The sequence below is a fragment of the Quercus suber genome, unplaced genomic scaffold (assembly GCF_002906115.3).
Source record: "Quercus suber isolate HL8 unplaced genomic scaffold, Cork oak 2.0 scaffold_584, whole genome shotgun sequence".
Lineage (NCBI taxonomy): Eukaryota > Viridiplantae > Streptophyta > Magnoliopsida > Fagales > Fagaceae > Quercus > Quercus suber.
Window position 1 is genome coordinate 422,091 of NW_027070029.1, and position 55,596 is coordinate 477,686.

Below are 55,596 nucleotides of genomic sequence, written 5' to 3' on the forward strand. Positions count from 1 at the left end.
TAATTCCACAATAAAAGAAAAATAAATATGTATACATTTTATACACCGAATGCATCAACTAAAACCTAGCATCTTAGGATTAGCTTGTAATTTTTATAATTAAATGCATGTGCTATATCATTCAACATACACTTATTGTTCTAAAAAATAGATTACACAGAAGTGGATTACACAAAGATTTGCCAATTATTTACAACTTATTTTATTTATTCCCTTACTAAAATCAATTTATCTCACCCTTTAATAGTTTTATAATAAACAAAATAAAGTAGGTTTTTTATTTTTAAGTAAGCCAGTAATTTATTTAAACGAACTTTTTATTTCAATATTAGAAAATAAGCAAATAATACATACATATATATATATATATACGTATAAAATATGGGATGGTATCATCAATCATGGTAGGACAGTCTCACACAGATGCAAACTATTTTTTTGAGGTGGGTCACAGACACAAACTTTACAACCTACTGCCCATTTATAATTGATAAAGTTTAAATATATCCATTGCACATTATTATTCAACATGCACTAACACATTGTTCTAAAAAGTAGATAACAGAGGTGGATTACAAAAAGATTTGCCAACTTATTATAAATAAAAGTGGGAGGGTATGATGGTAGAGTAGTGCGCCACTGGGTAATTTGCATTGGGCAGTCAATTGTTTTTAGTCTATGCTTTAAAACAAAAGTTGCCCTGACAATTGTTTTTGATTGTGGAGTTTGACCTGTCCACTCATTATGACCAGGGGCGGCATTATGGGAATAAATATAAAAAAGGAAAGATGCTCATAGGCCATACTATGGCGTATTTGATACTGTTATTTAAATGACAGTTTTCAGTATTTAAATAATATTAATAATTATATGTATAAAAATGAGTTCTTTAAAATTTCAAACTAGTTCAAGAGAGTTCACAAACAATAAACTTGATTACACATGCTTGAGAGAAATTTCATTTGTTATTAAGGACTTCAAAACCTTGAAAACAAAGTGTCACAAGGTGCGCTCCTGTTCAAGTTTTAAATTAGACATTTCATTCACAAACTCCCAAAACCCAACTTCAATTCATGAATAATAAGATGTTTGATAAACTATAATTGTCACTGTAATGTAATAATTATTCCTATAATATCATGGTAGTACTCACACAAATACAAACTATTTTTTAGGCGGGCAATAGACACAAACTTTAACATAGTTCTTAACATCTTTTTTTCTTATTTCTTTCCAGACATATAAAAGAATTATAATAAAAAAATCAACTCAATATAAGTTGAATAATACATAAATCCTTAAATTTATAATTTCATTCTAATAGTCTAATAATTCCACAATTGAAGAAAAAAAATATGTGTACATTTTATACACGGTATTCACCAACTAAAACCTAACATCTTAGGATTAGTTTGTAATTTTAATTTACAAATTTATGTGCAATATCATTCTAACATGCCCTTACTCATTGTCCTAAAAACTAAAAAGTAGATTACACAAAGATTTGCCAATTATTTACAACTTAATTTTTTTTTATTTCCTTGCTTAAATCAATTTATCTCGCCCTTTAATAGTTTTAAAATAAACAAAATAAACTAGGTTTTTTATTTTTAAGTAAGCCAGTAATTTAATTAAGAGCTCTTTTTATTTCAATATTAGAAAATAAGAAAAAAAAAGAATTAATAATAATAATATAATATAATATAATAATATGGGATGGTATCATGGTAGTACAATACTCACTCAGACACAAACTATTTTTTTAAAGTGGGTCATAGACACAAACTTTACAACCCATTACCCATTTATAATTGATAAAGTTTAAAATATATCCATTGCGCGTTGTCAGAAAATTAGAGGAAAGTCAGGAGGTTACTATACAGAATAGTACCCATTATGTGTTTGAGTCACAATATTATTCAACATGCCCAACCAATCAATATCATTCAACATGCACTTCCACATTGTTCTAAAAAGTAGATTACAGAAGTGGATTACACAAAGATTTGCCAACTTTTGTATAGATAAAATGTGGGAGGGTCCCATCAAAAAAAAAAAAAAAAAAAAAAAGTGGGAGGGTATCATGGTAGTAGTGGGCCGCTGGGTAATTTGCATTGTGCAGTCAATTGTTTTTGGTCTATGCCTTAAAACAAGTTGCACCGACACTGAGATAGACGCTCATAGGATTTTTCTTTTTGGGAAAGTGGGAAAGATAAAATAGGGCATACCTAATTTGCTGCTTTTGTCTCGGGGCATTGTAATAAATATTAAACAGGATCCACACTGCCATATCCATATAAACTCGAACCATTTTGTTTTTTTTGAAATATGGTTTTATAATAATTTTATAACAAATTTTAAGTAATGAGATAAAAAGTAATTTTAATAATAGGTAGAATTAAAATCATATGCTTAGAAAGTTTTATATTGTATTGACGTATCATAAATGCTTATTAATTATACGATACAATATGTGTATTGTATGAATTGTATTGTATTGTATTGTAGAATTGTACGTATTGTATGATAAATAAACAAATACTTTAAAATGAGTTTTTTGTTAAAATGTATACCTTTATTTGAATCTAACAAGTTGTTAGACTTGTTTTTTAACAGAAAATTATTATGTTACTTAATTTAGCTTAATGAAATAACATATTCATAAGTTTTATTTTCCTCTCTTTCTCCTATAAAATTTGGACTACACAGTACACACTTATACTTCACTTTAATATATACAAATATATTTTATGTACTATGAATTAGATATTAATTGATAATATTATTATTATTATTATTATTATTTTGCCTAGTGCAGTGTTGTTGAACTGCTGCATAATTGGTTTAGTGCTATAACTGGTGCAAGTGTTGTAGCTGCGGTAGTGCTGTAGCTACATCTTACCATTAAGACCGTTCCGAGAACTATTCTATCAAATGTTTTTGTTAAAGCTTTACTAACCTCAAATATTCTTGTACACCATAGCATGATTAATCTAGCAATTTTGTAATTTGCATCCTCTATATCCTTGAACTATGTTATCCATGAAGAGACTTCCATCATTAACGAAAATTTTTTACTGATCTAAAAAGTATATTGACAAAGAGGTAAATATATCTAACTGGACTTTTGACATAAGTGAATCCACTGTAGTTGCTAACAAAGCATTTTCATGAGATACATTTGTCCTTTTTTCTTCTCTAAAGAAGCTTAAAAACAAAAATACAAAAACCAGATAACACAACAATCTACTGCTTCAGTTTGCTAGTTGGATTTGGCATGCTTCCTTCAAATACAATACTTCCTTCACAGTTTACGCTAGTTGGCCCTAGCCAAATTTGAAACTCTTTGGGAACTTTTCTCAAGCACTTGGCATGCCTTCCTTTCAAACCCAAAATAAAAACTCTCCATTCAAAGAGCACGCCTCCTCATTACAAACAATTAAGGTAGTCATCATGAAAAACTACAAAATTACAAGACTATCCCATGCTTTGGTTCTTAGTTGCCAGTACATCACAATGTTGTAAATTTGATATTTCAAAAGGTATCAAACTGTCAGTACATCCCATGTTTTGGTTTCTCCATCTATTGGTGGGGATTAGCATAAAAGTGTGAACAAAATAAAGTCTGTGCTGTGAAGATAATGTGGTTGAGGACGATGAGTTGGTTAAAATTTAAATGTTAACGTTCACAGTAGCAGCAAACGTTAGAAGCAGCTTTAGCCTTGTGGGTGGAAAATTCTTAGGTACTCCCGGAGTATGGAGAAATTGTACTCCCTCCTTTCACATTCATAGTGAACCCCACCATGAATTTAATAAGCAGACTCCACCATGAATGTCCACCGTTGGTTTATTATGAATATCCACCGTTGGTTTAAAACAAATGGTAGTTTTTTTGAGAAATAATTACAATATGTTACTAACCTCGCAGTTCGAACCCTTTTCTTCCTAGACTCTCAAACACTTTGTACATAGAGAGGTGTCAATTCAGCTACAAAGTCTTTGACTTTTACTAAAAACCTTAATATATTTGCATTGGGCAGTTAATTGTTTTTGTCTAAAGCATTGACAAAAAAATTTGACTGTCCAATGCAAATTAGCCAGTGGGAGGGTATCATGGTAGTCCTGGGCCATTGGCTAATTTGCATTTGGCAGTCAATTTTTTTGTTCTATGCTTAATATATTTGCATTGGGCAGTCAATTGTTTTTATCTATGCATTAAAACGAGTTGCCCCGACAGTAGTGCATCTCATAACCGTATTACTTTGATTGTGGAGTTTGACCTGTCCATTATGACCAGGGGCGGCATTATGGGAATAAATATGAAAAAGGGAAAGTGGGAAAAATAAAATAGGGCATACCTAATTTGCTGCTTTTGAAACGGGGCACCCTTGTAGTAAATATTAAATAGGACCCATATTGCCATATCCAGTGAACTCGAACCAATTTTTTTATTTTTATTTTTTATTTTTTTGAAATATGGTTTTATAATAATTTTTTAACAAATTTTAAGTAGCAAGTTAATAAACCAAAAAGTAATTTTAATGATAGGTAAAATTAATAATCATATTGTATCGTGTGTAAAAAGTTTTATATTGTATTGGAGTATTGTAAGTGCTCATGAATCATACGGTATAGTGTGCATATTATATGAATCATATCATATCGTAAAATTGTACATATTATATGATACATAGACAAATGATTTAAAATAAGATTTTTTTTAATTAAAATTTATACTTTTATTTGAATCTAATAAGTTGTTAGACTACACACAACACACTCTCTTAAGCAATGTGTGACAATTACCCATTCTTTTTTTTTGAGAAACAAACACACACACAAAGGAGAGAAAGTTATGATGGTTTTTGAGTGGAGTTGTGGTGTGCCTTTATGTTAGAACTCCTTTCCCTCTCCCTTGTGTGTGTGTGTGTGTTTGTTTCTCAAAAAAAAAAAAAGTTGTTAGACTTATTTTTAACAAAATATTATTAGGTTACTTAATTTAGCCTAATAAAATAACATATTCATAAGATATTAATTGACAATATAATTATTTTTTTTATTTTTGTCATTATTGTTATAAGTCCAAGAAACTAGAATGCTAAGAAGAAATATTTTTGAAAAAAAATTATTAAAATAAAAACAAAAAGAAGAGATAGTACATGTCAATAACAATGAAAAAGGTTTTAATGAAGAAATAAGTTTGTAAAATGATAAATGTGATGATAGAATTGACTTAGATGAGATTGATTAGGCAGTATGATGAATATGATGAAAAAATTTATTCATTTTGGGTTGTTTGTAATATATTATCATTTTTGAATTTAAACAATTTGAATATGTATATTATAAACACGTGAGGGGGGGGGGGGCGGTGGGGTGCTAGATGGTTTTCCTTTTGTACTACAAAAATGTGTCTTTTCTATTGAGTATTTAACCACTGTAAAACTAATACAAAACCCAACATTTAATGCCATCATTCATAAGGATTGACAAACCAAGTAATATACCATAGGCAGAATCCCACTACCAAATTTTGGAAACTCCAATTGACTAGGTCTGGACAATGAATAGTGGCTACTAGACTCTAGAACTAGTTGGAGCCACTATCATCGACATATTTTGCTATAAAGTTTATTTTCGGGCAGGCTTTCTTAGATTAAATCTAGCTAGATTTATCAAGATCCAAACTACTGTCTTACAACAAGACTTACAATTTGTCATGGTCTGCAACATTAACTTGACATAATCGATCTTGCCACAAGATTAGTTTAACTTACGCAACCAAATTGATAGATGAAACAGAAAAGTGAGGAGGCGATACTTGGCAAGACAGAGCAGTGAATGAGATACAAATCCATGTTCATTCTTGCCTTGGTAAAGTACCTTCCTTGTAGAACTGTCCTGACTAGAGAAGTGTTGAGCATCAAAGCAATTCCATCAGATATTATTTTGCAAAAATGACGAGCATATAAAAGATTAGATGAAATTTTGGACACATGCAGAATCTTTCAAGTTTGAAGTTGAAGGAATGTGTCTTAAGTTGAGGTCTCAGTTCCTCCAGATCCATCCTCATTTATTAGTTCTATGTAAATCCTTTTATGTAATTACCTTTCTGGTTGCTTAAGTCTTTATGTGTGTTTAATTGTCAATACTATCGGCTTGGCAAGTCAGGTAATATCCAGGAATGGTATACTCATGAATGTATGATTATTATTTGTGTCCCAATACTCTCAAAAAAATGATAACTATTCTTTGTCAAGTAATTCTTTATATAAAATTTGCATCAAACAAAAAAAAGGGGTTGCAAGATAAAGTTTTTGTTTAGTATTGCAAAAAAAAAAAAATCATTTTTCTGTTGAGTATTGAACCATAATAAAACTAATACAAAACCCAACAGTCAATGCCACCATTCATAAGGATTGAAAAAATGAGTAGCATGCTATAAGTAGAATTTTGACCCACCTGCAGAATCTCTCTACTAATTTTAGGAAACTCCAATTGACGAGGTCAGGACAATGACTAGTGTCTACTAGACTCTAGAACTAATTGGAGCCACTATGTTTGACATATTTTGCTGTGCAGGTTATTTTCAGGCAGGCCTTCTTAGATGAAATATGGCTAGATTTTACAAGATCAAAACCACTGTCCTACACCTTTGTAAAACTGCCTTTTGACAAAATGGCATACAAAGATGATCTGGGCATTTAGGACTATTCATCAGTGCTATGTAAGGATTCGTGGATGGGATATAGAAGGATAAACGGTACAAAAATTGAAAAAGAACAAAAAAGAAAAAAATGGTGGGGTGAAAACTGAAAAGGAATCACAATCATACAGTCTTTATTCCTAGTCATCCTTTATATTAGTAAAATGATATTTTGTTTTGTTTTATAATATCAAGAGAAATACTTGTTGCGCTAGCATTTTTGCTTCTCTTTTATGGACAAAAAAAGGGTGCAACACCAAGACATAGTGCAATCTGTAAGAGATTATGCCTTATATTATGGAGATCACTAGTTTGAATCTTCCTCTCCCTTTCTTTTGAGGCTTAACTCATTGACTCCAAAAGTGAACTTTTTTACCCATGTGTATTAGTAGAGGCTATCAACTGACATATATATATATATATATTTTGTTTCTTTCTTTCTTTTAGGGACATTCTTTCTTATATTCTGTAAATAGTATTCCAAAATGAAATTAGAACACTATTGGGAAGGGAAAATGCTGATTTCAACCATAAATGGGACTAAAATTTTTATGCAGCTGCATTAAGAAAATACTGAATTGACAAGAGATTACATGTGAACATACTCCTACATTGAAACAAACAAGCTAGTATCTAAAACAGTACAACCAAGTATGCTTCAAGTGCAAGACTAAAATAGTACAACCAAACATGGTTCAAGTACTAGCAAGGAACATGCATCGATGCATACCTATAGGTAATTGATTATACTGAAGTAGTTGGAAAAGGACATGGAGGCACTAAAACTTCAGTGGCACCACCCAACATTTGCAGAACATTCTTCATGGAAGGTCTTAGCAATGGATCCTCCTGCCTTGATTTAGCATCTGACTCTGCAATATGGTGTCAGTCGGAAAGAGTTAAAACTTTCCCATAAGCTGACATAATCTTGTCTTGCAAGCACAAAGTTCCCAGTGTTGAGCATGGATGCATAGTTAACTCCACTAGCAGCAACATCAGCAGCCCAAACCTGCTGAATGTTTGAGTCATAGAGAACTAGCTGGCCACCTATTGTAAGTTCAACTTTGGATCCTCTTTGGACTAGACTATTTCCATTGGCTGACCAAATTATGGTTTTTTCTGGGATTTTTTCAAGCCATATAGCAAGTAAGAAGCCTATTGCACCAATTGGTCAGAATCCAAAAGCAAAGTCACCGGATGGGGAACCACAGGAAGAGTTATCATCAAGAGCAGTGAGATAAGATCCTAAGCTTATGTTTGCATTAGATTTAGCCGAAGTGGAAGGGGGATGCAGCCAAAGAAAGAACAAGTAATGGATACAGCACGACAGCACAAAAGCCATGGTTAGAACTTAGAAGTCTGATTTTGTTATGCTACGACGAAGATAGTAGTATAGAGAAAACCTCAATCTTATTATTTTTGGACATCAAGCTGAACTGAAAGCTTTCAAATGGTTTGTGGAACCGCTCCACTGAAAGGTTAGGACTTCACCGTCTTGGGTGTAAGCTCAAGTTCGTATAGACTTCTTTGATGTTGGACTTAGTAGTTCTCTGATGTCAATCTAATAATTTTTTTGAGTTATCTTTCCAGTTATACTGGATTTTCCTCTTGGAAGAATCTTTTGGCTCTTCCTATAACAATAGGTTAATTGTCTCACTCCTGTAATCGAACAACAAAAAAGTTGATGAACAGAGTCTAGTTGACTTGGTAAATCTATTAAGATCAAAATTTCATGCTCTTCAGTAGAAAATGAATTTGTTGATCTCAGTAGCCTATATAATGTACGCAATCATCAGTCATCATACTACTTAGGCTTAAGAGTTTTCTGAAGCAAAGATACTAAAAATCTTACTTGAAATGAGCAAATATATTAGTGAATAATTACATGAGATCTTTGGTTTTTTTTTTTTAATTGATGCTACCAGACCCATTTAGTAAGGCAGCATATCAGACTAGGTTAGACTCTACAAGTTACACTCTGTTTTTGGTCATGATACATATAATTACTAATTTTTCAAACATAATGTCACATTTATACCAAGTAGCACTAGAATGCACTGCAACTTGATATAATATATTGTTCTTGGTCTAAGGTCACCATTTTCTAAATAAACCTGAATTCTCCAAAGAAATAGATAACGACTGATGCATATTGAAATTTTCAGACACTTCTACTCATATCTCCCTAACCCATTCAAGACCTTCATCAGTTGTAACCATTATTTCATCTGCATTGCAAGAGAAAATTTCAGTTGCATTGCATGACCGATCAAATTTCTAAGGTAATCATATTAAATAGCATCGAACAAACATCTAAATTACACCAGCACTCTTCCTCTTAATAATCTCCAAAGAAACGTATTAATTTATTCTGAACCAAAAAAAAAAAAAAAAAAAGCAAAGTCAATCTAAATAACTTATTTTGGAATTGTATTGCATATGTTGAATAATCATTGCTTGAGCTTAGATTGACTTCTTCAAAATAGTAAGTTTCAGTACATCCCTATAGAACCAAGCTACCTTGGATCACACGTTTAGGACTAGACATTGTTCTAGGACTTGAAACAAAGAACACATAGCAAGCAAACAAATGAACAAACATGCAAACTGAAGAAATTCAATGATAACCTGAAAAGTATATGTTCTAGATGTAGATAATTAAATTTAATATAAAAGTAAAACCCATTTGCCCAGCTGTTGTAAAGGCCAAAAATTTATGCTTGAATAGCTTCCCCCAACTCCCACTGGAGCCATTTCTGGCACTCCAAGTTGCAACCACTTGCTCAATTGCTTCAATTGTTGTGCCAACATAAAAAGTTACTGTTTTTATGACTGTGTGAGCTGTGGCAGGGGAGGGAAAGTAAGAGGGACGGAATGTCGGAAAGGGTGGGAGAGACAGATAGAGGAGAGTTAGAGAAAATAAGAGAATGAGAGGTTTTTTTTTTTTTCTTTTCTTAATAAGAACCGGCTTGGTTCTAGCGTCCTGTGTGCTAAATTCGTTGAAATTTGGATATATGTTAAATAATTGTCACATGTCCGCATCTTAACAAAAAAATCCAACTCTTACCCTTGAGTTAGACTTTGAATGCCTTCTATATTTTCCCCCCTTTTTCTTCTTGTAGCACACCAGTTGTAATGGTGAGTCCCTGTGAAGGAATATTATTTTTAATCTTTTTATACAATTTAGTTCTTTTAATAAAATAAACTTGTGTCTATAAAAAGAAAAGAGCAATGCAGAATATAAAAAAAAATTGACAATATTTTTAACACTAGTTGAATTTGCAAGCTTGTAGGTTATTATTTGGGCATCATTGATATCATTTTTTTTTTTCGATTACTAATAATTAGCCACATCAGCATATGTCAAATTTGCCAATTTTTTTTTCTATAGACTTTCTATAAAAAATAAAAATAAAAGTAAATAAAATAAGTGTATCTTCGGATTGGACTAATTAAAAGTAATTTAGTACAACTTTTCTCTTTAGTTATGTTTCCTAGTATAGGTGCTCTTCTTTCTTATTTATTTTTTGTATATATTGATAATCGCTAGAGAAGGGATTTGAACCTTGGATCTCTCATAAGGATCAGGAGATGCCGATTGTTAAGTTTACAATATAAGTTATATAAGTTTACAATGAATATAAAATGGATATGTTTTAATTTTGACTATTAATGTTTCAAAATTTTTATTTTGGTATTCAAGTTTGATTTATTTTCATATTAATTCTATTATTGACTTGCGTTAGTAATCACCCATATAATGCCAAGTGTCACTACTAACCAGATTACAAATGGAAATACATGGTGGGGAAAAAAAATATAAAAACAAAATGAAACATGAATTACCAAAATTCAAGTTTTGAAACATAAATGATCAAAATGAAAACAACCCAAAATTTTTTAGTCAAAAGTGTACTTTAGTTTTTTCTTTCTTTCTTTTGGAGGGGGGGGCAGGGGGACGAGAACCATCAGTGCAATTTTCATGATTTTTTATTTTTTATAGAAGTTATTACTTATAGTTATTACAAACCTTTGGACAAGTAATAATTATTCATCATTTTAAAGAATAAATATCATTTGAAGAAAAGGACAACTAATTTACAATATTTATTTGCTTTTTTAGCTCAACAATCTCTTAAATAAGTAGAATTTGATGTTAATTCCCCCACCCCCCACCCCCCTTCTCCAAAATCTACTAAAAAAATTTACACCACATATCAACCAAAAAAATCCATAGTTTAAATTGACAAGTTTTTAAAAGTGTAGGGCTCACTTTAAAATTAGCAAAATTATAATTTTGTAACAATATAAAATTATAGAATTTAATTTGAAAGAACTTTAAACGTATTAACCCTAAAATAAAATTATTTTTAACTGAAAGAAGTATGGATAGGAGTTAGTTATATATTACTTGTGGGGCCAGAAAGAGTCAAGAAACCCCGGCCCACTTCGAACCAGGCCCAAAGGCCCACGCCGAGGACGCGTCCAAGGTCCGAGGACAAAGTGTAGAGCCCAGTTGCCCAAGAAGCATCGCCGAGGATGATTACTTCCTCGGACGCCCGAGATCAGAAAGTGAGCAAGCAGCACATCCTCAAGGGGAATCTCCCCGAGCACCCAAGGAGCAAATAGCAAGTACCAAGCACCGGACATGGAAGCATGGTGAAGGAGCAAGTTCCAGATGAACTGTCACCTCCACATTAAATGCCCTCAACTAACGCCCTGGCCTCATTAATGAGGATAGGACCCCTGAACAGTGCCTTCTTGGGCGCTGCAACCCACAGAAGGGATGGGAATGCGGCTGATGGGACAGGCTCTCAAGTGGTGGCCTGGCTGATCAACAAATGTAGGGCTAGGATCAACTAAGAGAGAAGTATATAATATAAGAAGTCCCTCTTGAGAGGGGAACGGACGGAAAAACCAAAGAAAGAAATACTGTAGCAGTTTATATTCTCTCAAATCCTGTAACCTTTCTTGAAAGATATAATAAGAACTCCAAGTTCTGTAAGGCACGTCCGAGGAGCCTTATTGTGCATCCTAACCCTCGTTTAAGTTATCATCATTCACGTACAACCATGCATGGCCGTTGCATTCCTCACTAGGGCCTAGCTCTTGAACCCATACTCTACAAATTCATTGCAGGGTTAACTGGGCTTGGGTCCACTCTCTCAATCTGTGGAGAGCGCTCGAAACCAGTCCCTACAATTGGCGCCATATATGGGAAGAACTTGTGCGTTAGTAAGGACAACAGTCAAGCATGGTAGGATCAGGCCCTCACCAAAGAACTCCCAATCGACCTGAATCGGCGAAGTCACGGCATCAGGGTAACTATGGAGACCCCGGGGGCGGTCAGAACGACAACGGACGATTTCGAGAAGGAAGCGTGCATACTTCAACAGCGAGCGAAAGCCAAGCCCGCCGGGACGTGCACGTTCCCTAGAAGCGCGACGATGGCCAGGCCACCCGATCGGAAGAGGCCCATAGCCACGCTTCCCAGAGAAAGGATGATAAGGTGGCCATGCAGCGCGAGATAGATGATCTGAAGAGGAAGCTGCGCCGTGCGCAGCGAAGACGGTCCGAACCCAGCCCTGACCTGCCCTCTGACGACGAGAGTGATGATGAGTACAGGCAAAGGTCAAGAACGCCCCTCAGTGAGACTTTCTCCCACAAAGAGGAGCGCTACCAGAGGCGTAGGCGTGCCAACCCAACCCCCAGGGGCTTAGGAGGTGACGCCATGAGCAAGGCGCTGGATCAGCTCTCCAGGTCGCCCTCACGCGTCGTATAGAGGAGGCAGAGCTTCCTCGGCGGTTCCAGCAGCCAACCTTCATTGCTTACAACGGCAAAACGGATCCCGTGGAGCATGTGAGCTAGTTCAACCAGAGGATGGTTGTCCACTCTAAGAACGAGGCGCTGATGTGCAAAGTCTTCCCATCCAGCTTGGGACCTGTGGCGATGAGGTGGTTCAACGGTCTAAGGACGAATTCCATAGACTCGTACAGGCAGCTGACACAGGCTTTTGGTTCCCGCTTTGTCACGAATAGCAGGCCTCCTCGGCCCATGAACGCATTGCTGTCCCTATCCATGCGTGACGGGGAGACCCTCAAGGCTTACTCGGACAAGTACTGGGAGATTTACAATGAGCTGGACGGCAAGTATGACGCCGTCGCCATCAGTACATTCCAGAACGGGCTACCAATAGGGCACGGCCTGAAGAAGTCCTTGACAGGAAAGTCCGCCACCAGCGTGCGGCAACTGATGGATCGGATCGACAAGTACAAGCGGATGGAGGAAGATATGCTACAGGGCAAAGGAAAGGAGAAGGTTATCCCTCAGGAGAGGAGGGATTTCAGGTCGGACCGGTACAGCAACGCCCGCCCTAGGAGGGATTTCGGTGGGCAATCCGGGGCGACCAATGCCCAGACTGTCGGCGCGGTATTCCGAGAACCCATACATAAGGTCCTGGAAAGGATAAAGAACGAGCCATACTTCAGGTGGCCGATAAAGATGATTGGAGAGCCTGATAGGCGCAACCAGAACCGTTACTGCCAGTACCACCAAGACCACGGACATGCCACGGAGGATTGCAGGAACCTTTGGAACCACCTGGACCAGCTAGTCCGGGATGGAAGGCTGAAGCACCTTCTGCACCATTCCAGCGGCCAGCAGGGCCAGACCTACCAAGAGCCTCGGAAGGACGCCGCCATGGGGCAGCCCGCTGGGACAATCAACATAATCTTGGCCGCGCCAGGAAGAACAGGCACACCCCCTTTGCGAGTGTTATCCGTAGCCCAACTGCCCACCGAGGACCTTCGGACGGGGTCGAAGAGGTCCAGGAGGAATCTTCCCCCAGCATTGAGTTTCTCGGAGGAGGACAAGATTGGGACCATCCAACCACACGAGGACGCCCTAATCATCACCCTCAGAATCGGGGGCTATGACGTGAAAAGGGTGATGGTGGATGGTGGCAGCGCAGCCGAGGTCATGTGTCCAGACTTCTACAAGGGGCTGGGGCTAAAACCGGAGGACCTCACACCTTATAGCTCCCCCCTAATGAGCTTCGACGGAAAGCTCATCATCCCAAAGGGCATAATCAGGCTGCCCATACAGACAGGCCCAGTGGTGGTGGAGGTGAACTTTGTAGTGGTGGACACATACTCCCCCTACACGGCCATCGTAGGAAGGCCCTGGCTACACGCCTTGGGGGGCGTAGCCTCCACCTTGCACCAGAAGGTGAAGTTCCCATCAGGGGACCAGGTTCTGGAGATCCGAGGTTGCCAGCCCACAGCGAGGCAGTGCACGGTGGCTGCCATATCCTATCGGCTTGATGCACAGCCCTCGGCCCCAGCCGCGGAAGATTCATAGCAATTAAAGACCTAGGTGGCGCCTTCTGATGCACCTGCCGAGGATGCTAAATGTGAGAACCTGGAGAAGTTGGTAATTGGCGATGATCCGGAGAAGTTCTTCCAGGTCGGAACCTAGCTGCCTCCACAGGAGAAGGAGGAGTTACTTGAGTTCCTCAAAAGGAACCTTGACGTGTTCGCGTGGGACCCCTGCGATGCCCCTGGGATTGATCCATCCTTCATCTGTCACCACCTTAACGTCAACCCATCTGTGATCTCCAAGCAGCAACCACCCCAGCGCCCGTCGAAGGAGCACGCTGACGCGATCAGGGAAGAGGTCAATAAGCTTAAGCGCGCAGGGGCTATCAAGGAGGTCTTTTACCCCAAATGGTTGGCCAACACTGTGGTGGTCAAGAAGAAAAGTGGGAAGTGAAGGGTTTGTGTAGACTTCACAGACCTGAACAAAGCATGCCCAAAGGACCCCTTCCCAATGCCACGAATAGACCAGCTAGTAGATGCGACGGCAGGCCATCCTCGGATAAGCTTCCTAGATGCCTTTCAGGGCTATCACCAAATCCCACTAGCCTTGGAGGACCAAGAGAAGACAGCCTTTGTGACGCCCATTGGGAACTACCACTACAAGGTTATGCCGTTTGGCCTAAAAAATGCCGGATCCACCTACCAAAGGATGATGAAGAGAATGTTTGAGCCGATGTTGGGCAAGAGCATCGAGGTCTATGTTAACGATATGGTGGTAAAGAGCAAGCTGGTGTCCGAGCACTTGGAGGACCTCGGCCGCACATTTGACGTCCTGAGAGAGCACAAGCTCTGCCTTAATGCCTCAAAATGCTCGTTTGGCGTAAGCTCTGGCAAGTTCTTGGGGTACATGATCACCCACTGTGGGATCGAAGTCAACCCTGACCAGATCAAGGCCATTCACAATTTGAGGCCTCCGCAGAACCCCAAGGAGATCCAAAAGCTTACTGGGATGATCGCGGCGCTGAACCAATTCATTTCCAGGTCGGCCGACAGGTGCAGGCCCTTTTATCTCCTGATCAACAAATGGAAAGGATTTGAGTGGTCCGAGGATTGTGCCGTAGCTTTCCAGCAACTCAATGAGTATCTATCACGGCCGCCTATCATGTCCAACCCTGAGCCGGACGAGGTTAGATACGCCTACCTTGCGGTGGCACCCCACGCAGTGAGCCTAGTACTGGTACGAGAAGACAATGGCATTCAAAAGCCAGTTTACTACGTCAGCAAGTCGCTGCACGAAGCGGAGGTCAAATACCTACCCCTGGAGAAGGCCATACTGGCGGTGGTCCATACCACGAGAAAGCTCCCCCATTACTTCGAGGCTCACACGGTGGTTGTCCTAACCCAATTGCCTTTGAAGTCTGTACTCCAAACCGTTGACTACACAGGAAGAATCGCAAAGTGGAAACAATTCTGGGGGCTTTCGACGTCAAGTACATGCCTCGAACTTCCATAAAAGGCCAGGTTCTGGCAGATTTGACGGCCGAGTTCGCTGAACCAGTCGTAGAAGTGACAGCCGAGGAGAAGAGCTGTGATGAGAAATCAGTTGGGGCAATCTCCATCCCGAAGTCACCATGTTGGAAAGTATATGTGGATGGCGCGGCAAACCAAAGGGGGTCCAGAGTGGGGCTGGTCCTAGTATCCCCTGAAGATCATGTCATTAAGAAATCCCTGAGGCTCGGATTCACGGCCACAAATAACGAGGCCGAGTATGAGGCATTACTGCAGGGGATGATCATGGTGCAAAAGATGGGAGGAAAGTCAATAGAGATGTTCTCAGACTCCAGATTGGTGGTAGGACAGGTAAAGGGGGAGATGGAGGCCAGAGATTCGAGAATGAAGAATACCTGAGCCAAGCCAAGCGCTTGCAGTTGGAGTTTGGCCTCTTCAGCTTGTCCCATATTCCTAGGAGTGGGAACAGTCATGCCGATTCGCTAGCCACACTCGCAACCTCCTAGGCAGAGGCTCTGCCTCGGATCATACTTGTGGAGCACCTGGAAAGGGCAAGTGAAGTGCCAAAGGGAGTGATCCCCGTCCATCAAGTTGTGATGGGTCCCAACTGGATGGACCCCATAGTGAGATTCCTCAAAGATGATGTCTTGCCTGAGGAGAGGTTAGAGGCAGAAAAGATACGAAGGAAAGCTCCTCGGTTCTGGTTATCAGAGGATCACAAGCTATACAGGCGGTCCTACTCTGGGCCATATCTTTTATGTGTCCACCCCGAAGCGGCAGAATTCTTGCTCGAATAGCTGCACGAAGGAATCTGTGGGAGCCACACATGCGGGAGATCCCTGGCTCACCGAGCCGTCACACAAGGATACTAGTGGCCGGGAATGCAGCAAGAGGCCTAGGAGTATGTCAAGAAGTGTGACCAATGCCAAAGATTCGCCCCAAACATCCATCAGCCAGGAAGGGTCCTCAACCCTTTGTCCAGTCCACGGCCGTTCGCCCAATGGGGCTTGGACATTGTGGGACCTTTCCCCAAGGCACCAGGGAACAAGAAGTATCTGTTGGTGGCCATGGACTATTTCACCAAGTGGGTCGAGGCCGAGCCACTAGCCAACATCAGGGACGTAGACGTGAAGAAATTCCTTTGGAGGAACATAGTTACCCGGTTTGAGGTCCCTCATACCCTCATCTCGGATAATGGGCTCCAGTTCGATAGCAAGGCCTTCAGGAGGTACTGTCGTGAACTTGGGATCACAAACAGGTACTCAATGCCAGCCTACCCTCAGGGAAACGGATTGGCCGAGGCTGTCAACAAGGTCATCGTCAACGGGCTTAAGAAGAGACTGGATGATGCCAAAGGGAGATGGGTAGAAGAGCTGCCCCACGTCCTCTGGACGTACCGGACTACGCCCCGGCGCTTAACGGGGGAAACACCTTTTGCCATGACTAATGGTGCGGAGGCAGTGATCCCCCTGGAAACCAACTTCCCGACGCTAAGGACGAGCTCCTTCACCCCAGGCAACAATGATGAACTGTTGGGGCGGAGCTTGGACATGGTAGACGAACGAAGAGAGCAAGCAATGATCCAGCTGGCCCATTACCAGCAAAAGCTCAAGCAAGGATATGACGCCAATATAAAGCTCAGAACACTAGCACCGGGAGACCTGGTGCTGAGAAAAGTCGTAGGAGCTACCAAGAACCCTTCTTGGGGAAAGCTCGGAACCAACTAGGAGGGGCACTACCGAATTACCTCAGTGGCAGGGATAAGAGCATACTATTTAAAAGATTTAGATGACAAACCTGTACCTCGTCCATGGAATGTAAATAACCTGAAAAGGTATTACTATTAATAAAGAAGTCTCTTTTGCTTCAAATATTCTGCCTGTCATGATCACACGTCTCGCGTCCCAACGGCAAATATATCTGGGTACAAGACTGAACCTAGGCCTTGCATGGTCCAAGGACTCAAACCTATAGGGAAACTAGTTACTTACAGCCAAATTGAAGCGTTAGCATGTACCTAGGTCTTGCATGGTCCTCGGACTCAAACCTATGGGGAGCTAACCACTTATATCTGGGTACTAGACAGAACCTAGGTCTTGCATGGTCCAAGGACTCAAACCTATGGGGAAACTAGTTACTTACAGCCAAATTGAAGTATTAGCATGTACCTGGGTCTTGCATGGTCCTCGGATTCAAACCTATAGAGAGCTAACCACTTATATCTGGGTGCTAGACAGAACCTAGGTCTTGCATGGTCAAAGGACTCAAACCTATGGGGACACTAGTTACTTACAGATTGAAGCGTTAGCATGTACCTAGGTCTTGCATGGTCCTCGGACTCAAACCTATGGGGAGCTAACCACTTATATCTGGGTACTAGACAGAACCTAGGTCTTGCATGGTCCAAGGACTCAAACCTATGGGGAAACTAGTTACTTACAGCCAAATTGAAGCGTTAGACTGAACCTAGGTCCTGCATGGTCCTCGGACTCAGGCCTATGGGGACTAACCACTCATATTCTGGGTGCTAGACAGAACCTAGGTCTTGATGGTCCAAGGACTCAAACCTATGGGGAAACTAGTTACTTACAGCCAAACTGAAGCGTTAGACTGAACCTAGGTCCTGCATGGTCCTCGGACTCAGGCCTATGGGGACTAACCACTCATATTCTGGGTGCTAGACAGAACCTAGGTCTTGCATGTCAGGACCCAAACCTATGGGGAAACTAGTTACTTACAGGCAAATGAAGCGTTAGACTGAACCTAGTCCTACATGGTCCTCGGACTCAGGCCTATGGGGACTAACCCCTCATATTCTGGGTGCTAGACAGAACCTAGGTCTTGCATGGTCCAAGGACTCAAACCTCTGGGGAAACTAGTTACTTACAGCCAAACTGAAGTGTTAGACTGAACCTAGGTCCTGCATGGTCCTCGGACTCAGGCCTATGGGGACTAACCACTCATATTCTGGGTGCTAGACAGAACCTAGGTCTTGCATGGTCCAAGGACCCAAACCTATGGGGAAACTAGTTACTTACAGCCAAACTGAAGCGTTAGACTGAACCTAGGTCCTGCATGGTCCTCAGACTCAGGCCTATGGGGACTAACCACTCATATTCTGGGTGCTAGACAGAACCTAGGTCTTGCATGGTCCAAGGACTCAAACCTATAGGGAAAGTAGTTACTTACAGCCAAACTGAAGCGTTAGACTGAACCTAGGTCCTGCATGGTTCTCGGACTCAGGCCTATGGGGCCTAACCACTCATATTCTGGGTGCTAGACAGAACCTAGGTCTTGCATGGTCCAAGGACCTAAACCTATGGGGAAACTAGTTACTTACAGCCAAACTGAAGCTTTAGACAGAACCAAAGCTCTGCATGGTCCTCGGACTCAGGCCTATGGGGAAGCTAACTACCTTAAAGGGATCCTAAGTGTCTACTCGAAGAAAGTCTACCTGGTCCTTAGGAAACGAAAGGTCCATCAGAGCCTACATGCCCTCCAATTATAACAATTGATGCCGCGATTGGCCGAGATACAATTGAAGTTAAAGTCATACAAGTAAAGAAAAAGCGGATAGCGTGCAAGTAAACAAATAGCCTCAACAAACAGAAAGAGAAAGTAGGGCTCGCATTGCATTAAATTGAAAGAATTACACGATGGGAGTTACATTACAAACAAAGAAAAAGGGAAGAAAAAGATGCAAAAAATAAAGCGAGGCAGGCAGAGGCACCAAGGAGCCTAGTCCTTCTATTTAGTTGCCCGCTCCGGTGGGTGGCTGGCCCATAGCTGCCTCAGGGTCCTCTGAGCCCTGACTGAGTGGGATGGCCTGCAGAGGCACGGCAGGAATAGCTACCCCCTCAGCAGAAGAAACCTGGCATCGGGGGAAGGCTTTGCAGCCTGCTGAGGCGCATCCTCGTTAGAGCCATCACTCAATTCAACTACCACAGGAGGATTACTCCCTTGGACTGGCTCACCAGTGACTCCAGCGTCTGAGGCCCCCTCACCTGGAGTAGCAGCAGTTTCCACGGCAGCCTCCTCTGCTTCAGAGCCATCTGGGGCAGTCTCGCAGATGACAAGGGGGTAGTACACGCTCTCCTCCTTACACAGGTCAGAAGAGACCTCCACCCTAGCCTGTTTGAGGGCTTCACTCCAAGTTTCGGAGCAGTAGCGCCTACATACCCCAGGGACTTGGGATTTGTAGGCAGCTGCTGTCTCAGTTGCCCCAGCAGCATAGGCTGCCGCCTCAGCTTCTTCCTTGGTGGCCCAGGCCTCCTCCCTGCCTTGCTCTGCCTCAAACTTGGCCCTCTCAGCTTCCCCTTTGGCCCACTCAGCCACCCTCTTGGCCTCCTCGGCATTAGCCATCTTCTTCGTGAGGCCAGCTATCAGCTCCTCGGCGAGCTTCAGTTGCCCCTCTACCTCACCCAGACGCTTCGTCTGAGTTTTGGCCTGCCTCTGGGCACCCTCAAGGCCTGACAATGTGCTGTCCCGAGCCTGGGTCATGGCCTTCAGCTCCGCCCTGGCCTTGGCAAGGTCCTCCTCGGAGGTCTTGAGGGTCCGAGTGGCCACCAAGCGCTTCTCGCGCTCTTCATCCATGGCCTTTCCATGGTCATTGGCCGCCTCCTCCAGCCTAAAAGTGGCCTGGACAGCCTGCCAAACAGAACATATACATGATAACTGGCCAAGCTCAAAAATGAAAGGAAGGCAGGAAAAACTGAAGCGAGAAAAAACACAAGTGTTAAGGGTCTTACCATCCTCAAATATCGCTTGAGGCAGAGGAAGACCTCCTTACTCCTCATGGTCCCTAGCTGCTCCATATCCGCAGGAAGGAGCAGGCATCTCTCCACCGCGTCGGCCACGTACGCGCCTTCGCCATCCCTAAAGTCCCTGAGGGAGGAGTCATCCCTCAAAGGTGCCCCACGGAGCATTGGAGCGGGGAGCCATGCCTGAACCTCGGGCGAGGTAGCAACCTGTTTGTCCTGGGTTGTGGAGCCTATCCTCAGCTGCTTCGAAGGCCGCCGAGTGTCATCCCCCTCCCACGTGGGCCCAAATTTGTCCTCGAGGTGCCTCTTGCCCTTATCCTTGTTCTGCTTAGGATCAGCAGGCTCGTGCCTGGACGGCGGGTTCGTCTGAAGCGGAGGAGGAGGAAGCCTGGATTGGGTTGAGGCCGACCTGGTCTGAGCAGGACGAGTCTTTGGAGAACGGGGAGGAAGCTTCGGCTTGGACTTCCCCGGTTGCCCTTCGATTAGGTCGAGTAGACTGGGTTGAGCTTTCTTCTTGTAGCCCATCTTAAGCCGAGAAGATGTCTCTGATGCTAAGAGGTCTGCCTCGGTTAGACGAGGATCACCCAAGTCTCCAGAGGGCTCCTCGAACTGATGGACTTGCTCAAAAACGTCAAAATCATCCTCGGCAGGACCAAAATCTGCAGCTTCCCCTTCCCTCTCTAAGTTCTCTTCCGCGGCCTCTGAGAATGTGTGGGAGGAAGAGGGGACTGCTACTGTGACACCTTCTGAAGTGGAGGGATTCTCGGGAAACTCGAACCCGTCCTCGGTCACTTTTATTTTCTGCAGCCGAGGATCCTTTGCTTTGATCACATGCTTTGGGGCCGCGAACGATTTTTGGAGCGGAGTGTACCCCAAGATCTTGTGAGCGGCTCTAACTTGGTGTCTGCCTCGTTTTCAAAAGCCGCCGACCTAAACACCTTCTGCAAATCCTCCCTGTTGATCAGGTTGAAATGGCGCGAGTAGGAGTGCGGATCTGGAAAAAGAAAACACATCCACATTAGTAACCAAACAGTACAAAACGAAATGACGCAGGAAACAAGTTAGAATCTTTGAATCCCCTCCTATTCCCACTGCCCCACCTAGTGTCCCCTCTATCGTCGGGCAATGAAGGCCATCGTGCCACGCTCCAGACACGATGAGAAAATCCTCGTTCATCCCCTTGTTGGACTCAGGGAGGCACTGGATAAGCCGGACCCTGTTGTCCCTCGTCCTCATGTAGTAGGACTTGTTCTTCAGGTGTTGAAGATTGTAGCAGTAGTTCATGTCATGATAGGTCAGCCTTAGCCCCATCTTCTCATTCAGAGCATCCACACTGCCCAGAATTTTGAACATGTTGGAGGCGCACTGGGTGGGGGTTAATCGGAAGTATGTAAGGTAACCCCTTGTCACCGGCCCCATGGGGATCCTCATCCCCCCTTCAAGGAAGGCGATGATGGGAATCACCACCTCGCCCTCCTACCTCTAGAGGTGCCACTCTCCTTCCTCACAATACCTCAAGCCCACGTTGGCCGGTATCTTATAATCGACGATGAATTTCTCCATCGCCTCCTCAGAGAAGACGTACTTCTTAAGCCTACCCATCCCCAAACGACGCCTAAGAGAGCTAAAGAAAGAGCAAATAAAAGAGAAGGGGGAGTAGAGAGGAAGAAAGCTTAGAAAGGGATAGAGCGACTTACAGAAATGAGGAGGAGCTCCTCGGACAGGCTTTTTATGCTGGAGATGTAGGTGGAAATTTGGCTGGACTTTGAATGAAGGCGCAAGGAGCTCTCGATTGTGAATGAAAAAAGGTGAAAGCGGTTCGAATGGGTATTTATACCCTAGATGGAAGAGCCGCGCGAGTTTTCCCGCCCATAAATGCTAGGCGCATCCCCACCGTTTGATTGTCATCTGACCGTTGAACGTGGGGAGCACAAAGCCGCCCGAATTTAATGCAAGACACGTTACGCGCACTGAAGCGCCAGTAACGCACCTTGGGCAGATGAAAAGACTCCAACGCTGACGAGGGACAAGACTCGATTGGACGCGGAGCAGGTCCGAGGGTGTCAAAATCCTCCTTTCCGCCTGAGGATGCGGACAGCAAGATTTTGAGGGGCTATTGTGGGGCCAGAAAGAGTCAAGAAACCCCGGCCCACTTCAAACTAGGCCCAAAGGCCCACGCCGAGGATGCGTCCAAGGTCCGAGGACGAAGTGTAGAGCCCAGTTGCCCAAGAAGCATCACCGAGGATGATTACTTCCTCGGACGCCCGAGATCAGAAAGTGAGCAAGCAGCACATCCTCAAGGGGAATCTCCCCGAGCACCCAAGGAGCAAATAGCAAGTACCAAGCACCAAGCACCAGACATGGAAGCATGGTGGAGGAGCAAGTCCCAGATGAACTGTCACCTCCACATTAAATGCCCTCAACTAACGCTCTGGCCGCATTAATGAGGATAGGACCCCTGAACAGTGCCTTCTTGGGCGCTGCAACCCACAGAAGGGATGGGAATGCGGCTGATGGGACAAGCTCTCAAGTGGTGGCCTGGCTGATCAACAAATGTAGGGCTAGGATCAACTAAGAGAGAAGTATATAATATAAGAAGTCCCTCTTGAGAGGGAAACGGACGGAAAAACCAGAGAAAGAAATACTGTAGTAGTTTATATTCTCTCAAATCCTGTAACCTTTCTTGAAAGATATAATAAGAACTCCAAGCTCTGTAAGGCACGTCCGATGAGCCTTATTGTGCATCCTAACCCTCGTTTAAGTTATCATCATTCACGTACAACCATGCATGGCCGTTGCATTCCTCACTAGGGCCTAGCTCTTGAACCCATACTCTACAAATTCATTGCAGAGTTAACTGGGCTTGGGTCCACTCTCTCAATCTGTGGAGAGCGCTCGAAACCGGTCCCTACAACTTTATTTACTTATAAATTAGATTCTCAAAATAAAAATTATATATAAAAAATAAAGACATAGGTTTTTTTTTTTTTTTGGTTTTCACTTTTTTTTCTTCTCATTTTCCCCTTTATCAAGACTTTCTCTCTCTCTCTCTCTCTCTCTCTCTCTCTCTCTCTCTCGTTTTTGTTTTTGTTTTTTCAAATCTCTTCTTCTTTATTTTTGAATTATTAAAAATTTTGATTTTTAATGTACTCCCCTTTTTCTTTTTAATGATTTATTTATGTTGGTGTTTGAATTGTTTTCTCTTCACATCTGTTTGTACTATCTCTTTTTTTTTTCTTTTTTTCTTTTTTCCATTTGAATGAATGTATTTTCTATGTCCAAAATAAAAATCACTATGCATATGGTTTAATTAGATAGAAGAAAGAAACGTCTCAAATTGAAATTAATGAAAAATTATGACACTAAACCCAAAAAAAAGCCTCATCGCACACACGAAGCACGTGTTATGAGGCTAGTTAATAATTAATAGTAAAAGATTACTAGGCCGGGAAAAAAACACACATACACACATGTGGGGTCATAAAGCCCAATGATATGCATCCACCTTCTATACTGGGCTTGAAGCCCATGACGAGACTCATAATCGCATATGAAGAAGGCAATGGTAATCATGGCAGCCCAGGAAACCGTGCCGAGGACAATTCTGTCCTCGACTAGCGAAAGCCGAGGTTGATATAAAGAGACTTACCCACAAAAATAATCTTTCAAAGTACCCCAGAGAAGAATATAAGTACAACAAGCAAGCACACTAGAGCATGGCGGTAAAGCAATTACAAGAAAAGCTGCAACCTCCACATTAAATGCTCCACAACTAACACTCTGGCCGTATTAAATGCGGAAGTGATACCTAAGCAGTGACTTTTCAGACTCACAGCTACTACCTAAGAGCTTTGGGAGGAAGGTTGATGTGACAAAGATCAACAACAGCAGATCTGACATGCACGTGTATGGTGGAGATGAAGGAGGAAAATAGTATATAAGGAAGAAGGAGCTCTGAGAAAAGGGGGATCGAAATTTTGACCAGAAAAACATTGTAGCAACCTGAGCTAACTTTGTAACCATTGTCACTATCAATCAAGAAATAATAAGTGGAAGCCCCTCGAACTAGTGCCGAGGATTGGATTATTTGCCTAAATCCGTATTTGTTGTACTTATTCTTCCTTTAAACCATAATCAGTCGCTGTTACACTCATCAAAACTCAATTCTTCTACCTACTCTTTACAAATTTATTGTATTGAGCCTGTTGGGTTTGAGTTCACTTATCCACTTATCCATTACCCATAGTGCTCAAACCCAACCCCTACAACACACATTTTGACTGAGATTGGCAAAAATATTATTTTGGTCCTTACATTTTATAGTTACAATAAATTTGGTCCATACATTTTAGTAACAATCAATTTGGTCTTTGTTATTTTCAACTTGCAATTAATTTGGTCTCTACCATTAACTCACTAACGGAAAATACTTACGTGACAAACGATTTATACAGTTGACATATTTTAAGCTTACGTGGCAACTAAATAAATAAACTCCACCACAGCAATTAAAGGATCAAAAATCTAAATCAAGAAAAATTAAAAACACAAAAATTAAAACATCAAGATTTACTTTTATTTTATTTCACTTTCTTAATAAATAAACATGCAAAAACCGAAGCTATAACCAATATTTTATTTTTTTTTTTCTCTTATGGTTGAATAAAAGATTTGAGATTCAATCTCGCTTACACCAAAAATTAATTAGTGTTTTGATCTAATGATAAAAAGCATAATAAAAAAAGGATGCTATAAGTTGAAACTATTTTTTTTAAATTAATTTTTTTTTAGCATTCACATTTTTCTATATCGAAAAAAAAATTCTAATTAAATTATTTGCTTATGTTTTTTTACTTCCTTCACACCCGATAAACGCCCTCCGTCTTCTTTACCTCTCTCAATTCTCAAAACCCTAAAAGTCTAAAACCAACCAAAGCCATCGTATCACTCCCACCCATGACTGAGTTGTTACCCATCATAACCATCACAAAATCTCCAATTTCAATGTCATAACAAGCAGGCCCAGTTACCAAAGCTTCGAGCTCTAGCCCCAGTTTACGCAGCAAGCAGGTGAGATGTTCTAAGATCATGGCTCCAATCTTTCCCTCTCTCCTAAATATATATATATATATATATTAGGATCTTGAAGCTTAGTTTCAGGTTTACTGGTTTCCTTAACTAAGGTTCTCTTGAACTCTGTAAGCTTCTGGACTTTAATGACTGGGTCTTCGATCTGTTCTATGAGATCTAAGAGGAGCTCTTTTTGCTTAGAGAGGACATTGACTCTTTTGTTTCTGCAACAACTATCTATGCAAGCTATGGGTTCATCTGAACTACTAGAGGTGCTAGAAGAAACTCTAGAGGAATCAGAGGATGACTGGTAGATCTGGCGAATATCACTACTAGAAACCTCACTATCTGAGTGGTTATATATATATATATATATTTTATGTTCGTTAGTTTTGCTTCTTTTTGTTGATTCCTAGATTGAATTACTGTTGTTGCGTAACTAATATTTTGATTTTCTATTCACTTCTTTTGCTAATTCTGTTGTTGGGTATTGTTTTTGGATTTAATTTTGTGAATTCTTATTTGGGTTCATGCAGGGGCGGCCCTAGACATTTTGGGGCCTAAGGCGAGAACTAAAAATGTATGTGTATGTATATGTGTGTTTATGTATGTGTATGTGTATGAGTGTGTATGTGTATGTGTATGTGTATGTTTATGTGTGTGTATGTGTATGTTTATGTTTATGTGTATGTGCATGTGTGTTTATGTTTATGTTCATTTATGTTTATGTATGTGTGTATGTTTATGTATGTGTATGTGTATGAGTGTGTATGTGTATGTTTATGTGTGTTTATGTATATATTTATGTTTATGTGTATGTGTTTATATTTATGCATATTTATGTACGTGTGTATGAGTGTGTATGTGTATGTGTATGTTTATGTGTGTGTATGTGTATGTTTATGTTTATGTGTATGTGCATGTGTGTTTATGTTTATGTTCATTTATGTTTATGTATGTATGTATGTTTATGTATGTGTATGTGTATGAGTGTGTATGTATATGTGTATGTTTATGTGTGTGTGTGTGTATATGTATGTTTATGTTTATGTGTATGTGCATGTGTGTTTATGTTTATGTTCATTTATGTTTATGTATGCGTATGTGTATGAGTGTGTATGTATATGTTTATGTGTGTTTATGTGTATGTTTATGTTTATGTGTATATGTTTATGTTTATGCATATGCATATTTATGTACGTATGTATGTTTATATTTATAAACATAAACATATTTATGTACGTGTGTATGTGTATGTTTATGTTCATTTATGTTTATGTATGTGTGTATGTTTATGTATGTGTATGTGTATGAGTGTTTATGTATATGTGTATGTTTATGTGTGTGTATGTGTATGTTTATGTTTATGCATATTTATGTACGTGTGTATGTTTATATTTATAAACATAAACATATTTATGTACGTGTGTATGTGTATGTTTATGCTCATTTATGTTTATGTATGTGTGTATGTTTATGTATGTGTATGTGTATGAGTGTGTATGTGTATGTGTATGCTTATGTGTGTGTATGTGTATGTTTATTTAAAATTATTTTTTTTAAAATTAATTTTTTTTTAGCATTCACATTTTTCCATATCGGAAAAAAAAAAAATTTCTAATTAAATTATTTGCTTATGTTTTTTTACTTCCTTCCCACCCGATAAACGCCCTCCGTCTTCTTTACCTCTCTCAATTTTCAAAACCCTAAAAGTCTAAAACCAACCAAAGCCATCGCATCACTCCCACTCATGACTGAGTTGTTACCCATCATAGTCATCACAAAATCTCCCATTTCAATGTCATAACAAGCAGGCCCAGTTACCAAAACTTCGAGCTCTAACCCCAGTTTACGCAGCAAGCAGGTGAAATGTTCTAAGATCATGGCTCCAATCTTTTCCTCTCTCCTAAATATATATATATATATATATATTTTATGTTCGTTGGCTTTGCTTCTTTTTGTTGATTCCTAGACTGAATTACTATTGTTGCGTAACTAATATTTTGATTTTCTATTCACTTCTTTTACTAATTTTGTTGTTGGGTATTGTTTTTGGATTTAATTTTGTGAATTCTTATTTGGGTTCATGCAGGAGCGGCCCTAGACATTGTGTATGTGTATGTGTATGAGTGTGTATGTTTATGTGTGTGTATGTGTATGTTTATGTTTATGTTCATTTATGTTTATGTATGTGTGTATGTTTATGTATGTGCATGTGTATGAGTGTGTATGTGTATGTGTATGTTTATGTGTGTGTGTGTATGTGTATGTTTATGTTTATGTTTATTTATATTTATGTGTGTATGTATGTATGTTTATGTATGTGTATGTGTATGAGTGTGTATGTGTATGTGTATGTTTATGTGTGTGTATGTGTATGTTTATATTTATGTGTATGTGCATGTGTGTTTATGTTTATGTTCATTTATGTTTATGTATGTGTGTATGTTTATGTATGTGTATGTGTATGAGTGTGTATGTGTATGTGTATGTGTATATTTATGTGTGTTTATGTGTATGTGTTTATGTTTATGCATATTTATGTACGTGTGTATGTTTATATTTATAAACATAAATATATTTATGTACATGTGTATGAGTGTGTATGTGTATGTTTATGTGTGTGTATGTGTATGAGTGTGTATGTGTATATGTATGTTTATGTGTGTTTATGTGTATGTTTATGTTTATGTGTATGTGCATGTGTGTTTATATTTATGTTCATTTATGTTTATGTATGTGTGTATGTTTATGTATGTGTATGTGTATGAGTGTGTGTGTTTATGTGTATGTGTTTATGTTTATGCATATTTATGTACGTGTGTATGTTTATATTTATAAACATAAATATATTTATGTACGTGTGTATGAGTGTGCATGTGTATGTTTATGCTTATATTTATGTTCATTTATGTTTATGTATGTGTGTATGTTTATGTATGTGTATGTGTATGAGTGTGTATGTGTATGTGTATGTTTATGTGTGTGTATGTGTATGTGTATGTTTATGTGTGTGTATGTGTATGTTTATTTAAAACTATTTTTTTTAAATTAATTTTTTTTTAGCATTCACATTTTTCCATATGGGAAAAAAAAAATTCTAATTAAATTATTTGCTTATGTTTTTTTACTTCCTTCCCACCCGATAAATGCCCTCCGTCTTCTTTACCTCTCTCAATTCTCAAAACCCTAAAAGTCTAAAACCAACCAAAGCCATCGCATCACTCCCACCCATGACTGAGCTGTTACCCATCATAGCCATCACAAAATCTCCAATTTCAATGTCATAACAAGTAGGCCTAGTTACCAAAACTTCGAGCTCTAGCCCCAGTTTACGCAGCAAGCAGGTGAGATGTTCTAAGATCATGGCTCCAATCTTTCCCTCTCTCCTAAATATATATATATATATATATTTTTTATGTTCGTTGGTTTTACTTCTTTTTGTTGATTCCTGGACTGAATTACTGTTGTTGCGTAACTAATATTTTGTTTTTCTATTCACTTCTTTTGCTAATTCTGTTGTTGGGTATTGTTTTTGGATTTAATTTTGTGAATTCTTATTTGGGTTCATGCAGGGGCGGCCCTAGACATTTTGGGGCCTAAGGCGAGAACTAAAAATGTATGTGTATGTATATGTGTGTTTATGTATGTGTATGTGTATGAGTGTGTATGTTTATGTGTGTGTATGTGTATGTTTATATTTATGTGTATGTGCATGTGTGTTTATGTTTATGTTCATTTATATTTATGTATGTGTGTATGTTTATGTATGTGTATGTGTATGAGTGTGTATGTGTATGTTTATGTGTATGTGTTTATGTTTATGCATATTTATGTACGTGTGTATGTTTATATTTATAAACATAAATATTTATATGTACGTGTGTATGAGTGTGTATGTGTATGTGTATGTTTATGTGTGTGTATGTGTATGTTTATGTTTATGTTTATGTTCATTTATATTTTTGTATGTGTGTATGTTTATGTATGTGTATGTGTATGTTTATGTGTGTGTATGTGTATGTTTGTTGATCATGGGTTATCTGATTCATCTTCGTCTTCTGACTTCGAATTAGAAGCAGAAGAAATAGAAGAATCAGAAAATGATGCAGTTCCAGAAGTGCAAGAGAATAATGAATGTTGCTCTACCTCATCTGGTTTGTTCATTCTTATTTCAATCTCTCTCTCTCTCTCTCTCTTGATTTTGTGTACGTTTGTTTTTGTTTATGTTCATGTATGTTTATGTGTATGTGTTTATGTTTATGTATGTTTATATTTATAAACATAAATATAAATATAAACACACATACACATAAACGTGCATAAACAAACATTAACAAAAACAAACAAACATAAACACACATACACATAAACACACACACATAAACATACATAGACATAAACACACATACAGACTGAGAAAAATTAAACCCTCATATAGACTGAAAAAAATTGCAAACTAACATCAATCCTCAAACAATTTCGTTAGTTACTTTGGTATGCTAAATCGAGCTTTTATGTGTGTTTGTGTTTATATTTAAGTTTATGTGTGTGTATGTTTACGTTTACGTTTATGTGAGTTTATACGTGTTTATGTGTATATATGTTTATGTTTATGTATATGTATATTTATGTGTATGTGTATATATGTTTATGTGTATTTGTATATGTATGTTTATGTGTGTGTGTGTATGTGTGCTTATGTATGTGTATGTGTATGTATTTATGCGTGCTTATATTTATGTATGTTTATGTGTATGTGTTTATGCGTGCTTATGTATGTGTATGTGTATGTGTAAGTCTCTTTGTCTTTTTCAGATTCAGGTGTAATACCTTGATGCAATTGTAATTAATGGCTGAGATTAAAAGTTGAAAAAATAACTTTCAATCTCAACCATTAAATAAAATATATTAAAGGAGAGTTAAAAAGTTTTAAAAAAAAAGAGTAAAAAATGTAAAAAAAATACCTATGACAGTGCACCTGATCTCAGTCCGTCTTTCTTCTCTCACCATTTTTCTTTTCTTCTTTTTTACGCGGTGCTTTGTTTTTCTTTCTTTTATTTCTCTTTATACGTCGCCTAGACTGACAGGAGAGGAGCGAGCGAAAGCCACGTCAAGAAAGGAAATCGAAGATTGTGCTGCCGAGCCAAAGACTATGAAAATTTCTTCCTCTCAACTCAGACGATCCTCTTAAGTGAAATTGTGGCTCACGAGGCTTCACCGAATTATGGTGTGTGATTTTTGGTTATTTATTTATTTATTTGAGATTATGAAGCAAATAGTTTTTATATTTTGCTTACCCTTTCTATTTTCTGAAAATATTTTTTTGGGAAATACCATTTTTTTTGCTTTGCTTTCAGTCTATCATTCTTGCTTGTGGTATGTGTTTGATTAATTGAATCTAAAATTAGTTCAACAAGATGATTCTTCTTCTAAAATATAATAACAAAACCAGTATATGTTTTTTTAATGGTGGGTTCACTTTCAGTGTTTTCATTTTGTGATTTTGGTTATTTTATGGGTTTTGTACTTTGATTTCGGTGGGTGTGATTTGATTTGTTATTTGGTGGGCTTCTAGGTTTTTGTTGCGATTTGATTTTGGCTAGGTTTTGGCCGTGGTGGTGGTCGTGATTTGATTTTGGCTGGGTTTCGATAGTGGTGCGTGGTTGGAGGTAATGAGCTTGAAAAGCTCCGGCCATGGAGGTTTAGAAGGAGAGCTTGGTGGTTAGCCACAGAGCACGGTGTGACGTGGGTTGAGACAGAGAGAGGATGAGAGGGAAACAGGGGCGACCCTAGACATTTTAGGACTTAAGGCGAGAACTAAAAATATGGCGTTTTTTATACTTATATATTGATTAAATTAATGTTTATTTAATATTTTTATATTATATTTTCATCATTATTTTCATTTTCTTCTAAATTATTTTGAAGTTCATTATCAAGATTTGTTGTATTGCAAAATTGAACATCATTTTCTTCTAAATTTGGTGAATTTCTTGCTCATTTGTGATATTTTCATCTAAATTTTGTGTTATATTTTGTTTATTACTAATAACAAATTTATCCATTGATCCTTTTTGAGACTCAATTAATTTTTCTTTTTTTTTCTTTTTTTTTAAGTTTTTCATATCCAGATGCATATTTTCTAGTAGACATTTCTAATTAAACAATATATTTATAAAGACTAAAATAAAAAATAACTTTCAAGTATAGAGCAAATGAGAAATAGAACCTGATTTATATAAAAATATTTGTTGTAATTTCACTAAACAATAACAAGTTTTTAGCAATCTTAACCTGTATAAATTAAAAAAAAAAAAATTAAGCACAAGCATAACGAAAATTTAAGCACAGCCATAACACTAACACAAGACTTATTAATAAGACCCACTCACCAAAAAAATAAACACAAAGCAAATCCTATCTATAACCAAAAAAAAAAAAAAATGCAAAAAAAAAAAAAAAAAAAAAAGAAAAAAAAAAAAAAACCAAANAGTTACAAAACCAGCCAGGGAGGGCCCAAATAAACAAAGTTATCTTAACTTCTTAACAAATAAAATGGAGTGCCCTAGCTGTGCCCAAATATTTACTATAATTTTATACCTGATTCCTGAGGTGAGGTGAGCAGTTGAGACTTGAGAGAGACGGAGAGCAGAGAATCAGAGAGCGGCTGAGGCTGAACAGTGGAGACTGGAGACTAGAGAGGCGGAGAGCAGAGACTAGAGAGAAAGGTAAAATTTTTAGGGTTTTGAGTGGATTTATTTGTTTTGATTTGTGATTGTTTTGTGGTTAATCTCTTGGACTGGATTTGTAGTTTATCTGGTTGATTTTTGGTTAATGATTTTGTTTAGAACCAATGTTTAATAGGATTTACCAAAATTTTTGTTTTTTTGGTTAAAAGGATGTGCCAGATTATTTTTGTAATTCATTTGAAACTAAATTTGTTTTTCCTCTACTAGCCGGTTCTTTTCTAAAATTTTGGGGCCCCCTTCCACTTGGGGGCCATAGGCAATTGCCTAACTCGCCTAAGGGAAGGGCCGGCCCTGGGTTCATGTGGGTACCGCTTAGAAACTTGATTTTAGTGTTTAGTTTCTTTGTATGCATTGATCTGTGAGCCTTTAAATTCTGGATGTAAATTCGAAATTCATAAGGAATTTTAAATTTTGATTCTTTGAGATTGTGTATGTGAAATTTTAGTGGAAACAGAGCTATGGGTTTGAATTTTTTATGATTCACATGTTAGATATTGGGATTGGTATTGATGGTCTCTGAGATTATCTATTTGAAAGTTTAAGGGATATTGAGAAGTAGGTTTGATTTTTTTAATGATTTATTTCATGATGGGTTTGTGCATTGAGATTAGAGTTTGTGAATTTGGGTCTAATTTAAAAGTGGTCTTGGTCTCAGGTTTTGTTCAAACAGAAAAGATTTATACAAGACACCACTGCTGCATAAGATTGGTTTAACTATCCAGAATAATTTGTGCATCGTGTATCTTAAAGAGCTTAATTGAGATCATAAATAAAACTGCCTTTTTAATATATATGGGAAGACTCATGGGTATCATGGTCATGATTTCAAATCCACTGCTGAAAATTTGTCTTGTTTGTAGAGGTAGTAAGTGATTTCGTTCATTAAAAATTTACGTGTTTAATAGTTATCATCATAGAAAGGGTCAAATTTTAATCCATGTTAGGGCCATTTGATTCACTTTTTGTTTTTGGTTGTTTTAGAGTCAAAGAAAATTGTTTTCTTGGTGTTTAACTTTCTGCATAATTGTGTTCTTATCATGGTCTTAGATGTAGACATGGTTTGAGATTCATGGTTTCGGTTTTAATAATTTGTGAATTTCTTTAATCAAATTCGTGAATCTCAAGTCACTGTGCAAGCAGTTTTTTTTTGTGCAAAGATTGTGTGCTAGATAAATGGATATAGTATCCTTCAAGGTTTTTGTTAAATTTTTATATTTATTTTGGTTGGACCCCAATACTGACTATATTTGTTTCTGTTGATTCACAAATCTCTCTCAACCCGCTCTCTGAATCTCTACCTCAAATTGATAATATTTGATGCCATACTCATCCTGCATAATCATATATAACTGAGTTATATTTTAGATCAAATTACAATTTCAAAAACAAATACAGACAATGGAATTATATCTGTTGCTGTGACTGTGTAAAGGATCAGGGATGCTGTTCACTACACTTAATTTGAAGTAGTGTAGCTCATCTCTTCAAAACTTTTATGGAGGCATAAAAAGACCCCGTTATTTATTACCAGTCCTAGTGTCTCTCACTCAGTCTCAGGCATACCATGTATCATTCCTCCTTTTCATAGAAGGATAATAAGAAGGCATGATGATGGGCTTACTTGGGGTTGCAATTCTTCCTGTGACTGAATTATTTTAAAATTGAGTTTTGAATGTGTTTATATCTATAATTATTTATAGCTATGAATTTAGTTGTTCATGCTCAACCTTTACCATTCTGATGTAAAGAATTATTGTAGTTCTTAGTTTGTATGGATCACATTGTTTGAGTTTTGTGTTTTGGTTTATAATCATTTATTGTTTTCGTAATTTTCTGCGCACTTCGTGTTGTTATCCGATGAATAAAAGTATTCGGGGTGTGCTTTGCTATAAAACTATTTGATTGTTTTCTTTCTAACTTACTTGTTACTTTAATATCACTATTTTCGTTGAATTTTGCTGTTTTTGTTTTTAGGGTTTTACTTGCTGCTATTTCAATTTGGCATTAAATCTGTTTGTTCTTTTGCATTGCAGAGATATAGGCTTGTGATAATTAGTGTGTGTGAGAGATTGGTATGGCTAGGAAGTACAGTAGTGAGTCAAGTGGGCGAGACGAGAGCGAATCATCTGATTATGAGAGAAGAAATAGAGGTAAACGAGATAGGGAATCAGATAGAAGAAGTGGAAAACGTAATGAGAGACGCGATGAGCATGTTGATGATGATGGTGATGATAAGGATAGGGAAAGAGTGAATGAGAGGGACGTTAGGGATAGAGATGGGAGGAGTGGACAGCGTAGTGAACGTGTAGATAGGAAGGAGAGTTCGGAGGAAGAAGATGGTGAGTTGGTAGAGAGGGATGTGGAGAGGCGAGAAGGGGAGAGAAGTCGTAGATATGATGAAGATGATAGGCGAGAAAGGGAGAGAAGTCGTAGATTTGATGAAGATGATAGGCGAGAAAGGGAGAGGGCCCGTCGGTATGAGAGTGAGCATAGACGGAGGGAGAGTGAGGATGGTGGTAGAAGAAGGGATCGACGTGAGCAGCATGGTTCAGAGGAGAATGGTGATGAGAGGGAAGGGCGTAGAAAATCAGAGCGACGAAATGATAGGACTGATGATTATAAGCATAGGAGGCATAGAAGGGAGGATGGTGATAGAGATGATAAGTATAGGAGAGATAAGGAGGAGGTGAATGAACGTGAAAAGGGTAGCCGGGGTTTTAGGGAGAGAGAGGATAGAGATGACAAGGGGTTTGAAGATTCAAAACCTCAGAGACAGCCGAGAGTGCAAGAAGTTGATTTAAATGCTGATAATTCGAAGTTGGGCAAGAGTGGAGGAGTTTACATTCCTCCGTTTAAGTTGGCTCGGATGATGAAAGAGGTTCAAGATAAAAGCAGTGTTGAATATCAGCGGTTGACATGGGATGCCCTTCGGAAGAGTATAAATGGGCTTGTGAACAAGGTTAATGCTGCCAATGTAAAGAATATTATTCCAGAACTCTTCTCGGAGAATTTGATACGGGGAAGGGGGCTATTTTGTCGGTCCTGTATGAAATCGCAGATGGCATCCCCAGGTTTTACAGATGTGTTTGCAGCACTGGTTGCTGTAGTCAACACTAAGTTTCCTGAGGTGGGCGAGCTTCTTTTGAGAAGGATTGTTTTGCAGCTCAAGAGAGCATATAAACGGAACGACAAGGTATGTTTCTGCCTGTTTTTAGTTATTTCATTTGATTTGCTGTTGGATGATGGGAACCTTTTTACACTTGGAAAAAGATTTTGTTCTAATCTGGTTTACTTTTTGTTCAGCCTCAATTACTAGCTGCTGTTAAGTTTATTGCACATTTAGTGAACCAACTAGTGGCTCATGAGATCATAGCCTTGGAACTGCTTACCGTGCTGCTTGAGAATCCAACCGATTCAAGTGTTGAGGTTGCTGTTGGCTTTGTCACAGAGTGTGGATCACTTTTGCAAGATCTCTCACCTAAAGGCTTGCATGGTGGGTATGCTGTTGGAATTGAGTTGCTGTCGTGTATGTGTTTAATATTATATGTGTTTATTAGAGTTTATGCAATTATGAACAATATATTTTTTTTCTATTAGCATCTTCTGCTTTTCTTTCTCATAATAATTGCTTAAAAATATTTTTTTGGCACTTATACTGTCCTTTCGCTTTGTTTATGTAGTTTAATTAATAGATTATTATATAGAAACTGAAAAATTGTAGAAGTAGTTAGAAAATAAGATTCCTCAGTGCATGTTAAGCCATTATGAAGCAAATTATCGTCACCGCCCTAAATCCCTTGAACACTTCATCTATTGATGCTGGATCTAGCATTTGGAGTCTGCTCTTAGAGTGCCATAGTTGCACCTGTATCCTGTACCTTATTTTCTGTCAGATTTCAGATCGTAAATCTTCATCTTGGAAGGTTTAAATCATAATCTTTTTTTTTTTTTTGCTTGGCTAATCATTTTAATCATTTGCATTGAGAGACCAGGATTTATATTGGTTTGGATTTAGCTGCAGTTTTATTCCATCTTTTTTTTCTTTGATAAACTTTTATTCCAGTCCTTAACTCAACTTCATTGACTCTCTGTGCGCGTTCATTTTGTTATAAATGGATTATGCAGTCAATGATTTTGACCATGCCCTAACGTGAAATATCTTGCATTCAATGTAGATCATTCTTTCGAGGTCTTCAATCTTTTATTCGTTATATTTGTGGATATTGTATTTTTGGTTTCTAAGGCTTACACATCTTTTTCTTGCTAAGTTGTACTTGGTGCTAAGTGCTTATAATTTTTAGTAGTTTATTTATTACTAAGTTATCATCTTTTTTATCGTATAGGAAGCCAGGGAGGTATGGTTAGTTAGCCACATTTAGCAATTTCTCTTCTACATTGAATCACATTTTGTACACTAGACATACAGAGGGTTACCAATAAAGCCATCACTTGCCATGGCATTTTGATGGCTTCGTTGGGCCTAGTCACCAACAATTTTGTGACAGTTCTTTGTCTTCAGTAAATAATGGTATCCTTCAATTAAACAGGGAGGACCTGTGGAATTACTTATGTAAGTGAAAAATAATAATAATAATAATAATAATAATAATAATAATAATAATAATAAGTCACTCGGAATGATGTTCCTAAATTCTTAGTGTCAACTCATTTTATATTTTAGGTCGTATTGGTATTTATTGGGTAAAAAAATATTTGTCTAGTTCATTAATGGAATTTCATTAAAGTGGTACATGGGGAATATTCAAAGGAGTAGTCAACCAGAAAATGAGAAAGAAAGGGAAAAGTACACGAAATTAACATCTGAAAAACGAATCATCTAAGACATCCATGATGCTAAGAGTGGAAAAGTTGGCCGGTAGTTGATGTCCGCTTGTAGAAGGCCTTGAGTAATATGAACTTGAGCTGTACCACCAGTATCTCCTTTACTTCAAAAATGTGCATATTCCTCTCCCAAAGGCACCACATATCCCCACTATTGTTTGTCAAAATTCCCCTTCCAAGAGGCTAACAAACTATTATCAAATTAGGCATAACCCAACTAACTTCGGATAGGCAGAATAGCAAAGTCCACAGCTCCTAAGTGATAGGACAGTTCATTAAAAGGGGGGGTTGTAATCGTGCCTAAATGTGGCATGTATCTTGATTTTTTTTTTATAGTATTTTGTAGAATTACTGACAAGAATATAGATTTAAAAAAGTCAAATAAATATTATGATCCCTATTTCAAATCAGATGGGATCAAAACCCTGTGCCTATTCTGATCCCTATCTGATTTGAATTTAATATTGACTGAACCAGTGTTTTCTGACCAGTGAGATGTCTTAGGTTACACTGGGAAGTTGCCATCCTTTGTTATCTGTGATAGCACTAAGTTAACAATTGCCTTGACGATATAGAAACATGGTATCTGGAATAGTGCCACTCATGGCTGTGGCATATATGTAACCTTGGATGGTGGCCTGGTGTTAAATGGTTAGTGTTTGAAAATATTGTTTAGTACTCAAAATTTGTTTACTTATGTAGTACTTATATTATGAAAGACAAGTAGAGAGTTTCTTTTGATTATTTACGTGTTTAGCTATGTCAAACTTTTGGTTCATTATGTTCTATGCTTGGCAATCAATTTTTCCATGAGATTATGTCATTCCTATCCTCTTTCTTTTATTTTTACTGGAATATATTTTAGTTACTGTACAGTGTACTCAAGGTTTACACTTCTACAGGAATATTTGAGCGTTTCCGTGGGATTCTTCATGAAGGTGAAATAGACAAAAGGGTTCAATTTCTGATAGAAGGGCTATTTGCGATAAGAAAAGCCAAGTTTCAGGTATGTTTTTTTTTTTCCCTCCCTTCTTTTTTAGAATTATGGTATGACATACTACTATTAGTGTCCAGGGGTTTGAGGGATATCCCAGTGGTTCCAGAACCTCTTGTGGTGTTTGGGCACTGGGTTTGAACCCCAATCAGCCCCCTCCCCCCTATTTACGTAGCAAAAAAAAAAAGAAAAAGAAAAAGACTATTAATGTCCAAGGATGATTAGAATAAAGATACCCTCTGTGATTTATTCGATTGCAGGGGTACCCAGCTGTTCGTCCAGATCTGGACCTTGTAGAGCAGGAAGATCAGATAACCCATGAGATCTCTCTCCAAGAGGAAATAGATCCAGAGATTGCCCTTGGTATGGCATTATGCTGAGCTGTCTTCTGCTTCTTGATTGTTCTAGCTATGGTTATGTATTGATTTATATTTTTCTTTCTCCTTGTCAGATATATTCAAGCCAGATCCTAATTTCCTTGAGAATGAGAAGCGTTATGAAGAGTTGAAGAAAACCATTTTGGGTGATGAGTCTGAGGATGAAGAAGGTTCAGATGCAGCTTCAGATGATGATGAGGATGATGATGAGGATGAGGATGATGATGAGGAAGAGGATGAGGAGCAGATGAAAATAAGGGATGAAACAGAGACAAATCTTGTAAATCTTCGGAGGACAATCTATCTAACAATTATGTCCAGTGTAGATTTTGAGGAGGCAGGTCATAAGCTCCTGAAAATTAAACTAGAGCCAGGTCAAGAGGTATGTGTTGCAAGCGTTTCCTGATGTTACTGCTGTAAGATCGAAGTCTCCTTATTTAGTATTTCCTTGTTTAAGATGAAGTAGGGAAAGATAGATAAATAATGAATATTTTTTCACAATTTGCTGAGTCTCTGCAAGTTATTGGTACTTGGCTAGGAATCATTATTAGGTAGAGGAACTAGAGCTGGGTTCTGAGTCTCCTGTCCAGCATGAAGACACCCTTTACTCCCCTTTGGTATCAAGTGAATCAATGAACAATGAACGAATAAACAAGATGGATTAGATTCACCATGCATACTCTTAACATTTCAGATTGCTAGATGTTATTACATGACAGTATCAAATTTTTTTTTCTTTATTCTTAGCTTTTGTTTTTTTAACCCCCACCCCCTAAACGATTAGAATTCATTAGTGGTTTCATGTTCTAACTTGCCTTGGTGCTTAGATTATTTCCCTTGGGTACTTCAGTCACTATTAGGGGTGTAGAGAGGCAAGCCACAGAGACCCCAAGCTTAGCTTCTTGCTGCTTAGGCTCAGCTAATTGAGACTTGACAAGGAGTTGAGTTAGGCTAGAAGAATTCGATAACTCCTAAAATTGAATGCTTAAAATAATAAAAGAAAAAATCTTACAATAATACAATTGAAAGCTTAATAATAATAATATATTAGCATAATTTATTTTAAAGAAAAAATCTTGAATCAAATTCTGTATTACTTGAAGACTTATAGTTGTCTTTGTGGCTTATGCAGATGGAGTTGAACATTATGCTCTTGGAATGCTGTAGTCAGGAGAGAACTTACCTCCGGTATTATGGTCTTTTGGGGCAGCGATTCTGCATGATCAACAAAGTTTATCAGGAAAATTTTGACAAATGCTTTGTCCAACAATATTCCATGATTCACCGGCTTGAAACAAATAAGTTGCGTAATGTGGCAAAGTTTTTCGCGCATTTACTTGGCACAGATGCTTTGCCTTGGCATGTTTTAGCCTATATTCGCCTAACGGAGGAGGACACCACTTCTTCATCTCGTATATTTATTAAGATTCTATTCCAGGTATAGAAGCGACATCAATTTTTTTCCCTCTAGTTTTGGTTTCTCCCTAGCATTTCTTCTGGAAGCTGTTGTATTCACTGTTGTGTTGTTTCTGTTGCAGGAATTGTCAGAGCATCTGGGCATCCGTCTGCTGAATGAGCGTCTTAACGATCCCACAATGCAGGATTCCTTTGAATCTATCTTCCCAAGGGATAATCCCAAGAACACACGGTTTTCAATTAATTTCTTCACATCCATTGGACTCGGTGGCATCACTGAAAACCTACGTGAGTACTTGAAGAATATGCCACGCCTTATTATGCAACAAGAGCAAGCAGCATCAGAATCCGAATCAGACGACGAATCTGATAGCTCTGGTAGTTCGGTTACGGGGTCAGCTAGTTCAGAATCAGATCCATCAAGTTCAGATGAGAGTGAAAGGGATGACAGACACAGGAAGCGGAGGAGGAGAGACTAAGGGAATGTTATGATGTGCAATAGATATTAGGGTTTGATGTTTGCCATTTGTAATATTTCGAATCAACTTGTTTTCACATTCTGTAAAATTTTGCATCGACATGAATTTAGCATATACTAATTTTGTCTTTCCTCTCTCGAGTGGGGGAAGGGGCTTAATTTCAGGAACAATGCAACTCTAGAGGCTTATCATTCTACTACTGTTAGTTTTGTGTGTCTTCTTCGAGGTAGTTTATTTTATCCACTTCTCTGGGAGTTTGTATAACTTTTGAGCTTAAATGCGTCAAACATTTTTAATAGTCAATTTACAATACAGTTTGAGAAAATGATCAAATTTGTGCATTTTGCATTTGCCTTCGACTTTCAGGACTTTAATGTTGAGGTAATGCCGTAATAAATACCTCATGAGCAATCCGGACACTGCTTCGACGAGTCTGGATTGCCACGTAAGGTGTTTTTTTGGTAAGTAGTGTGACGATGTGAGTCAGTCCCTTGTAAGATCTGCAGCAAAAACAAAAGGAAAAGGATAAAACTGTTGTAGGAGGGATTGAACATTTTTCAGTTTACTTACAATTTTTTGATATTTGTCACTGTGAAGGAGCTAGGTAATTCCTTTTCCATAGTGCCATTTGGGCCTCTACTACCAGAAGCGAGGAACGAACCTAAGCCCCAGATTGTCCATGGGCTTTTTCTCTTTTTTTTTTTTTTTTTTTTTTTAATGACAAAAAGGGCCAGCAGGTGTGGGCATTTCCTGCGCACCACTTTAACTTATGTGTGTTATGGTGTGCAGCCACGTAGGCACCAATAAAACTTGACATTACTCGAATCTATAGGACTACAACTCTTAGACTTGTAGGTGGCTTGGTTAATGGATCACAAGGGCTTTTTATTATTAGGTCACCTCTCTATATAGTTACTGAGCATTCTCATCAGCTCTTTCAAATATACCCAATGCCAAATATTTGGCATACCAAACACAAAAATGAACATTCATCAGGTATGCTAAATGTGCTAAATTATAGAACATGTTACAGTACGCTCTCATTTTTAAGAGCGTATGGATCCAAATGTCATTTCTGTTTATTGTTTTTTTATTCATCTTTCTCTCTCCTCTCTCATCACTTTATTCCTTTTTTTTTTTTCTCTCCTCTCTCATTCTTCCTCAAACATTCCTATCAACCCATCTCTTCTTTCACTCTTTTTCATTCTCATTGTTGTGGCTTTTCTCTCTTCTGTTCAGCCTCGCCGATCTTTGTTGCTATGGGTGTTTTTTTTTTTTTGATTGTGTGGGTTCAGCAGTGGGTGGCTTCTCTCTTCTGTTCAGCCTCACCGTGCCACCTGATGCCGATCTCTGTTGCTGTGGGTCCTTTTTTTTTTTTTTTTTTTTTTTGCAGTGATTTGATGGGTGGGTTCAGCAGTGGGTGGCGACCTCTCTTCTGTTCAGCCTCGCCGGCCACCTGATGCCGATCTCTGTTGCTGTGGTTTTTTTTTTTTTTTTTTTTTTTTTTTTTTTTTTTTTTTTTTTGCGGTGATTTGATGGGTGGGTTCAGCAGTGGGTGGCTTTTCTCTCTTCCGTTCAGCCTTGCCGCGCCACCTGATGCAGATCTTTGTGTTTTTTGTTGTTGTTTTTGTTTTTCTATGGTAGTGGTTTTGGTGTCCTGCTGTGGTGGTTCTAGTGTGAGACGGTGGTGGGGTGGGATGTGGGGTGTTGATGGGTGGGTGGGTCGGCGGTGGATGGGTTAGCGGCGGCAGTGGGTGGGTGTGTGGGATGCGGTTGGATTGTGTTTTTGTTGTTTTGTTTTTCTACGGTGGTGGTTTTGGTGCTCTGCTGTGTTATTTCTGGTGTGAGACGGTGGTGGGTAGGATGTGGGTGGGGCGTTGATGGTTGCTGGCAGCGGGGGTGGGCTATGGGTTGTGGTGGGGGTGGTTGGTTTTTTTTATTTTGTATTTTTATATATTGTTGGTTTTTTTTTAATGTTATTTTAATATTGGAATATATTATTTTAATATATAGAATTGAAAATTAGAAGATGTGATAAATGGTGAATTGTAAAATGATGTGCTAAAATGATAAAGTAGGTTTTTGATGTGTCAAAATGACATTTTTTATGAGAGAGCTGATGAGAATGCTCTTAGATAGTTTAATAAACAATGATTTTAGCCCAACATATTGCTTTTGTTTTGTAATCATATCATGGTTAGTGTCAAAATTAAAATTTGTGGCGTTTGTCATGGAAATAACTCAGAATATATTTAATTAATTAATGGATTGATTACACTTTATATTCACTAGTGTATAATCTGTGCATATATACGGTACAATTAAAAACAACACAATTACACATATATGAATTCAAATTAAACCTTGTTTAAGTCATAGATATATACATGAGTTTTACTATTTCTTTCTTTTTTATTTATTTATTTTATTTTATTTTTTGGATATAGACATGAGTTTACTCTTTTTTATGGTTTATTTATATTAAACTCTTCGTCTTTTCCCCAACTTAACTCACATAGAATTTTTTTTTTTTTTTTTTAAATATGTATAGATAAGACAAGTGGCGCAAAATTAGACAACAATTAGAATCTAATTTGAAATCTAATTGGCTTTTCTCTCAGTTTTACCTACTAATATATATAGAGATAAGTAGTTTGGTTATGATTTTGTGACTAAAAAAGGTTACTGCACATTTGGGTCAAAATTTGCACTTTATCTTTACTTCAAATTTAGTTTCTTCATGTCCAAAGAGTGTTAACTATAATTATCTACTTGCAATTTTTAATACCCATGCACTTCTGACACTACTGAACTCTAAAGTTAAGATAAATCCTTTCGGTCGCTATATAGAGACCCCATCAGTGGCCTTGTTTGCTACTTCACTCACAATTTGCCTTACATGACAACTAAACAATAATGAAAAGACGAATATGAAAGGGATGGTGATGAGTGTGAGTGACAGTCTCTTGCCCTGTGAACTAATGTCAAGCACAACTTACCACTACAACCTTTGCACTCTTCCTATAGTAATGCTAAAGCAATATCATTCCCCAATTATTCATCCTTCCTAGTTAGCTATCTCGATGTTAACGTGTTACCTACACACATTTGTTTGCACTACACATCATGTTTCAATCTCCATAACCCTTTCTATCAATGATTCAATATTCTTGTATTTAGCAAAAAAAAACAAATATTCTTTTTCAGAAGGCTTGGAAGGACCACTCCTAGAATTTGTTTCAATATGTCTACTTGTCTTAGAAGAGAACTTTCCATTTTGTATCTATTTGCCGCCACTCGGTAACTTAATTCCCACTTGCACGTAAGGTCTTGTTGCTTAATTATAAACGTGTATGAGAACCAATTTTACTAAATTTAACAATATTCTTGTCCACAAGCAAGCAAATAATTAAGCACATATACTCTTTTTAAGCATAGTATATATCTAGATAAGGTTGCATATGTATGCATAATAGAACCCTCTGCTTCAAGATAATATCAATGTCTAATAAGTATTATTTTTCATGTGTGTTCTAATAAGTATCACTGTTTACTAAAAAAAAAAAACTTTGAAGTCATTTGCAACTGTTGAAGTTGGCTTGCACAACTAGTAATAATAATTAGCTCCATGATAAAATATCTATCATTGAACAAAAAAAACCTGGAATCAAATTTTATTTGTACAAAAAATGAATTTATTGATGTCTTCATTTGGAAAATTATCTTATCAAACTGTATCATGGAACGCCTTTCTCATAACACGTGGGTCTCATAGATGAGTGAAGTGCACCAAATATGAGAGAGGTGTGGATCCATGAGATGGTCTCATGATATACTTTTTTTCTAGCTTGAATTGCTTGATGGTAATAAAATGATTTTAAAAAAGAAAAAAAAACCAATCACTCTTATTTATTAAGGGCATTAGAATGTGTACCTTGAATGGAAAACCAATGCTCAAAAACTTTCATTATACGATAAAGAGACAATTGTATGGCATAATTGTAAAGGCACATCATTGTAAGGCAATCCAACTATCTAAAACTAAAAGAAGTCATGAAAATTGAATCTTTATTATCTTCCATTTTGTTAGAAGGCATATCCTCTATCAATCAAGATTGGGTCATCATTAATAATGAGTGGCTTTAACAGTCGACCAAATTTCTTTTTTTTTTTTTGGTGAAAAAGACGATTCAATACAAAACAACTAAGAGCCTACAGCAAGAACAGGGCAGCGCCTGTCAAAAAACAAACCAATAAAATCAGCCTCAAAGGCTTCCAAAACGCCCTCAGGTGGACTATGATAAACATCATCTACTAGTTGGTCAGAGCCCATCCTTGCCATAATGTCAGCACAATGATTGGCTTGACGGTAACAATGTCTGATCTGTACCTGTTGAAAGCAGCTCAACAATTGCCTGCAGTCATCCAACAAGGGAGAAACTACAATGTTTACATAGTTGGAGTTTAGCACAGCATCCACAATAACTCTAGCATCAACTTCAACTAATAAACATTGAATATTAAGGCTGTTGCAAAGGGCTAAGCCATCTCTAAGGCCCCACATTTCTGCTACAAAGCTACTAGCTGACCCAATGTGCTTCGTGAACCCCGAAATCCACCTCCCATGCTCATCTCTTACGACACCACCACATCCAGCCCGACCATTACTAGCCATATGAGACCCATCAGTATTAAGCTTCTTCCACCCAATTGGAGGTCTCTCCCACCGAATCCGCTTTATCACACTACAAACAGAATGTCTCGGAGAAATTGCACAACACAGAAACTCATAGGCTTGAGCACGAATGTAAGTAACTAAACCCGGGTTAAGACTTCTACCATTGAACACACTTTGGTTTCTGCTTTTCCAAATACTCCACACAGCAATAGGAAAAAGAATCCTCCACTGAAAACCTCCTCGGATACTACTGTCCTTCCCATTAGCTCTCAACCACTCCTGAGTATCATACCTCCAAAAGTCTCGATTTTGAAACCCAATCCCCAGCTGACCCCACACAGCCTTAACCCTTATACAGTCCCTAAGAGCATGCAAAATAGTCTCAGGCTCCATTTGGCAAATGGGACAACAATCATCTTCCCCCATACCCCTTTTCACCAAACACCCTTTCACCCCTATACTGTTATGGCCACATTGCCATAAGAAAGTCTTGATTCGAGGGAGAGCTTCAATTTTCCAAACCCACTCCAACTTAATTTGCGGCCTATGATCATCACCTATAGAAATAGTGTAAGCACTTTTTAGATCAAAAGCACCCCTCGGATTGCCTGCCCAAGCCAACTTATCCCTTCCCCTACTCACTGCTGAAACCGGAGTTGCTTGAATCAAGGATTTCAAGTCTGAAGGGAGATCAAAAGAAATCTGATCCCATTGCCACCCCACATCTGTCAAAACATCTTTCACCTTTAAAAGAGAGGCTTCTTGGGTTAAAGGGCCTTGGATTAGGTGGCGCAAAGGACCTTGAGCCATCCATCTATCAAGCCAAAAATTTAAGGAACTATCTCTTCCAATCGTCCACATTGCTCCTTTGTTAAAGGTACCCATCCCATTCTTCATGGCTCTCCAAATCGGGGAGCAAGGAAGCCTATTCACATTACTTGCATTTACTCTTCTATTGTTGCAATATTTCTGCCTTAATACTTGTGACCACAAAGCATTTGTTTCCGTATGAAAACGCCAATTTAACTTGGCAAGAAGAGCATTGTTTCTACCCTTTGCAGCCTGCAAACCAAGGCCCCCTTCCTCCTTAGGTTTAACCACTTTGTGCCAGCCAACCCAGTGAACTTTCTTAGAAGCTTCAGACGAACCCCATAAAAAATTCCGGTTTACCCGGTCAATACCCTCAAGAATTCTAACCGGCAATTGAGTACACTGCATGACATAAGCTGGGATAGCAGCTGAGGAGGCTTGAATGAGCACCGTGCGACCAGCTAGTGAGAGCAAATTCGCTTTCCACCCCGCTAGTTTATTCTTCACTCTATCAAGAATGTAATTGAAGTCTTGAGAAGAAGAGCCAGAGTGTCTAATAGGGAAACCGAGGTATTTTCCAAGTGATGGAGTAGAGCGGAATCCAAGGATGTCACAAAAGGACTCCCTACTGTCCCTATCCACATTAGGCGAAAAGAAAACTCTTGACTTGGCTTCACTCACAGTTTGCCCTGAGATATTGCAAAATTCATCCAACACATCTCTTATCATAGAGCAATTGGAGGCATCTGCTCTAGCAAAGAGAACTAAATCATCCGCAAAAAACATATGGGAAAAAGCCGGGCCACTTTGAGATACTTTAACCGGCTGCCAAAGTTTAGCATTGCATTTTTCTTGGATAAGCTGTCCAAGGAACTCCATACATAAAATGAATAGGTACGGTGACAAAGGGTCACCCTGCCTTATTCCTCTCGACGGATAAATTGGATCCAAAGCTTCCCCATTGAACAAAATTTCTGTCGACACTGTAGAAACATAGCTCATAATGATGTCCACTAAATCCACAGGGAAGTTAGCTCTAATCATCATATCCCTTATGAAATTCCACTCAAGCTTGTCATAAGCCTTCTCCAAATCAATCTTCAAGGCCATATACCCCACTTTTCCTCTTTTTTTGCTAAGAGAATGGATGATTTCTTGCACTATGATTGCATTATCAACACTTTTCCTTCCCGGAACAAAGGCTGATTGGAGAGGGGAGATAAGTTTATCCAAAAAGGGCCTAAGCCTTGCAACAATTATCTTTGTGACAACTTTATAAACAGTGTTACACAAGCTGATAGGCCGATAATTACCCAACGTTTCAGGACCTTGCACTTTAGGAATGAGTGCAATGTGAGTCCTATTCAAGTACTCCGGCATTTTCCTCTCCGCAAAGATTTTTCCCACTTCCTCCAAGACCGACTTGCCCACAACCAACCAGAATCTTTGGAAGAATCCGGCATGCAGCCCATCCGGACCAGGTGCTTTGAAAGGTTTGAGCGACCAAAGGGCTGATTTTATCTCCTCCTCAGAGGCAGCCCCACTGATACTCATCTTTTCCTCCTCAGACAACTTAGCTTGCCATTGAGAAACTAAGGGATGACATCGAGCGCTACTTAAAAGAGACGAAGTGTACACTCCCTCAAAACCTCTTCTAATGAAGTCCTTGATTTCATTCTCCTCGTGGATCCATTCTCCAGTTAAATCTTTGATAGCCAAAATCCGGTTTCTTTTCCTTCTGACCAGCGTCGAAACATGAAAAAAGGCTGTATTTCGGTCCCCCTGAACCATCCAATTCACTCGAGATTTTAAGGCCCATAATTCCTCTTCTTGCCTAAGCACCATATCAAGCTTCTGATGAAGATCATTCTCCAGATTGAGAAGAAAGTTTGAAGGCCTAGCCGAAATTACCCTCTGGATACCATTTAACCTAGCCATAATGTTTTTCTTCTTTTCAAAAATATTCCCGAAGTGCAAACGGTTCCAATTGGCTGCATCTTCAGTGAAAGTGTTAACTGCCTCAGAGAACACAGGATTAAGATGCCAAGCCCGAGATACAACCTGAGGGAAAGAAGGGTCAGACAGCCAGCACGATTGGAATCTAAAAGGCCTTTTCCTCCCTGTAAAACTTCTTGGCAGCATTTCAAGCAGGACGAGGCAATGATCTAAATGACATCTAGTAAGGTGAACAACTTTTGCATCAGGAAACAACAAACACCAGCTAGGATTCACAAAAAACCTATCTATCCGTTCTTGGATTAGAGCTTGGAGAGGCCTTTTATTTGTCCAGGTAAACCGGGCCCCAGTGAACCCAATATCAATCATGCTACACTTATCTAAACATTCTTTAAATAATAAAGATCTACTCACACTCACAGGTCGACCCCCAGACTTGTCTTCTCCCATAAGCGGCTCATTAAAATTCCCAGCAAGAACCCACGGCAATTCATGCAATTCAGCCACCTTTATTAAATTATTCCATAAAATATGCCGTTCAGCACTCCTAGGACTAGCATAAATGGCAGAAAACAACCAATTATAATCAGAGTTTGGTACCTTTACAATAGCATGAATCTCCTGTTCCGTGCTAGACAGAGGCGTGACATCCACCCTTTCAGAGTTCCAGAGCATCCACAAACCCCCAGCAAGGCCAATAGTGTCTGTATGAATAGCATTCTCGAAAGGGAGCCTGTCAGTAATACCCCTAGCTCTCTCACCGCCAACTCGAGTCTCCATTAGAACCAAGATTGCTGGATTATGGATACGGACCAGCTCTCTGACATGATTTAGGAAGTTGGGCTTGAGCGCCCCCCTACAATTCCATATTATCACATTCATAAAAATAGTATGATCAAAATTGGAACAATCCTTACTCAGGACGCATTAGCATCGCCTCCACCCTCAAATTCCATCCGGTCCGCTTCTGCCATTCCCTCATCTGCCCTGTTCTCAATACCATCTCTAGAGAACGCAAATGAACCCACATCTCCGTTGCCATTAGGAAGGACTACGAGAGCTTCACGGCCTACCTGCTGCCCATTATTGAGATTGGCTGCCTTTCCGCTTTGCACAACTTCTTTTTCTTGCACACTGAGGTTCTCAACCAGACTTGCCTTCACCCCTTTGCATTCACCTCTGTCAATAGGAATATCCACTCCCAAACCATCTTTAACTTCGACTTGGCCCACCCCAAAATCCGAATTGGGTTCATTCGGATCTTCACAAGATGCACCTCTGGGATGATTACCCATCCCTGACCGTGACTTTGCATTGAAATGAAAATTCGAAGCATCTCTTTGCTGTTGGGAACCATCGGCGCTAGACATATTAGTCTCTTCACTAGGCGCAAAATCAAACAAACTAACTGAGAGAGATGGGTGTTGTGAACTACCCCCTTCAACGGCGCCTGGAGACCAAACTTTATGCAACCTAGCCCGAGCAAAGTCCTTTTTGCCCTTTACAGATGCCTTAGTAACACCTTTCGGAGTAACTCCTTCTTTCCCTTGTCGATTTCCTGATAAATCAAGCCCAGTGGGTGTTGGGCCACCATTTAAAGCGTGTTGGGCTTGGTAATTGGACACCTTTCTCAAACCTTGTATAACACTTCCAATTCGGGCCCCATTGATTAATCCTGATGGTGAGTGCTTCCTTTTGGCCTCCCTCAAGGCTTCAGAGCTATTATTCGAATTAGTTGGCCCTTCAATAATCCTGGAATCAAGCCCATGCATCCCATGCGCTTGTTGTGGCTGTACAGTTACCTGCGGAAGCAAAGTTCCACTACTTCTGGTGTTTCTTGTCTTCTTGCGAGTAACCACAACCCACGGTCCATAATTCCCTTCAGACTCCTTCTCATGCTCCTTCTCATGCTCTGCATGAAGCACGCTCCTTGTGGGGCCCTCCTTGTCTTCAGCCACGTCAGAAACATGCACACTGCATGAGCCTGGTATCACCCCTCGGTCTTCCTCTGTCACCGTAGGCTTTGGAGAAAAATCTCGCCGGATAGTAAACGGACAGCTTTCCCTACGGTGTCCAACTCTTCCACAATCAAAGCAAAGCCTATGAATCCCTTCATATGAGACCGACTGTTCAACCTTTCCAATCAAAATGCCAGTTACGAGTGGTTTAGTAACATCTATTTGAACACACAATCGCGCGAACCTACCACGAGTTTCAGACGCAGTGTGTGTATCAATTCGCAAAACAGTACCAACAGTCTTCCCAATCTGCATGAGAGCCTCCTCATTGTAATATTCAATCGGTAACTCAGTAAGCCTAATCCATACAGCTACAGATGAGACATTAGCCGTCGTTGGTCTAAAATCCGGCTCCCAAGGTCTGATGGAAAGGAAGTGCTCACCGATGAACCAAGGCCCTTTCTTGAGTATGGAATCATAGTCTTCTTTCAAAGAAAACCGGGTAAGGAAGAAGCCATGCCCCAAGTCTACACATTCCAGCCTTCCCGCTGGTTTCCAGAGTGACAACAATCTATTATGAAGGAAAGTAAATCCAGCAGAGCGACCAAAAACTTTTACTATGAGAGCTCTTTCCCATGGTCTCCGGATTTGCCGTTTGAAGTCCTTGGAGAAACTCACCGCCGCAAGCCCTTCTCGCAATGCATTCATCTCTCCTTCATCTGAATCAGATTCATCTTCCATTCGATCCACAAGGTTGAAAGCCTGGGAAAAGGCACCAGGAATCTCCCCTATGAGTCTGTCCTTAAAGGATGTTGCTCGGTTCCAGTGACCATAGCAATGGCTGGGAGACGATGGCATTGAGACCTGCCCTTCGTGGAAGCCTGAATGGTTAACGTCCTTCACCTTCTTGTTACTGCGCGCGAGTTCTTCTTGTTCCTCTCGAGAGAGAGCGAGAGAGTTCGCGAGAGAGTCCATTAGGTCTCCGGATTTGCCGTTTGAAGTCCTTGGAGAAACTCACCGCCGCAAGCCCTTCTCGCAATGCATTCATCTCTCCTTCATCTGAATCAGATTCATCTTCCATTCGATCCACAAGGTTGAAAGCCTGGGAAAAGGCACCAGGAATCTCCCCTATGAGTCTGTCCTTAAAGGATGTTGCTCGGTTCCAGTGACCATAGCAATGGCTGGGAGACGATGGCATTGAGACCTGCCCTTCGTGGAAGCCTGAATGGTTAACGTCCTTCACCTTCTTGTTACTGCGCGCGAGTTCTTCTTGTTCCTCTCGAGAGAGAGCGAGAGAGTTCGCGAGAGAGTCCATTTTTTGTTAAAATACTAACCCTAGAACTTTTCAATGCTCAACAATTCCGTCAAAACCCTCAAAAAAATAAAAAAATAAAAAAAAATAAAAAACCCAATTCCGTCAAAGCCTAGAGAGAAAAAATATCATGTCATTTGGTAAGAACTAACAATGTAATTTCCTGGAAAAGAAAGGCTCGAGACGAATGTAGGACTTGTTCAAAGTAGTAAATTTTCAATTTCTTTGACGTGTACTTTCTGTCTAATTGTTTCAACTTTCCAGGGCTCAGCTAAGAAAATTTTCCAAGTTCAAATACTTTCTCAGTTTCACTTCCTTTTACAGTCAAAAATGACCAACCCACAATAGACTCTAAAGTTAAAGACAAATTATCAGTTATTGTTAGCACCTTCTACAAGTTCTCTAGAAATGTTTTTCCTTCTAGCATAAGTAGAATAATTACATTAAAAAAAAAAAAAAAAAAGACCGATTATCATTTGTGATTTTCCAAAATAAAAAATAAACAGAATTAGAAGAAATTACAGTAAACCCAACTATGGTTATGCCCATTTTCATTTTGCCTACCCGTAATTCAAAACTTAATATTTTGTCCACCTGAGGTAATTTTCATTAGAGATCTATTACCCACTTCTCCTTTTGCCATTAGAAAAACATGTTTTTAGGGAAAAAATAAACATTACAAAAATAAATAAAAAAAAGTAAGTTTTGTATTGTTTAAGAACTTCTATGAGAACAAAGTGGAGAAATAGCAAACAAATCAAAGGGCTCAATGAAATCACTTTTATAAACTGTGTGAACAGAAAAATCCGAGACAAAACAACAATCTTTGTTTTTGTCAGATATTGGTTATTGTTGGTGATGGTGGTTGCCGATTGCTCTGTTCTCGATCATATCCAAGAGAAAAGTAAAGGTAGAGGAAAAATAAAGTAGAGAAGACTTCCCTGAATTTGGCGATGAGCTTTTCAGTTAGAGCCGTGATTGAGTAAAGGAAGGGAGAGAGCTTTCTTTGTTTCCTTTTCCTTGCCAATCCCCCTTTTTTTTACTCTTTTATTGAGACCCAAGGCTTTAGTGGGTCAGCTGAGATTGTATTGACGGGGTTTTCATAAGCTTTTCACCAAACACCTTAGCAGCAAGGCAAGAAAGGAACGTCATTTTGTTGACACCCTATTTTGCAATCTGTATTTAACCTCATAGAGAGGGTAAAAGGGTAATTTTTCCTTGAAAATATGTATCTTAATTCTGGTCACTAGATACTTAATCTCACTTCACCAAAACGATTTTGATATTGTAACAATCAAGCCCTAATCGGACCATCAAATGAAAATTATCATCAAATCAAGTTTTAATGGCCGTGATGTACTATCACAAATTGAGTTCGACTATATATGATTATGAATAATTGATTCCAATTGGTTATAATTATATTCAATTTGAGATTAGTGATGTGTCATAATTTGATTGGTTAGGATTACATTTTATGGCAAGGTTGCACATACCTAATTAATTAGATAGTTAAACATTAATTATTCAATGAGTAATTTGTGCAATTATCTTTAATTAGAGTAAATTTAGAACCAATTAAGTCTGAGATGGGAGTAAATTGAGCCATTTAATGTTAATTGGGAGCTAATTTGGGGCCTATTAATGTTAATTGTGCTGAAACCATTTTCTAATAAATGACCTCTGCTCACAATTTCATCGATATCTCTCAAAATATTTTGAATCTATGAATGAGGTTAATTTTCCCAAAAATTAAACATTCGGGGCTTCAATTTGAGTATAAGAACAAGACAATTCCGATCAGAATTGAGTCAGATATGATTTTTCGAAATTGGCTCTATAGGCTGTTATAGCAACTACGGGAAAACCGAATTTTGGCTTACTCCTCACTCCCACCAATCTCTCCATTTAATGCACCAGATTTCCCCAAAGGAAATGAGGTCTAGGTTTATGATTCTTTGTTAACCCTCATTAAATGGCATTCCATTTATATTTCCTCAACCACTACTATATAAACCCCTCATCTCCTCCATTCCAAGATACAAAAAAAAAAAAAAAAAAAAACTCTCTCTTCTCCTCGCTTGAGTTCTAGTGAAATTGAGTAGTTTTGTCATATCTTAATCTTCTTGAGACTCAAGGTATTGAGTGAGATTCACTCTCCTTCTCCTAACTTTTCTTTTCTCCACCCTTGGGACCTCCATCAAGAGTCTCATCCTCCACCATATGGATCTTACATGAAGGTATAATCCCTTTTCTAACTTGTTTTTATGTTGCCATGATGAGACTTTAAGATTAAAAGTATGATAGTAATTATTTAAATTCTCTTAAATATGTTTGAATGCTTTTCATTGTTCTTATATGTTCTTCACATGTTCTTGGTTGTTCATCACATGTTCATGCAGAATACTAGTTTTAATCTTAAATTTACATCAAAAATATGAAAAACATATTTGTTTAATAATTCTTTCAAATCCTTGAATCTAGGATATCACCATCCACACACATTCACCAAAATTTATTTTTCAATCCAAATAAAATGCTTAATAAATGAAATTAGAGTTTATCACATGCACACACAATGAATTCAACATGCAAATTGATTGATAACATATTTAATGATGTGATATGAATGTTGGCCACCATAGTCCAGAAGACCGGTTTCACCGGGTAAGGTGGGTGCCTAACATCTTTCCACCTTATAACATAGCCTCTGAACTTAGATCAAAGGTTGATAAACCAATGTTTATCCTTATAATTTTCAATTACTAGATTGTAACTAGGAAACAAAACTATGTACTTTATCTTAGATTATACCTAGGACCAAAGTCATGTAATTTTCCTATAATCAATGTAAGTTCAATTGAAAATTAATAAAATGAGGAATTTTTCAATTTTGGTTTTCTTATTTATCCTAATAATTAAATAAGTGGCGACTCCATTGTAAAACCCTTAATTTAAAGGGTAAATAAAACTAGTCGAACCGCCATTTTGAGAGGCAATAACATGACTCTACCCATTCACGTGGGCTTGGCCCAACATCCTATAAAAACCGGCCGGGGCACGGTCTCTTACAGTGGCGACTCCATTGGGGATATTGAAGGCTAAGTTTCAATTAGGTTATGATGACCAACCATGTCATTGTTTGTTTATTACTTTTTGTATTTAATATGTCATTATATTGCAGGTCATGCATCATTTGTTTGAATGAAATTTATTTTATTTGTGTGCTAGCCCGAAAGCTCGGCAATATTAGCCGTGGATTGTGGTCTTCCTGAGACTCACATACCTAGCAATGAACCTATCACCCACTGTGATAAGGGTCATCATGGTTATACCATGGTAGTTCATAAGGACAAACAGTACCGTTCGGACCAACGCGGCACCCCTGGTGTCACAAGTTGAGAGGTATAACGTCCTAACTTGTGGGGACCGTTAACCTACCTTCTACCCATGTTGTAATGACCCATAGAACATACCTTTAGGTCGGTCTATGTAAATTGCATTGCATTACACGTGTATGGACGTTGTTTGAACCATGATGACTCAAGTCCAAAACTTGAGCCCATCATAATTGTTTGAACCTTGTATTGTTGTGAATGAATTCAAGCCCAAAAACCTATGATTGAACTCTAATTGGTATGAAAACCCAAAATTGTTTCTTGAATCATTTTAAGCCCGCCACTTGAGCCCATCAAAAGTGTATAGGCATGATCAACATCAAAAGCCAAAAGCTCACAAGATGCATGCCTTCCAAGTGCAAGCCCGAGCCATTTCATCATAATCAAGGTTCAAGCCCACCAAGTCTCAAGCATCCTAAATGAACCAAGAAGAAGCAAGTGGCCCAACTTTGCCTCAGTCCACATTTGGTTTACAACATCATGGTTAAACCTAAAGTTTATTTGTTTATTCCATGTTTCTATGTTTCTTTGAATTCAAATTTTTCATGTAGCATTTAATGAGCTTTGTTTGTGTGTATATATATATATATATATTTCAAGATTTCCAAATCTTTCCAAAAAAAAAAAAAAGAGAGAAAATTTTTCAAATGAAAAATAGTCTTTAGACTAGGGCCATTAAGCCCTTAAGTCATTTTTTGAAAAAAAAAAAAAAAAATTGAACTAAGGGCATTGGTCTTCCTAGTGACTTTTTCAAAAAGGCCTATTTTTTTTCAAAGACTTCAAGATTCTTTAAAATATTCTTTTCAAAATGGTAAATGAGGATCCCTTAGACAAAACTTTTTCTAAATTGTGATGTTTAAAGGCTTGAACAATCAATTTGTACTGAGAAAGTATTAATTTCATTTGATCTGTGTAAACACTTTTGCTAAATTACTTTGAATAAAAGAAGAAATGGTCTTACAAGGCAATCAAAGAAAATCTATCTATCAGAAAATTCAAAAAATCTCATGCATTCATTTCAAAGTTCTGAAAACTTTTGTCTCCAATAGAGCATTCATACTTTTTCTTTTAAGAGAAATTTATTAAAAGAGCTCAAGTCACTATGCCTACAAGCAAGCATTGCTAGGGATAGGAGGCCATCTTTGGTAAAATAAGAGTATACCTTAATACCTAGAATGATCATTATCCATGCTAGCCCATTTGAGCCTTTAAATACTTAGCCTCTTTTGCACATGAATCCACTAAAATCTAAACCTAGGGTAA

The 55,596-nt window shown here is 38.7% G+C and overlaps 3 protein-coding genes across 3 annotated transcripts; 2 read left to right on the forward strand and 1 right to left on the reverse strand.

Annotated features, from left to right (window-relative positions):
- Window positions 1-12,586: 12,586 nt before the first annotated feature.
- On the forward strand, window positions 12,587-14,065 carry LOC112016667 (uncharacterized). Its single transcript, XM_065764793.1, has one exon. It carries the CDS (start codon window positions 12,587-12,589, stop codon window positions 14,063-14,065), a length of 1,479 nt encoding a protein of 492 aa, XP_065620865.1.
- Window positions 14,066-19,380: 5,315 nt separating this feature from the next.
- On the reverse strand, window positions 19,381-21,710 carry LOC112016784 (uncharacterized). Its single transcript, XM_024049268.2, has 4 exons — window positions 21,392-21,710; window positions 21,163-21,285; window positions 20,280-20,992; window positions 19,381-20,178 (listed from the first exon to the last, which is right to left on the reverse strand). The coding sequence occupies exons 1-4, from the start codon at window positions 21,708-21,710 to the stop codon at window positions 19,381-19,383; spliced, it is 1,953 nt and encodes a 650-aa protein (XP_023905036.2).
- A 10,204-nt stretch (window positions 21,711-31,914) lies between these two features.
- LOC111995781 (uncharacterized) lies at window positions 31,915-40,546 on the forward strand. The gene is made up of 8 exons (XM_024027712.2): window positions 31,915-32,092; window positions 34,147-35,306; window positions 35,417-35,606; window positions 37,858-37,961; window positions 38,210-38,312; window positions 38,401-38,708; window positions 39,459-39,764; window positions 39,865-40,546. The coding sequence occupies exons 2-8, from the start codon at window positions 34,188-34,190 to the stop codon at window positions 40,219-40,221; spliced, it is 2,487 nt and encodes an 828-aa protein (XP_023883480.2). The 5' UTR covers window positions 31,915-32,092; window positions 34,147-34,187; the 3' UTR covers window positions 40,222-40,546.
- Window positions 40,547-55,596: the final 15,050 nt, after the last annotated feature.

Excerpts from the sequence above, each read along its gene's own strand:
- LOC111995781 (XM_024027712.2), top strand. The coding sequence starts at position 34,188 with ATGGCTAGGAAGTACAGTAGTGAGTCAAGTGGGCGAGACGAGAGCGAA. Across the intron at positions 38,313-38,400 it reads AGATCCAGAGATTGCCCTTG|ATATATTCAAGCCAGATCCT; the intron begins GTATGGCATTAT and ends TCTCCTTGTCAG. Across the intron at positions 39,765-39,864 it reads TTATTAAGATTCTATTCCAG|GAATTGTCAGAGCATCTGGG; the intron begins GTATAGAAGCGA and ends TTTCTGTTGCAG.
- LOC112016667 (XM_065764793.1), top strand. The coding sequence starts at position 12,587 with ATGGTTGTCCACTCTAAGAACGAGGCGCTGATGTGCAAAGTCTTCCCA.
- LOC112016784 (XM_024049268.2), bottom strand. The coding sequence starts at position 21,710 with ATGGGGCCGGTGACAAGGGGTTACCTTACATACTTCCGATTAACCCCC. Across the intron at positions 20,993-21,162 it reads GCCGCTCACAAGATCTTGGG|AGGCCGCGGAAGAGAACTTA; the intron begins GTACACTCCGCT and ends ACACATTCTCAG. Across the intron at positions 20,179-20,279 it reads TCAAGCGATATTTGAGGATG|GCTGTCCAGGCCACTTTTAG; the intron begins GTAAGACCCTTA and ends TCTGTTTGGCAG.